General features: G+C 31.6%; 4 protein-coding genes and 1 long non-coding RNA gene across 5 annotated transcripts; 4 read left to right on the forward strand and 1 right to left on the reverse strand.

Moving 5' to 3' along the window:
• Nucleotides 1-24,592: 24,592 nt before the first annotated feature.
• On the forward strand, nucleotides 24,593-26,295 carry LOC108824902 (uncharacterized). Its single transcript, XM_056994869.1, has 4 exons — nucleotides 24,593-25,256; nucleotides 25,553-25,599; nucleotides 25,684-25,917; nucleotides 26,026-26,295. The coding sequence occupies exons 1-4, from the start codon at nucleotides 24,593-24,595 to the stop codon at nucleotides 26,293-26,295; spliced, it is 1,215 nt and encodes a 404-aa protein (XP_056850849.1).
• A 5,548-nt stretch (nucleotides 26,296-31,843) lies between these two features.
• LOC108825798 (translation initiation factor IF-1, chloroplastic) lies at nucleotides 31,844-32,746 on the forward strand. Its single transcript, XM_056993434.1, has 2 exons — nucleotides 31,844-32,049; nucleotides 32,261-32,746. Exons 1-2 carry the CDS (start codon nucleotides 31,970-31,972, stop codon nucleotides 32,604-32,606), a joined length of 426 nt encoding a protein of 141 aa, XP_056849414.1. The 5' UTR covers nucleotides 31,844-31,969; the 3' UTR covers nucleotides 32,607-32,746.
• Nucleotides 32,747-39,039: 6,293 nt separating this feature from the next.
• Nucleotides 39,040-42,403, forward strand: LOC130499418 (uncharacterized). The gene is made up of 3 exons (XR_008938271.1): nucleotides 39,040-40,274; nucleotides 41,830-41,910; nucleotides 42,267-42,403. It is a non-coding gene; the product is annotated as an uncharacterized LOC130499418 (long non-coding RNA).
• Nucleotides 42,404-46,545: 4,142 nt separating this feature from the next.
• Nucleotides 46,546-48,006, forward strand: LOC108824904 (uncharacterized). The gene is made up of 5 exons (XM_056993647.1): nucleotides 46,546-46,783; nucleotides 47,016-47,096; nucleotides 47,353-47,541; nucleotides 47,618-47,789; nucleotides 47,875-48,006. The coding sequence occupies exons 1-4, from the start codon at nucleotides 46,591-46,593 to the stop codon at nucleotides 47,698-47,700; spliced, it is 546 nt and encodes a 181-aa protein (XP_056849627.1). The 5' UTR covers nucleotides 46,546-46,590; the 3' UTR covers nucleotides 47,701-47,789; nucleotides 47,875-48,006.
• Nucleotides 48,007-52,826: 4,820 nt separating this feature from the next.
• Nucleotides 52,827-55,820, reverse strand: LOC108826051 (LEAF RUST 10 DISEASE-RESISTANCE LOCUS RECEPTOR-LIKE PROTEIN KINASE-like 1.4). The gene is made up of 6 exons (XM_018599425.2): nucleotides 54,961-55,820; nucleotides 54,708-54,737; nucleotides 54,499-54,522; nucleotides 54,072-54,398; nucleotides 53,681-53,986; nucleotides 52,827-53,613 (listed from the first exon to the last, which is right to left on the reverse strand). The coding sequence occupies exons 1-6, from the start codon at nucleotides 55,724-55,726 to the stop codon at nucleotides 52,976-52,978; spliced, it is 2,091 nt and encodes a 696-aa protein (XP_018454927.1). The 5' UTR covers nucleotides 55,727-55,820; the 3' UTR covers nucleotides 52,827-52,975.
• Nucleotides 55,821-60,948: the final 5,128 nt, after the last annotated feature.

A 60,948-nucleotide genomic window follows, 5' to 3' on the forward strand; every position in this document is an offset into this window, starting at 1 on the left:
GTACCACTACTGTTATCCATTACAAGTGTCAAAAGTTATCAATTCATGTAATCTATTAATCGTGATTCGATAAAAAAAACTCCAAAACATTATTAAAAAAAATAATTTGCTTATATGTTATCACTACATTTATTCTCGTAAAGAAAAAATGATATGACTTCTAATTTTATTTATTTATATTTATATTTCTGATAACTTCTCATATATCATCATTAACACTAATAAAAGTAAACTAAATATTATATTTACAAATATAACAATATTTTCACAGCCAAAAACATAAAAAATCATGAAAATTTTATTTAAGAAGTGATTTGTTTATATGTTACATCACATTCATTTCTCAAAAAAAAATTCCTAAGATATATGACATACATCAAATTTAACAGAACCGATAATTTCATTGATATAAATTTATATTTTTGACAAATGTTCTAAAATATGATAATAATGCATTTATCATTATTAATCAAATCAGAAGTATTTAGATAGTTAAATATACGAAATTTAACCCAAATAAATTAAATAATAATAAAACTAATTTAAGTTTCTAGCAATTTATTCATATTTAATCGTGATAAAGTATCTACATTAAAAAACTGACCATTGATCTACTAGATTATTAACTAGATTAATCTCTATCAGTTTAATGTATCTTATATATAAAGCAAACAAAAATCATATTTACTATATTTAGATATCAAAATAAATATAGCCATTAAAGGTAATATAATTGTTATTTTTAGAAAATATAGATTAAAATTTAGTGAAATTCACCTAAATCTAAATAAATTTAAATTAAAGTATTTAAATCAAATTGAGTCATCATTCATCGCTCTGAGACGTTTGTACAATGATTACTTTTGGTAAATAGAATCCCATCTATATTATTAAAGTTGAAGTACAAAATCGGAGTGTTTGGAAACATGAATTGCAGTTTAAAAAGAAGATTTGTTTGGAAACATGGATAACAATATTAAATGAGAAATTATTTAAAAACATGGATATCAGTATATTTACTTCATTTTAATTTACACATTTAATCATTGCATTTATAAAAAAAAAATAGGTATTTCCTTTTTGTAATTTTTTTATTTACAGATTTTACCACTACATTTAAAATCAATTTAAATTAATTAATTATAATTCCAAACTTGTCTAAACAAATTGATGTCTCCATATATTGATCATTATTAATATGTAAAATTTTTATTAAAAAAATATTTCACTTATTTTAGCCAAACATGTAAAAAAATATATATATATATATATATATATATATTTTTTTATACAAAATTAGTTAGGCATAAACATTCGGATACCCATTTAGGTACGAGTCGTTTCTTTCGGGTATAGATTTTTTGGGTTTTGAAATTTCTTTTTAGTACTTACTTTTTGTGTGTGTTTTTTAATTTATAGATTCTACCATTGCATTTAAAATAAATTTAAATTAATTTATTAAAATTTCAAAAATTATCTAAACAAATCGATAGTCATATATTGATCATTACTAATATTGTAAAAATATTAGTAAATAAAAAATTTCTATTTAACTTCATTTAGCCAAACACATAAAAATATTTTCTATTTGTTTACAAAATCAGTTAGGCATATACATTCATGTATCCATTTAGGTACGGGTCGTTTCTTTTGGGTATATATTTTGTGGGTTTTGATATTTCGTTTTAGGTACTTCCTTATTGTATATTTTTTTATTTATAGATTCTACCACTACATTTCAAATCAATATAAATTCATTAATTACAATTCCAAAACTTATTGAAACAAATCGATATTCATATATTGATCATTATTAATATTTTACAAATATTACTGAATAAAATTTTATATTTCACTTAATTTAGCCAAATACATAAAATATTTTTTATTTGTTTACGAAATCCGTTAGAAATAAATATTTGGGTACCCATTTAGGTACTGGTCAATTTTTTCGGGTATAGATTTTTTTGGTTTTGATATTAGGCCATGTTTGTATATAAATTTATGTGTGAGTTTCAAATTGAATCTCCCGGGTATGTATGAATTTTGATGATAGGAAACTAAAAATATTCAAATAACGGAAGTATTTGAAAATGATTTATATTTGAACAAAAAACAATGGCTGCACATAACAAAAAAAAATCAATATAAAAGTACTGTACATTTGCATTCAAAATCAATTTTTTTAACAAAAAACTACACAAATATGTTTATTTGTATAAAAAATTAAATTACAATGTAAATATTTAATTAATATAGAAATATGTCACATTGTTTAAACAAAATATCAATATAAAAATATTATACATTTGCGTTCTAAAATTATTTATTTTAACAACAAGTCAAATAAATATATTTATTAGAGAGAGAATAAAACAAAGCCAAAAACACATAGTTTACCAGAGAAACTCTATATGTCGAACTTATTATAAATTTATTTTATTAAGATAAATACATTCAATAATTACAAACAAATAATATATTTCATAAAAGTGAAAATAATATCCGCCCTTTCAAGGGCGGGTCAAAATCTAGTATATATTAAAAGAGAAACATTTAAAAAGTTGTAACATTAATTTTGTATTAATTGAAAATAACCCCTTCCTACGTGGCAATCAATTAGATAGTAAATAAGTCATACGTGTCAGCCTTACGATGAAATTAAAAAACATGTTGGTCCAATTTGAGTTTTATATTTCACTAGGAACATTTAATACCAACTATATGATATCTCTTATATATTATAGTTTTCATTAAACTAATTATAAAATTAATTAAATTGTACAATTAATATTTAATTTTCTTTCCTTAAATAAAAGTTACAGAATTTCCAAATATGACTAATATATATATATATATGACAATTAATGATTCTAATAATAAAGATTTGATAACAATCTAAATCTCCTCCATAATTTTTGTTTAATTTTATATTATTAAAATAAATTAAACAATAAAATTAGCTATAAAATTAAAATTTAGATTTTTTCGTATATGTTATATTTTGAATTTTGAAAAACGACAATAAATTACTAAAACTGTTAAAATTATTATGTTAAAAATTAATGATCAATGGTTTAGCATTTTTAATATAAAAAGTTACACATTATTTTATAACCATATGAGTAAAAAGTAAGATTTAATAATAAAACAAAAAATATATAGATTAAACTATATACCATATATGATTACATAAATATTTTAATTTCAAAACATTTAATGAATTTTCAAGAACATTTATAAATTATAAACTTATTAAATTTTTCACATTGAAAATTTTGTTATTAATGATTTAAATAATTTTTTACAAAACGATATGAATGATCATAGAACTGTATGATTATGAAATCTCATTTAATAAATAACCATATGAAATATACTATTTATAAAATATACTATTCTTAGAAAAATAGGTTGGTCCATCTTAACTTATTCGAAAAATATGCTGATTCGGACGTTAAAAATACTATATGTAAAACCCAAAAAGAACCAAATTTCGTAAACAACATCGAGGAAATATTACATTTTTCATTAAACTAACTATCAAATTTATAAATAATGTACAAAAAAACAATCTCGCATTTTTCTTAAATAAAAACTACGAAATTACCTAATATGATTAACGTATATATGAAAATTAATTATTATGAATAATAAATATTTGATAATAATTTTTGTATCTTAGTTCTTTTTTATAAATAATTTTATATTATTAAAAGATATTAAACAATCGATAATATGGTTTTAATTTGGTATATACCATACAAACCGAATGCATGTGATTTTATAAAAACCGTAGGATTTGGATATGGTTTGATTTATAACCGATTAAACTGAAACATGTAAATATACGTATATTTATAACGACGCATGAAACTCCTATTTGTTACATGAGTTAAACTATAATTATAATTTGTGAATCACTTGAATCACTTGAACTATAATTAAGTAACAATTTACTGCAACTGAGATTTTTTATTTTCTTAGTCTTTTTTGATATTTTTGCTTATTTTAACAGTAACTAAATTGAAGTTAATATTATAAATTTGATGGACAACAATTAGTTGAAATTCTCAACAACTTTTTTTTATCTTTAAACAAACAGAGTTGTGTTCAATAGAAGACATATTAATTTGATGAACACCAAATATGAAAGAATATAAAAACTTTTCTTTCATGCTTCTGTTTTGTTTTTTTTCTTCAAAATTTAGAGCTTTGATATTAATTCTCGATTTGATTATTTTATTAGATGATAGAAGCCTTTTTGTTTTTTTATTCTTTTATTTAAATATATAATATTTTATAATAAATCACTTTTTGACAACATGACTCTAAAATTCGTATAATATATAATATGATCTCAAACTAAATAATTATGTTTTTTTGTATAAAACTGAATAAACTGAGAACCAACGGTATATAAACCAAATCGAACCGAAGTAAATATAGATTTAGAAGAGTAGTTATATTTTAATAACCGAAATACCGACAAAACTGAACCGAACTGAAACCCGATATCCAGATTGAACACCTCTAATCCAAATGAAACCGAACTATTGTTTCATTTTACAAAATATAATAAAATAATAACTTTATGCCGCGCAAGGCGCGAGTCTTATCCTAGTTAAACAGTATTTTAAAGAGAGAGTATTTCATTCATAACATATTGCTCTAACTAACTAGAGAAAATATGTTTGTTTATTCAAGTCATATACAATTATATCGAATAAGACATACTAGGTAAGACCCGCGCAAATGCGCGGACTGAGAATATATATTAAAAGAAAGCAAATCTTATTTACATTTTGCTACACTATTTCAATTATACATGTTTGTTATGTTGTATATATTACAGTTTGTGTTATTTGATGGGAGTTAGGCATATATAACATATAATTGGGTCATATAATTTATGATAAAAATCTTGAATTTGTATAGAGAGAAATATCCTAGGATTGCTCTAAAATATTTTTGTCACAAATATAGGGGCTGATGGTAGAGGCTGTCGAAACTGTAGACAATCTTTTTAATTTCTACCGTCATTTTTTAAAGCAATCATGTTTTTATTTATAAAACTGAATCTAAACCAAAACATTATAAAAGTATATATGTTAGCTTTAGAAAGCACTTTCTCTAGAGCGCTCTGGACTTTTTTTTATGGCAAAATAAATTAAAGCTAAAACTAAAAATATAAAGCCTAAATTTTAGAGCAAAAACAAGAAAGCCACGTCTTCAACCAATCAAACCCATTATCTCTTAAGATGACAATGATCAAAATAATTCAATAAAGCAGTAAATATACACTTATACCTCACAGCTTTTTTTTTTAATTCACAGCACTTCTTTAAACACATGTCTTTATAATTGCTCTGCAGAGACAAATACCTATTTTAAAAATTAAAAATCTAAAGCCAAAGAAAAAAAACACAGCAATAATTCTACCGCACAAAAAAACCACAGCTATTATCAATCAAACTCTATATATCTAGGGTATAAGAATATTTTTACCTATTAAATAAAATATTTTGGTCATTTTCTTTCGTAAGGGTTATTTTGTGATAAAAACTTAAAAAATGTCTATTAGGAGAATTAACATTTTGTATATGGACAGTTGGAATGTTAAAAAATGATGGGTAAATAACATAATCACATTTTCGATGGACCTTTCCTATGGCCAGTTGTTTGAAACCGCAGTTGAACCAGTAAATTCGGTGATCCAAGATAAACCTGTTTCGGATTTTATAAAAAATAAAAATTTAAAAACCCAATAAAATTCACTAAAACTACTAAACCCGGAATCCGGTTGAACCATTGGTTGAACCAATAGACAATTTTTACTCTTTTTTTTAGTTTTTAGTTATGTTTATAAAATCTATTTTCTATAATTTTTAATTAAGAAATTATGTTTTTCAGTTTTGTTATCGATAATTTATTAATGATATTTTAATTTTGCTATATTTTGGATTTAAAGTTTAATTTTATTATTCACATTAGATGATGTTTTAAGTCTTTATATTTTTGTTAAATGTCATAAATCTTAACTTGTTACAATTTTTTTAAATAATCTAAACTATCTTTATATTTTGTATGTCAAATAAAAAATAGAAACTAAATTTAAATATTTCATAAATGCTTTTTAAACATAAAATATATACATATCCAAAATGTTATTTTTATGTTTTATAAAAATATTAGAAAATACTTAACTTTAATTTCTATATATTTATTTTCATAGCTAATATATTATTATTTAATAAAATTAACTTATTTATCAACCCGCGATCGACCTGACGACCCGTTGATCCGGAAAGTCATCCAATTCAGTCTCCGGATCGAATTTTAAAACATTGGCTATGTGTTAAGGCGATTTCTAATCTATATAATTAATACTAAGATATAAATAGTGAATGTAAGATATATGGAGAATATTGAGTTCCCACAGTTAAACCTTATAGTTCGGAAACTGTAGAAGTACATAATTTTTAACAGGCACACAAGTTTTTTAACATTAAAAGACTTCCATATTTGATATTATTTCATATTTCAAATGTGTGAACACAATAACTTTTGAAAGAATCAATTATCTTAATCAGATTTACTATCACCATAAAAAAATAGACGCAAATTAACTCAAATATGAGTACTTCATCTTCCTTTTTGAACTTCTATCTTATGGAAACCATGAATACAATTGAAATGATCCAGACTGTGACAAAGACACGAATTACAATTGATTGGAACAATGGATTGTTTTGTTCGTTGAAAATGTTTAGGTTACTGAAGTGTCTGCCGTTTTAGAAAAATGGAACAATGGACTTTATTTTCTAGGTTATTGGTGTGTCTGCAATTGTGATTAAAAATTGACCAATCCTGTTCAGTGAACAATTAGAAGAATGGGACAATGGAACGATGGACATTGCTGTATAATTTGTTAGTTTATTCGTTTGTTCTTAGGATAACATAATTTATGAACATTTTATAAGACTGTGAAGTAAAATATAAAGAAGATGATTACTGAGTAACATAAGGGTCAGTGAATATGTTAAATTGGTATGCCCTTTTTGTATTGCATGCGTTTTAATGGAAGAACAATAAGGGTTACGGGAACGCAAGAGATAGATATTTAAAGACTACACATCATTTTAAAAAGAATTCATATGCGATATGATTTCATTAATCTAAATATAGAATATACTTACCAATGACATACGTTGTAGTTTCTCTAGTAAATGGTGGTCAATTAAGAAAAGATGCTGAGGAAGCATGTGGTGATGACACCTCACCAAAAATGGCAAATTGTGAATATAGTACTTAATAAAGGTTAGTTTTTAAAAATGTTTGTCTATTAGTAAGTAAGGGATAGAGTAACCATATTTTCATTGAAAATTTTGGCATAAAAATAGGGGTACTGGTGAGTTTTTAAAAGTTATCTTTCTTAAAACTTGGTAACAAATTTTTATTCAAAACTTTATTCTTTAGTAAAAAAAAATTTATACACTTAATTCTTTTCAAAGTGATCATATTTGCATATGTTGGCAATAACATAGATTCACATTAGAAAATAAAAATACATAAAGTACATACAAATTTAAAAATTTACTTATTATATTTTTTTGATAAAAAATGATCTCACACTTCTAAAATTACGTCAAAATATTAAACTCTCAGTTATAAACGTCAAACCTCAATAAACGTCAAACCTTAAATTTTGAAGTTGAAACCGCGCATTAAATACAAGTACAAAATGTCAATAATTAAAAGTTGTAAATGTCAATAAATCCAAGTACAAAATACTCCAAGTCGAATCAGATTACATATAAGGTCACTCATCGGTTCAAATGGTAGTCACATCTCGGGTTTTAATGGGTTTTTGCGGATTTTAAATAATGTTTTTTTGAAAATAAAACTGGATAACATATCGAATCATATGTTTGTTGGTTAAACTGTGGGTCCGGATCGGGTTTTAAAACACTGAATATAACTCTTCGTTTGTAATATTTAAATGTAGATACAGAGTCAAAAACTTATATCAAATAGTTTCCATAATAATCCCGCGCTTTCAAAGCGCAGATCAAAATGTAGTTACATTTAAAGTAGAACAATATGGCCGGTTTGGTTCTTGGCGGGCTGTGGTTAGACGAAGCTGGTCAGGCCTTCCACTTTATGGGCTGATAAAGGTCTTGATCGACTAACTACTTGTTGGGATCGTTCCACTTCAAGTCTGGCCTCGCCGTTGATGAAAATGCTTATGTTGCTCCATTTTCCGGTTGTGGATCTTCATCTTCCATTTCTAAGCCATTCCTCGACAATTTCAGATCGTCTAGTCCATTTCATTATCATATCTACTTGTCTAGTCTATTTCCTGTCCAAACACATTTGTCCCTTCCATTTTCCGACCAAGCAATGATCCTCCACACTCTATAAAAGATGTATCATAGGCCTTTTTCTTCTTTTGGTCTGAAACCTCAAGGATTAAGCTTCTTAGATCTCCTTTCAGCTTATCAGACCTTACCTGAGTCCATTTCAGTCCATTAGATCATGCATTGGGATATTGTCTACCTGGTTCTTCCATGATATTCAAATCCTTGGAGTTGAGGCTGATCCAAGTCGCACTAAAGGAGATATGTCGGTTTAGTGAGGATAAAACATTGGGGAAAGAAACAATCATCCATGTTCAATTGCAAGAAGAAACATTCAACCATGTCATATTTCAGTGCCATGTTGCTAGACTGGTTTGGATTCTGTCAGTCATACATGAACCAGAGAGAGGGTAGAGGGGATCATTTTTGCAATTTCTTTTCTTATTTGATATGATCTCAAAGCATAAAACAGTCCAGAAAAAATACAAATATTATCTATATAATCTATGAAAATGGATCATGTGGAATATATGAAACAATAGAAACTCAATGTGATTCATGAAAGTAATTTGTCGAATCAGTAAAGTAATATAAAAAGCAAATAAGGATATGTGACGATGGAAAATAGCACACAAAAAATATGTGGGTCCAATATTTGGAAGGAGAGCAACAAAGAAGATGGATTCAACTAGAGATGGATCGGGTAAAATGAGTGTAGGATTCTCATTGTCAAAATATAAACAGTTAGCATGAATATCGTGAGTGGTACGAAACTAGAATGGTTAAAGTCTTCTTTCATCATCAATAGTCTTATTTCCAGGTTAGCTCTGTGTTTCTTGCAAAAAATACAAGCTGGCTCTCGAGAGTATGAGAACACCCACATTGGCAGAGTATCTCAAATAGAAATAAACGATAAACACTGCTCTCTCGTTTATGAGTGCTCAAGGTATTGATTGCCTTGTGGAAAACCACAGCCAGAGTCGATCCCCATACTTTGTCTGACCTTTCTCACAAAGGGATGAGTTTCTGTTTTCGACATTTTTATCAATTATCTAAGTTTGTCGTGTCCAAGGGGTAGCAACTTCGCCATGGCGGAAACTGTTTCTCTCCCGCCATACCTGATATAGCATAGCCTGAAATATGTATCTAAGTATACTTTTGGAGACCATCAAAATCTTTGTGGTGAAGAAGAGGCATTATGCCATCCAGTCTGTCTTGAATTATTGGCCTAGGAAATTGAACATGTCAAAGTCCAAATGTTCTTAGAGTAGATGCACTCAAAAATAGATGATTACGGGGTTCTCAGGGTGTTCCACATAACACAGTCTATTTTTGGCCCTAGGTTCCAGCTTGCTGTACTTTGGTGTCTACTTTAAGAACCAAACATCCATCGCCTAATCTTCCTGATCCTTCACGTTCCTGATCAAATCATAAGTAAGTCATCTTAGTAGTGAAGACAGCGTTAATTTTATCTCCTTTATATCTCCACTGAGCATGATTCTCCTCTGCTCTTCTCCTTTTCCTACTTGTTGCTCTGTTTTCTATCTCGTCTTCCTGATCTTTAATATCAAACTAGATTTTGACCCGCACGCCCGTGCGGATGTATTTTCTATAAAATATGTTGTCATTTATTTTTCATATCAATATTAGAGTTGGACAAAAATATGAATCCAAAAAATTGAACCGATCCCGATCCAAAAAGAAGTACCAAATCCGAACCAAAATTGATTAAATATCTAAATTAATCAAAATTTTGGTATTTAGAGAACTGAAACCAAATCCGATTCGAATCAAAATATTTCGGATACCCGAACATATTATAGATTTATATACTCATATATTTTAGATTTAATGTATTTAAAAATATCCAGAATATATCTGATACTTTTAAGTTGGTTTAAATAATTGATAATATATATTGATGTTCTATCCAAATATTTAAATCAAACCAATATATGTTAATTTTAGGTATTCTGACATATGTTATTTAAATTTATATGTAATATATTATTTTATTTATAGATTTTGAGAAATTTAAAGTATACAATGAATTTCAAAATTTTAAAAGTAATTTAAATGGGTTATCCGAATCCGAACCGAACCTGCAAATATCCGATTGAACCCAAACCAAGATTTAGAAATATCCAAATGATACTGAAATCTTTGACCCTGAAAACCCAAAATCCAAACAGACTTCAACCGAACTCGAGTGGGTATTCGAGTCATTATACATCATATATGTGTTTGTTTGGAGTGTGTGGATTAAATAGAAAATCTTAACTAAATTGTGATTTGAACGTAAACAGAATACGTTTTTGAATTATTTAATATCTATTGACTCCTATTATACACCAATTGAGTCAATCGAATTATGATAGATTGGTATTGATATGGCAGACCAAACTAAACCGATGTATTGTTGGTTATGAAACACGTTAATTTTGGGGAGTATGTAGATTTAGTTTAAGCTAGTTTAGTAATATTTTAAGTTGACGGTAACAAAAGGCAGTGACAGGTTTTGTAATATTGTAGATGAAGGAATGGTTAATTCCCAATTGAAACACATTTGTTTTGACTTTCGCATACCAAGGCATATTGAATAATAAACCTAGTGATTTTAGGTGCACCCGGTTTTGTAAAATTTATTACGCAGAGTTCGTAATCATAAGTAACAAAACGTTGAGTTTTAATGTGAGTGGCATTCATTGGTAAATATTGAGAAAAACTCAGGGTTAAATACAAAATGTACTTCACTTTTAATAGATTAGATAAGCTTCCCAATGAAGACCAATAATCATACCAGAACGAGGTCTTATTACAATTTCCAACATCCATTTTATTGTGCATTTTTTCTATAGCTCGATATTTGAGAAGCTTTTCCACATTTAGGAGCCTTTATTTGCTTTTTTTTCCTTCACCAACCAGAGAGTTTTTTCCCTAGAACCATTGCTTTTATCCACTTCGTTCACAATGTACTCTTGCCCAAAGAGCTGCCATATAAGCTTTAAGCAGCTTACTTATTCGCTTCTGAAAGATATTTCAGACCTATTCCCCCCTTCGCGTTTCGATTTATAGATTTCCAACCACACTACCTTAGATTTTCTGAGGTGGAGGTCAGGCCCAGACTACAAGAAAGATGAACAAAGATTCTCTATTTCCTTTATACAACTCTTGAGGAAATTGATAAAAATAAATCATATAATCTAATTATATGAAATTTCACAAATAAATAGAAATTTTCTAAAGAAGAAAAAGGTAAACAAATCTATTTACGATTTTTAGGTTTCATAAATACATACAAACAAAATAAGAAAGAGTAAATATAACATAAAATAATTTCCACCAAATTGAAATAGTTGTTGGAATATCACAACCAATTAGTAAAAATATTTTTAAAATAATAATTTGGAAAACTAAAAATAACACTATAAAACCAGTAAAACATATAAAATAACCCAAAATACATGATATAAAAACATGATTTCAAAAATAAAAATGCAATATTGATTAGAATATAAATAAATAAAATCCATTTACGGTATTGGTGTTCACATTTGTGTCAAACCAAAAACAACTAAATAGAATATGTGTAAATTTGATGCATTTATTTTTCTTTTTGATCACTAAACTCAAACCTATGTAAATTATCAAGTAATTTATGAAAACTTATAACCAAAAAAATACACAATTAAAACAAAAAAATTCAGGAAAAATTGTTGAAAACCAGAAAATAAGATTTAACAGATAAACCCTACACAAAAGGATGATAAAAGAAATATTCTCATGATATAAACAAGATCAAAGTTTATTGTAGCTAAACAAATGTGAAAATAAGAAAATTCTTATGTAATTAATTCCAAAAAATCTTCAAGCACAAATTCAATATTGATATAAAATTTAAAACATAATATTTGCACAATAAAAGGACGCAATATAAATAATCTGTTAAAGACAATAAGGGTAGAAATTAAACTATATGATCTTAATACTATATCAATAATCTTATTGTAAAATTTAGTTTACACAATGAGACTAAAACTGAATTCAGTTTTAGTGTGAATTATAATTTTTATTTTTATTTTTTATTTTTATCATTTCCTGTTAAAATTATTTAAATGTTATGATATTCAAGTATCATAACATTGTTACAATTTTCACAGAAAAATGATAAAAGTTCACACGTAATATATTATTAAATGTTTTAATATAAAAACTAGTTTTAAACAAAATATCTAACATAAATAAATTTTTAGTGTGAATCGCGGATTAACTACCAGAGAAAAATTATTAAAATATTCAAAAACAAATGTATAATACGAGGAAATAATCCATGATTCATGAATTGTATTTAGATGGTAATTATGAGCATTTTTAATTTACTTAATTTTATAATAAAATATAAAAAAAAGAAAGAAAACAATTACAATAATTAAAAGAAATTGCAAGCATATGATTTCTACCACTACAAGAAAACATTAATTTAGCCACTCCATTTTGCAACCACGGTGGTAGTTGCAAATATATGCAATGATTTTGTCACCAAGTAGTAACTAATTTGAGACTCGATAAATTTGATCATAAATCAGTTGCAATTTTGCGACCTAGTATTTATGTAACAATTTAGTTGCTTAGTTACCACGCTTTTCCAACGTATATATAACTAAATTACTGGGTTGTAATGTAGTCGCAAAACTACAACTATTTTGCGACTTACTGCGTAATCACAAAAGCTGTAGTCGCATCTTGGTTAAAGCCTCGGCTACAAGAACTGCCGGCTAGTTCGCTAGTCTAGTAACCTAAGTTCTAACCTAGTTGAGTCGCAGCTCGATAGTAAAAACGAAAAATTACCTAAATTACTCTAAGTGCTAAGTTTGTTCCAAAAAGTTCTATTTTTGCTCTTTGTCCCAAGCTCTTCTTATATACTCTCTTAAGGTCGGTTTACCCTCTTCTTCTTTTGCCCTTGGGCGGATTCGGTCATGAGGCGAGTTTTTTCCATTTTCATCGACTTTCATGTTTATCGGGAAACTTGACATTTATCTTCCGGAAACTTAACGTTTATCTTTTCCTGTAAAATAAAAATAGACTGTCATATCCATCTTTTTAATCTTATTTTAAATCGTAAATGGGATGTCTGGCAGTATCCAGGCCCTTCGGGCCGTTTTAGACCTCGGACGTTTTACGATTTTTCCTAAGAAATCATCTTTGATGTAATGTTGGTTTCTTGAAAGAATCTCAATCCCTCGTATAACTGAGATGGCTGGTGTTCAAGGTAACCATAATTGTCTTATACGATGAATCGGAACTCATTCGTCGACCGAATCTTTCATGATTTTTTTCGGAGTTTTTGACGACGGTCCTAATCGAAACGAAACAGGACGATTAATCTTACGGATTCAAAGATCGACTTACGAAAACTTGGGCAAAGATGCATGGTATTGAAAAAAGACCGAACTTGCCCTACGTGGGCGAAGTAACCTCGGTCTCGCGGTACTCGCCCGTGGGCGAGGTGGTTCGGACTCCGTGGTCCTCGCCCATTGACGAGGTGGATAACCTGTTCCAACTCGTGTTCGTTCCCGAATAAGGCCTTCGCTGGGTTGGATTAACCCTTGATATCTCTCAGGGTAGCAAGGACCATCCTTCGCTCAGATGATTACTTCTCGGAAATATTTGATAATTCTTAAAAATTTAATTCGAGAACTAGTTCTCTGAAAACTTTTAGACATTGATTCCGTCGTGACTGGTTTTTGACCCCAACACACTAGACCATCAATCGAATCTAGCAAAGTAATCGAATTTGTATGTTTTATGTCGTTATTGTAGCTGGTTATCTTTATCTCGGTAAATTATTCTCGAAGTAAATAAATTTGCGAATCAAATCGAAAATATAAACGATGATCCCTTTATTATTCAAATAAAAGTTATATTATGTATATGTACGGCTCGACAACGTGAATCTTTTGCTCTGAAGTCATGAATGATATGTTTCAGGCATCGGTCGGTGTCACATTTTTAATTGTTCACTTGTTATTACTCTTTTGCTCTGAAGTCATGAATGATAATGTTTCAGTCGTTAGATGGTAAGGACTACTCAATTTATTATTAATTAATACTAATAAAGTAGGGTATACTAATATATTCGGTAAAGGATATGTTATAATTAAGAAAACCCAACAACATTTGTTAATTGTTTTGCGAACACCTGAAAAGCAAACAAGTACCACTACTTTGGAGAATCATCTAAAGTTAAAACAACAAAATACGCCCATCTTATTTAACTGTGACTTAAAAAAAGAGCAGATTGTAATGAATATCAATCTATATATGGTTTGAAATGGTTAGGGGTTGTAGGTTCGGCGCAGTAAGGTTTCTAGAAATTATTGTCAAAGAAAGTGTGTTCAAGGGTCGCTATTATGATGGCTCTCAAACAGTTCAGAGGTGTGTATGATGCATCGTTATCTCCAGCTTTGCTTCTCATGTATGCTAGTCTCAGAGTCTCTTAGAAAAAGAATGATGCGGCAGATTAACTTTAAGAAAACCTTTCGGTAGCTAGGCACCAAAGTATCGTGTCACATCACGCGAATATTTTCTTAGATTACACTAAAAGATATAGAACAAAAAGTTAATAAACCGTACTTATTTTGTTAAAACAAATGGTAATGAAAGTGAATCACGTCCGTTGGATAAGCAAAATGTGTATTAAGTATTCAAAACCTGAAGAAATATTAATGTGTAGTTTAGTAGGGAGAAAAGAATCAGAGTCTTCAAACGAATGATGAGGCGAGAAGAAAGAGTGGGATGAGATTAGATGTGTGGATGGACAGATGATGAAGAAAAGTTTGATTGGACAAATAAGAATTTTCATTTTCATTTATTTTTGGTGAAAGCTAGAACTAAGAGGGATTTAGAGATGCGATGCAACTGATGATATCAAATATCTCTAAGTCGGGAGATTCCAGTCGGCAGTCATTATGAATCATTTACTAAATAGTTCTTTATTTTGTATCGCAACTTCTTATGGATTCTAATTACTTTTGTTTCACTTGCTGCTTTTTTACCACCATAACTGTTACTAATCAAATCCATCATATAGCAATAATATGAAACTGTTCAGTAATGATTACAACTGCAAAACTTTAACAACGACAAATTTACTAATCCATTTTATAATAGTCGAAACTTATTCGTAAAGCCCAAGGAGTTTGCAACTATGTACATGAGTAACACTACGGTTCAGACGTGTATACTTTGACAAGCAACACCCATTATTCTATTGAGTCCAAGCTTGTTTCCCAATGAACCTAAGAAAATAATAATATACAAACAGGCATAAACTTTATTGTTAGCCAATCAGAACTTTATCCTTTCCTACATGCTCAAACAATTTACCTAAAAAGTTGCAACTTTAGGCTTATATATACAATCCAACCTTCAATTGTATGATATCATCCATAGTACTGTATTTTCTACCATTCTTATTCTACGCCCTTTCTAGAGATATCAAAATCTCTCCCTTCACAATCAGATCTCTCTCTATCTCTCCAATTGATTTTTCTCTACATCATATAATATTTTACACAATCAACATCTTATTTTTTAACTGATATATCTTAGATTGTGCATAAAACATTATTCAATTGCTTTCTTTATAATTGATCTTGCAAACTATGTTTTTATAATTATATTGGCTTTTTCTCCCATTCTAGGGTTCTAGGTCCATGCACATATTAGCATTTATACATATGTGTAGTTTTAGATGCATTCAGCACTAGTTTAATTGTACAGGGGTTGTTGTAAGATTAATACCAAGAGAGTTTCCTTAAGTCCATTCACATGTTGTGATTTGATCCAATTAGCTCCAGACTCATTCATTCACTTACCGAGTCACTAAAAATGACTGAACTCGTTATATGAGTGAATGATACTGGAGACTTATTGGATCTTAGATTCACTGCGATTGGACTGAAGGGAACTCCCTTTATTTTTTTTTGTCAAGTATGTTAATTCATTTCATGAGAAATGGCAAAAATGATACAACAAAATCCTTAGATCTCAAGCTGCTAACAATCAAATATACCTATGTACCCCAAAAAGATAAAAAGACACAAAGATAAGTAATTAGGTCTAATCTTAGTTTGTAAACCAAGATTAAAGTTAATCATTTGGCGATTAAGCTGACAGCAATTCAACATTCGTAGACTGGTTTGAGTTGAGAATCCCCGGAGACCTGCAAAACAACCCAGCAGCCATTGAAGGCTAGATTCGGAGAGATTCCCGGTGGAGACTTGATAGGTGACAGGCAGTTAGGCGTCCCGGGCCAGCACCAAACCAAGCGAGTTCCGAGTACAGATCAACCAGAAACGAGGAGAGGAAACGACTCCCTTTATTTTTATTCATCCCAACACACTTTTGTTTGTCAAACATTTCAACAGCTGTTACACTTCATCTTCGATCTGGCGTGTCACCTGTTGCAACAGCACTCTCGCTGGGCTGCTTCAAGCATCGGCCGAGGAAAAGGCTCTTCTACTATCATGGCAAGCAACCATCGATCTATGAATCATGGAGGGAACTAAATCACAGAATTCACTGAGGCCAATCATGGAGGGAACCAAATCAAATGAAATACAAGAAATGGGGATCTCGAATCCTATAAACATGGTTTAAGGATAAGACTACGGCTACAATTACTCACTCTCGGGACATGGCCTTAACTCAGGCAGCTATCACTGATCTAATTCATATACTCACGACGAGCTCCTTTAGAAGATTTCTAATTCTTTTTGATTTTAAAGCTAGCTTATTTTGGGTTAAATATTAGGGCTTTTATGAATTACAATTTATAAATTGTAACCGTAATTTAAGTAACCGAAGTTTTAGTTTCTTGCTTTTACTTGCTCGATATATTCAAGAAAACACAAATTATTTAAATATGGAGGTACATATAATTTTGCCGATGGCCATATATATGTGCAATGTGTCTGGTGCCTATGTATAGAAAGTTACTTTCAACTGTGTATGTCGTATAATTTTGCAGTAACTCTTAGTTTGATGCACTGATTAGACGAATATACTACATATGAGGGAAGAATGTAACAGAAAAACAAACAGATAAGATGTTACGTAAAAATGGGATGTAATCATGTAATACATATCTCTTTTGATACATTGAGACGCATGGCATCTTGTTATTTATGAATTTTAGTATACTTCTTAATAGAATGAGAGATCAATTACTATATATGCCTTTAAGCTGTGATGCTAATTTAATTCTGACATGTACAAATTCGTACTATGTTAAATATGACGTACTATGTTCATAGTTCATATTTCATATTTCATGGTACTCCCTCATTTCTACCGTTTTCATACATATTAAAAATATAATAACTACTACAATTAAATATATGTTTTTTAGTATACGCTTTGAAAAAACTATCAAATAATTATCTTTTATCAATTTGAGTATTAAAAAACCTTTATATACTTAAAAATCTAAAACAATTATTTTTGTGCAACAAAAGGAAAGATTAAAAACCTATATTTTGAAACCAAGGAGAATTAGGGCCTGACTAGTGTAACCGTAGCGATTGTATCTGCAGTTGCAGGCATTCGCAGATGCAGATGGTTGTGGTTTTAAACGTTTTTAAGAGATTTGTACGAATGATACATTGGTTATAAAATTTATGCGTTTACGGAATACTTATAAGTTATAACTGCTTAACTACCAAATACATCAGCAGTTAAATAATAAAGTAAAATTTAAATTTTATATAATTATAAAAGTATTAAATAATAATATTATAAAAAATATAAAATTATATTTGTAAAATCATACTATTATTTTAAAAAATTATAGAAAACATCTTTTCAATTTTTTTTTCTAATACAAACTAAAATATAATCCCTTAATCTATATTTGAGAAGTGATTTTGACATATGTCATCACCATATTAATTTTGAAATAAAAATAATAACATGACATACTAACATTGATGACATGACTTAAAGTAAATTATGACATGAATATTTACATTTAGTGTTGTTTTATATTTAAGGTAATTTTTTAAAAATATGGTAATAACTTATAGATCATTATGACATATTTACATTTAATATTGATTTATATTTAAGGTAAGTTTTTAAAATATGTTAATAACTTATGTATCATAATTAATATAACAATAAATAATAAATTAAATAGAAATATAATAATAATTAAATTTTCGAAATATTATTCAGATATATTTTTATAAGTATATAATTTTTATTACAAAAACAATTCTTCAAAATATTATTCATTAAAAAAAAGAATAATTTTCTTTAAATAATGACATGGACATTTACATTTATTGTTGATTTGTATTTTTAGTAGACTTTTAAAATATGGTAATAACTCATAGATCATCATTAATATAACAATAAATAATATAATGTTATAAATAGAAATATAATATAATTTTGGAATTTTGAAAATTTAGTTCTATTTTGTAATTATTATTAGTAAAATAATTCTTCAAAATTATACAGTTTTTACATGTATTTTTCTAATCCCAATACTATTAGTTTATTTTTGATATCCATAAATTTTAGAAAATTATTTAGTTTTATGTTTTGATAATTATACACTTAACAAAATTTTCTCTTACATTTATAAAATTTGATTTAATATATTTTAACAAAAAGATATAAATTAAAGAATATTTCAAATTTGTAATTTTAAATATATACATATATATTACTAAATATACATTTAATAAAAAATAATTTTTTATCTTAAAGTTTTACATATGATTAAATTAAGATTATATATTGTAAGCAAATAATAAAATCAAAAATTAACAAAATCAAAAATTAACAAAATTTGTATTTTAAAATAAATTTAAATTTTAAAAATTTTATTTATGCAGATGGTGCAGGAAAACACCTAGTATATATATATATTTAAAATTTCTGTTAATTTTATTTGCAGTTGGTTGTATGTATGTTATTTCATATGTAATGTTACAATTTATATAAATAAAACTAGTTGTTAAAAATATATGTATATATATATTTGTATTTCTATTATTCCAATTTAATTTTTTACTGAATATTTTTATTTTTATAGTATTTTTCTATTTAAAAGAAACATTATCATCTGGCAACCACAAACGCCAATTGAAACCAGTTTTTAAATTTAAGAGGTCTAGAACGGTTTGAAACGAGTTATAGCATTTTTTTATAGTCATTATAAAATGCCTAACAATTGTTAGCAACTGCCAAAATTGCATTTACGGATAGTACCGGAGAAACCAACTGAAACCAGTTTTAAAATTTAAGAGGTTTAGAACGGTTTGAAATGAGTAATAGCGTTTTTTATAGTCATTATAAAATGCCAACAATTTGTTATCAACTGCCAAAACTGCACTGATAGTACCAGAGAAACCAATTATACCTTTAGTATACATTTTTTTTGTCAACAAGTATACATTTATTTAACAAAAGTTTTCCCACATATATATTTAAGTATATATTTTTTTCTCTACTGTATTTAACAAAAGTTTTCCCACATATTTGTGGAGAAACCACCACATATATTGTTTTTATTATCATAAGTGTGGTTTTTCGTGTGAAGTGTGTGAACATGCAAAAAAAAAAAAAAAAACTATTACAAAGAAGGGAATAAAATTAGTGAGTGGCCAGAAGGTTGTATGGTTTCTTTATCGGGAATCGAAGTGTTTATAAACTGCGGCAACAAGTTCCCATAATCTTCATTGTCCCCACTTCCCAACTATGCTCTTCCATGACATTGCTAATTAATTTTGGTTTTACTAACATTTTATTTGGTTTATATATATTATATAGAATAAACGCTACCATTCTTCTAACCCTTGGAAGTTGAAACGATTGTGTTTTGTCTCTGTCGGAAGAATATCATAGTGAACAACTTCAATAAGAAATTACTGTCGTGCTCAAGATAACTAGCAAAGATAACTAAAGTTAATGTCAAAATCTTTAAACTAATGTGGAAGTAAAATGACCGTTTGCAACATTAATGTGTGCATAAACAAATCATAACCTTACTTATGAATTATGATTTTAACTAAATTTGAATCACAAACAAAATAAATTGAAAAATTTACAAAATACAATTGGGAAATTGTCTAAAATACCATTTCATAATACTATTTTTCATGTTTACACTAATCATTTTACCACCACTTTTAATGAATGATTTAGATTTGAAGATTTATGATTTAGGGTTTAGATATGATATTTAGGGTTTAGGGTATATAGTTTAGGGTTTAAAGTTGAGGATTTAGGGTTTATAGTTGAGGTTTTAAAGGGTTTATGGTTTAGGGTATTGAATTCAGGATATAAAGTTTAGGGTTTATGGTCTAGAGTTGAGGATTTAGGGTTTAGGGTTGAGAGTTGGGATTTAGGATTTAGAGTTTGAGGTTATAATTTTGAAAATCATATAAAAACAAGGATATAAGAGTTTTTAACCTTTTAATAATTAAGGTAGTTTTGAAAATGTGTCTTTAGTGGTGGTAAAAATGAATAATGGTACCTTCAAAGTGATATTTTTGAAAATTCTTCAATACAATTCTAGATAAAAGAACATGTATTATGGAATATCCTATACAAAAGAAAATCAGGTACGATTCTTCTCTCTCCTCTCGAGAGCGACTAAAAAGGCGATTTTTAGTTGTTTCCCCGTCTTGCTCCGTCTTGTTAGACCATCGTTCTGATGGCTCTGCCAATCCCTTTGCCTCCGCTCCCACCAGATTCTGCAGCGCCTCCGTCCTTGCCGCTGCTTCCCCTGCCTTCTCCACCTTCTTTGTTCGTCAATTCTGTTTCTACTTCTCTTGAAGCTTTGCCTTCTCTTGTCCTGGTCTCTTCTGACCTGGTGTCTCCTTCCGCCTCGGCGGTCGGTAAAAAGGTTGGCCTCATCGAAACTCCAGCAAATGCCTCATCAACTCCTATGGGTATGGGTTCTACTCCTCCTACTGCTCAGGATCCTACCAGTCCAGATCCGATGGATCCTCAAGGCAAAATTTTCAATTGGGTGAAAAATCTCACTCTGCTGCTCATTTTCATGTCACTGAGGTCCCTGTTTCTACGTCTGCAGAGGGCAGATCTAGAGTTTGGGTTTCCATTGGTGTTTTTGAACGGGGTGCCAAGCTTCATAGCGTCTATATTGTCGGTATTTGCTACGGTAAAACCCCTTCATATGGTAATATTTGGGGAGTCCTAAACTACCTATGGTTCAAGGATAAAAGAGTCACCATTCATCACCTATCCAAGAACGCTTATCCTTTCTACATTCCTTCGCATATGCTAAGGAATTGTATCCTCCAACACGAGCTTGGCGAGTTGGGGATTCTCCCTTCTTTGTCACGAAGAGGAAGTCGGAGTTATGCACGAACCCGCCGTCCCTGGACAAGGCTCCGGTGTGGGTTACGCTTCAAAACCTACCGTTTGATCTCATTACTCATGAGGGTTTAAGTTTGGTTTGTTATCCTCTTGGTAGAGTCGTGGACTCTAAACCGTTCACCATTATCTCTTCTAAGGAAGTAAAGGTTGTATTTGATCTAACTAAGCCACTGCCTCCAGAACTTGAAGTCGAATGTGATGATGGTAATGTGCTTCTTGTTAAAGTCATCTACCCTTGGTTGCCTCCTCTTTGTTCTCTCTGCAACCAGATTGGTCACAAGGGCAGCCTTGTGTCCTTCCGCTTCGACTCATGAGAAAGGAGAAGAAAAAGGGCAAACATAAAGTGTTCTCAGAAAATCAGGAAGAGAAGCAGAAGGTTTCTTCGGGCTCGAAATGGCGTCCTAAATCGACATTGGAAAAGGTATCTACGTATAAAAATGTAGGCTCTCCTAAGACCATGATGAGCTCAACTCCTACGGCAGTAGTAGACCAGAACTCTCAGGATGCGGTTTGGTTCCCACTTCTTCTCAAGATGGCTTGCTTATTCCGAGTTCGGCACCAGCTCCTCTATCTCATGGTAATGATCCGCCTCAGGAAGAAGCTCCCTGCACATAAATCAAAACGAAAGCGGGTTTTAAAGGAAGAGTTTATGTCGGTAATGATCTAGCGCCCACCACAAACCCATTCCAGGTTCTGCAGATTGAGGGCCCCCTCGTGGAGGACAAAGATAAGATGATAAACCTGTGTTAACCAAGAAACTTCTCTTTTCTCCGCGGCTCTACTCAATCGTAATCTAGAGAAGAGAAAGCTCTGAAACTCTCCAGTTCTCAGTGGTATGCTTCCCATTGCGTGAAAGGATAATCACCCCACCATATAATTTTTAATGTTAGAAACATTTTTTTGGAATGTGCGCAGATTGAACGAACCATCAAAGCATAGCCCACTATCTAGCTGGTTGTATAGAAGGTATGTATCTTTTGGGGCTTTTTTAGAAACTCACGTTAAGGTTACAAGCAAGCATCATATTTTGTCAGCTATTTGGATGAGGTTGGTCTGTAGAGACTAACCACGAGTTCTCGGACCTTGGGAAGATTTGGGTATTGTTTAAAGCTCCAACCCGAGTAAGAATTCTCTCTAAAGATTTAAAATCGATCACTTGTGAAGTTATTTTGGAAGACAGGGCAGACTTTATTTATACAGCAGTGTATGCTGCTAATTATGAGGATACGAGGAAAGATCTTTGGACTTCTCTTCGGGATATATATGCCTCTTTTGGTCTTCTTGGTAAACCATGGATGGTTGTTGGTGCTTTTAACAAAAATATTCATCTTCGATGAAAACTCGAATAACAACATCTTGACCACGACGAGAGGTATGAGATCCTTTGGCGATTGCTTATCTGATATTGGATTGTTCGACTTGCCTTAGTCTGGCCCTAAATTCACCTGGCTTAATGGCAGATCGTCTAATCCGATTGGTAAGAAGCTTGATCTCTGTCTGGTTAATGGCTACTGGCTTCTGCAATTCCCATCTAGCCACTACTTGTTTGAAGCCCCAGAATTCTCAGATCATTCTATGGGTTTCATTAAGTTCTCCTCTGATCTTGCGTCCTTTGGTACACGGCATTTTAAATTCTATAATATGTTACTTAAGAATCCACAATTCCCGGAAGAGGTGAAGTAGTCATGGTCAAATGCAGGGTTTTGGGCTGGGACATTGAGAGATTTTGGCTTCAAGATAAAAAGCATAAAGCGCCCAATGAAGTTCTTGATGAAGGATAACTACAGTGACATCGAAAAAGAGTTACAGTGGCTCTAGAGGACCTATCAAAACAGATTGTGACCCTGAATGATCCTTCTGCTCTGAATGTTCAGAATGAGGTCATTGCTCATAGAGTTTGGTCGGAGTTAAGGGTTGCGGAGGACAGTTTCTTCTATCAACGATCCCGTATCAGATGGATGAGCGGTGAGGATATGAATACTCCATTCTATCACAATATTACCACTTCTCGGAATGCTCGAAACGCCATCAAATTCCTAATAAAACCTGATGGCTCCCTGACTTCATCCTTGGAGGAAGTGCATCGAGTGGCAATATACTATTTCTAGACCATTCTCAGCACTTTAAGAGGCGTCTTCTGCCCTGAGCTTCCAGAAATACTTGAGAGCCTCATTGTGGTTAAATGTTCTTCGGTTCAGCAGTCCCTGTGCATTGCCGATTTTTCAGATGAGCAGATCCAAAGTTATCTATTCAAGATGCCTCGAAACAAAACTCCGGGACCAGATGGGTTTCCTGTGGAATTCTTCAAAGGCGCTTGGTCCATAATCAGACATGAATTCTTAGCTTCGGTAGGAGCTTCTTTGTTCACTGTTTTATACCTACCTCGCTAAATGCCACCTCACTAATTGTATTAGCAAAGCGTCTAGGAACCGACACAATAAAGGAATTTCGTCATATTGCCTGTCTGAACACTCAGTACAAGCTCATCACTAGAATACTGTCAAATAGATTGAAAGTCACACTGTCGGGCCTGATCTTACCTAATCAAACAGCCTTTGTGACTGATAGCTTGTTAGTAGAAAATGTCTTGCTTGCCTCAGAAATTATTCAAGGTTACCATCTCTCTTCAAGCCAGCCAAAGATCACGCTAAAGGTAAACATCGCTAAGGGCATTTAACTCGGTTATATGGGATTTTGTCCTCGGCGCTCTCGCTGCTTCTGATTTGCCTGCAAAATTCACTTCCTGGATCAGGACATGCATCTGCTCCCCCCTCCTTTTCAGTTAGCATCAATGGTGTATCCTCTGGGTATTTAAAAAAATGGGGTTACACCAAGGGGATCCGCTTTCGCCTATTCTGTTTGTCATGATGATGAACATCCTCTCCTTGATGTCGAACAAAGCCGCAGAAGAGGGCTCTTTTGATTATCATCTTGGCTGTGAAGATATGCAACTGACTCACATATGCTTTGTGGATGATCTGTTGATCTTCTTAGATGGTTCAAAGAGATCTTTGGAAGGAGTTTTGCAGGTCCTGGCTGAATTTGAGCATATTTCTGGCCTAGCTGTGAATATTGCAAAGACCTCCTTGTTCAATTGTGGGGTTCCGACCGATATTATTCAGAGGTTTCGCTCGAGATTTGGTCTAGCTCAGGCTTCTCTTCCAATCCGCTATTTGGGTCTCCCTCTTAGCTCAAAAAAGTTGTCCTTGAAAGACTATGATCCGCTCATTTTCCAAATCAAAAGAAAATTGGGGTCTTGGACTTCAAAAACTTTATCAATGGCTGGGAGGCTCACTCTGATATCTTCGGTAATTGCGGGTATCACGGGTTTCTGGATGTCGACGTTTCTTCTCCCAAAATGTGTTATGAATAAGATTACTAGTCTTTGCAGTTCCTTCCTTTGGCACGACACAATAGGCTTTTCTACGGGAGCCAAGGTCTCGTGGGAAGAGCTCTCGATCCTTAAAGCAGAAGGGGGGTTGGGTCTGCGTAATATTATTAACTGGAACGAAACTTGCATTCTTAAGTTGCTATGGATGATCTTCTTTAGATTGGGTTCTCTTTGGGTAGCGTGGATCATAAATAAATACATCTCTTCTGCATCTTTTTGGGAGTTGAATGAGAAGAACATAGTTACTCTTGGATGTTCAAAAAAATCCTTGGCCTGAGACCAAAAACTCTGCTGTTTTTGAAAATCTCTGTGAGGAATGGTGATTCCACTTTCTTTTGGTGGGATCCGTGGACATCATTTGGGCCTTTCATCAAATTTTTGGCTTCAGATGGTCTTTCGCTGTTGGGTATTCCTAAAGACTCTTCTGTTGCAGAGGTTAGGACATACTCGGGTTGAAACTTTCTTATCGCGAGAACAGATAAACAACTACATATATTCTCATATCTCTCTTCCTTCCAGTTCTGCTCACGGTCAGATATTACTACTTGGTCAGTTAAGGCTGTGCTTTATAATTCCTTCTCTTCAAGGATTATCTTCAACGCCATTAAAACTCAACGCCAAAAGAAGGATTGGGCTCCCCTGATTTGGCATAAAGCAGTGATTCCAAGACATGCAACAACAACTTGGTTATTCACTGTCAACCAAAACCCCACCTTTGACAGGATTGCTGCCTGGGATCCGGATGCTGAAACGGTTTGTTTACTGTATAGGAATAGCGATGAAAGTAGAGATCATTTGTTTTTCCCTAGCGAATTATCTTCTGTGGTTTGGACTCTGTTATGAATAGATTCAACATCGCAGCTTGGCCTTCTTCTTGGTTGGAGATCTTACAGTGGTTACCTCTTGCTCAAGGGAACAATACTCAAAAGACAGCTATTCTTCAAGGCTGGCAAGCAACAATTTATGAGCTTTGGAGGGAAAAGTAGGCGTCTTCACGATGGTCTCACATGGTCACCTGCTCGGGTCATTAGGCTTATCCTCTCTTCCTTAAGGGATAAACTCTCAGCTATGTCGACCCAGGGCCTCCCAAGAGGTCCCCTACTGGCTTCCTTCTGGTTTCATCCACCATAATGTATTCTCATCTCTACTTCTCACGTAGTTGCCTATACCATGTTCATCGCGTTCTTTAGGGACACCCAGTGGCCGAACCAGCTCCACCTTTCACTAGGGTCAGTTGCATAGTTTTACTATGTTGCATGGGTCAATAACTTTTTTTTGGATAATTATGCTATTACAAACTATGAGAACGTTACAGACGATTTTGCAGCCGACAATTCTACCCGTCACTGACTGCATCACCTCACCTGAACCACCCTACCGTATCCATGCCTGACGGTACTCCTTGCGCCATGCTACAGAACCTCTTGTAAGCCTTCTCTCCCTTAATTCGCATAATTTCGTCTTCACTGGGATTCGAAACCCAGACCTCCTGGTATAGAAGCATTAATGAACCCTTAATCAAACCACTGGACCAAGGGGGCTTCCACCATGGGTCAATAACTTAAATCTGCAACATTTTTTTAGTTTTCTCTTCAAAATACTAAGAAAAATTATTTTTTAATCAAAATCCTTGTGGGTCATATGACCACCCTAAGATAAAGGTAGCTCCGCCACTGGGGACACCAATACATATATGCACCTATTATTTTGTTTATCAACTTATGAATAAAACGTGCATGCCAATAATACCAAAGCGAAACATTATCCAAAGTTGATGATCAAATTCAAAACTTAAAGAAGTTGTTAGCTATCAAACCTAGATCAACTTTAGTCAAAGCTAAAACCAAATGCTTAAAGATGAAGCAAAATGTCCATAATCAAATTCAAAACAAAAATAGTCTGCTAACTCTAAAATTTAGAGAAAACTATTCAGAATAAATAAATTAGATTCTTTAAATCAATACTCTTCAACGACGTTTGTAGTCTTGATCTCTGAAAAAGCAAACAAAAAAATGCAAGTCTTCACAATCATACATATACATTATACCATGGAAGAAAAACTTATGAGAAAAACACATATCTTTTTCCAGCTCATCTCGCATTTCAACATTAGCTATTATACGCTAATTTGTGATGGTTTTGTCGCTCAATTTTACTTCAGCATAGATCCATTGCTCATAACACATCAAAACTTCTCTTAAATAGTGAGTTATGTAAGGGTAAATACATGTATACGAAGGGTAAAATACATTTATAACCACTTTAACGCTCACTTTTAATGAAAGATAAAATACATTTACGCCTATACGATTAACTTTGACAAAAAAATCATAAAGTTAACTAATTTAAACTTAAAACCTCAGTTATAAACCCTAAACCATCAATTTTTGGTGGAAGCTCCCTTGGTCCAGTGGTTTGACTAAGGGTTCAATTGCTTCTACATCCGGAGGTCTGGGGTTCAAACCCCAGAAAATACCAAATTATGCAGATTATGGAGAAACAGGTTACAGGAGATCTTCAGCTTGGTGCATGGCGTACCATCGAACATGGATCTCATAGGACGGCTCAGAGTGGTGCAGTCAGACGGGTATTCTCACAGGGTGGTAGAATTGTCGGTAGGGGTGTCAAAATGAGCTAGCTCGCTCAGCTCAGCTCATAGTAAGTTCGGCTCTTTCATGAGTTAGCTCAGATCAGCTCATTTATTATATGAGTTTCAATATGTAAACTCGTACTCGGATCATCTAGATCATGAGTTAAATGAGCTAACTCGTGATCTAACACAAAATAATTATAGCTATATTAAATTAAACATCGATAAAATTACTTCTATAGTATTATTCAAAATTTAATAAAACTATTAATCATAAATAACTTACCGTGAGTTCTGAGTTACGATAAGCAAAGTGAGAGGAGACGTATGTCAAATTTGAGATCAAGGAAATTTGTGAGATAGATGATATGGTTAACGTGGGTTTATATAGAAGATTTTGATAATTTCTAAACAGGATAGTCTCTTTTTTCTTTCTTTGGAAAAAGTATAGATAACTTTTAAAATTTTTACTTCTATATTACTTATGTATATTTTACATTTTAGTTTTAAAGATAAATATGATAAATATAAAAATTATCTTTTTCCATAAGAAATGAACGAGCTCATGAGTCAGCTCATGTTCATTAACGATCGTTCATATAACTCGTGATCTTTTTTAAGCTCGATCATTAAACTCATTTATTAAATGAGCCTAAAATATAGTGATCATACTCATGAAAAAATGAGCTGAGCTGAGCTAACTCATGAGTTGTAACTCATTTTGACATCCCTAATTGTCGGCTGTAAAATCATCTTTGTAATATTCTCACCATTGTAATAGCATAATTAATCGATAATAATCGACTCAGACGTTAAAAAAAAACCATCAACTTTAAACCCTAAAACATCAACTCTAAACCTTAAACCTTCAACTCTAAACCCTAAACCCTAAACCCTAAACCCTAAACTATATTTTTCAAAATTCAAACCCTAAACTCTAAACCCTAAAACCCTAATTGAGAGGTGGGATAGTGTTTATGATTTAGAATTGAGAGTTTAGAGTTTAGGGCTTATGGTTTAGGTTCAAATTTTGAAAAATATAGGGTTTAGGGTTTATATTTTAGGGTTTAGGGTTTATAATTGAAGGTTTATGGTTTACGGTTTAGGGTTTAGAGTTGATGTTTTAGGATTTAGGGTTCAAATACGAAAAATATAGGGTTTATGGTTTAGAGTTGATGGTTTAGGGTTTAGAGTTAAGATTTTAGGGTTTAGGATATATAATTTAGGTTTAGGGTTTAGAGTTGATTGTTTAGGGTTTAGAGTTGAGGTTTTAGGATTTAGGGTATATAGTTTATAATTTAAGGTTTAGAATTGGATTTAGGATTACAGGTTTAGGGTTTTGAGTTGAAGGTTTCGGGTTTAGAGATGAGGGTTTAAGAGTTAGAATTTTTTAAAAATATATAGAAATAAGGGTATAAGAGTCTTTAACTTTTTAATAAGTAAAATATTTTTAAAAATATCTCTTTAGTGATGGTAAACATATATAATTGTACTTTTAAAGTGGTAAAGTTGAAAATTCTGGTAGAATCTGCTACAATTCTTAATGTACATTAAGGAATTTTAGACTTATGAAAGCCATCTACATTTATTATATTATGGTCTTTGCACGACGGCATCTCTCCTTATAGACATGGATTTAGTTATAGTGTCTCCCACCAAATAATATTACATGAACATGATCTCATCAAAGGATTATTACGTACACCAAACTGCTCATAGATCGATTCGACCTGAAAGCTTTTAATTGACTGATTAAATCAACCGTCCACCCGGTAGATGTGAGATTTAGGCTATGATTTATCCAACAACTTTGATTCTGCTCAAGGCAAGTTAAGATCAGTATGTTGTATGTACATATCTTTTTTCGAGTGAGCCGGAAAGCCAAAGGACGAAATAGAATACTTTTCAGTTTCCATATCTACGATTCCTAACAACATTGTACTTTCGTATTCATCACATATCATTCACACACACATATATACTTTAAAAAATGATATTGGCTTTAATTCATTCGTTCTCTCTTATTTTATTTTGTCAAGAGTTTATCCAAACATTCAAAAAACTCTAATAGTTGGAGGTATCTACTTAAATATCTCTAAAAAATTGAGGTAATTATATGGAAGCTTCATTAGACTATATTATAGAATGTAATTAAACGCCAAAAAACAATGGTAATAAAAATATTCCAAATTTCATTCATGGATGGCACAAATGTATAATTATGCAACTTGACATATTTAATATAGTTATTAAAAACCATATTTAGTTAAATTAATATTAAACATAAATATGATTACAAAAAAACAATATAAAAAATTTCTCAAAAAGATTAAAACAAAAAATATATCAACCTTCTGAAAAGAAGAGTTTTAATATTTTCATTGTCGCAACAAACCAATTTTTTCGATAGAAACAAACCAAATTTATTTGATATAGTTTGTAATTTTGTTTTTTGCTTGTGATTTAATATATTCTTAACTTTTAACATGGGTAAAATATATTAGATGATAAAAACTGCAGTCAATTATATTGTTGCATTGATCAGTAAAAAATAAGATTACTTAGCATTAGTTATTAAATATATATTAGTTGGCAAAATGTTAGATATTTATTTTTATACTCACATACATTATATACCATAAACTATAATACGTATATGAGAGAAGTGGATCCGAAAACTTTGGAATCACATTAGAGGTTACAAAATATTTGTTTTATTAATTGGTAGTTATATATTACACTGTAGTGTACAATGGGGAACCCACTAAAGAGGGAATGGTGTCAAGTGACACCACAAAAATTTGATAAAACTTCTGATTTGTGCTTTAAATTCATATAAAATCAGTAGTACAGTGGTAACATCCACCTGTTGAACCTATAAAAACCTAGGTTCGACTTTATCTTGACTCTTTTTTAACATTTATTTTTTTCCGTAATAGCAAATTGACCCACTTAAATTAATAAGCCTGGGTCCGTCACTGGTAGTGTGTATATATATATAGATATATAAAAGTAGATTTAATTGCAAAAATCATGGAATAATAGAAATAATAGTTGGAGTAATCATTTATGAATCTGTCACGGTTCTAATTTAATCGAATACTAGATTTTGACCCGCACTTTTGAAGCGCGTGATATTTTACGATGAAAAATTTTACTAATAATTTAACAAATATTTTGGTAATTTTTAAAGAGTGTGTATTTAAAATATTTTTGTATTTAAATCAGTATTTTTAAATTTAACCCGATTGTGATTATACCGGTTAATCCGGAAATATGACAATTCAATTTATGTTTTTAAAATATTCATATTAAAAAATCACTAAAACCCGAAACTAACCGATTGAACTAATGGATGACCGATATGTAATCTAATTAGATTTAAATTGTAAAAGTTTCATAATTTGTAATCTTATAATCGAAAAATTTTAAAGTTTACTATTTTGAAATTTATGAAATTATGACGTTTTACAAAATTTTAAAGAGAAAATGATAGATATAAAATAATTAAGATTAATTATTATATTATTTGGAAACATTGATAGTAGTATAAAAAATATATTGTTTGGAAACATTGATAGTAGTATAAAGAAATAAGTATATTGTTTGGAAACATTGATAGTATTATAAAAAAATAAGTATATTGTTTGGAAACATAGATAATAGTATAAAGAAAGAAACATTAGTGATTTAATGTATGTTTAACTATAAAGTATAAAGGTGTATTTAATTTAAAAACTTACAAAATAAATGTTAGGTCCAACAGAATGTTTCTGTTTTAATAAGATAGATAGATATACTTAACACACGTATCAACTTAACACTTTTTAAGTTTTTATTCTAAACCGTATACTTCTTGTGAAACCCTAAAGGCCATAAACCATATTTACGGACGATAATTACAATTTGTTTAAGACCCAAGAATACATGTTGGGCCATATGCAATTGTATCTTTTGGTCTTTTTGAACTTATTTTACTTTAGGCTTTATTCAATTAATTGCATTTTGGGCCTTGTGCAACGTGTCTTGGGTTTACGGATTCTTCTAGAAATGATATCTCGTGTACCTGAACGCAGCGTATCATATCTCAGACACGCCAATTTTCGACCAGAGACTCGAAACTTGTGGTGGTTTCTATAGAAGGGGGGATACAAGGAGATTATTAACAAGAGAGACGCTTTGAAGATAAGAGAGAAGCCCATAAACAAAACAAAAATGCTTCAACTCTGCTCCATTTTCCGTCCTCAACTTCTCTTTTCTCCCAAAATCCGATTCACAGATGGAGTTTTGATTCGGTAAGTTCCCCAGTTTCATCCTGTTTTCTTTTCTGATTCCGACATGTCTAAGTTATGTTCTGTAATAACTAGAATTGATTGTAACAAATATTTCATTTGTTCGATGGACATCAATCACATCACTGTTTGTTAGAGATTGCTTCTTTACAGAAAAAAAATCAATTCTTTAACGCTCTTGTGTGTGTGTGACTGTGTGTTGTCTTTGCAACAGCCAAGTAAACTTTGGTTCGAGCAATTCAGTTGTGAGTATCCGTCCAGTGATACGTTGCCAGAGAGTAAGTGGAGGTCGAGGAGGAGCTAACCGAAGCAAACCCGCCAAGCCTCCTGTTAAAGAAGGCAGCAACAAAACAGTGATCGAAGGTTTAGTCACCGAATCGCTTCCCAACGGCATGTTCCGAGTTGATCTTGAGAATGGAGATAACATTCTTGGGTACATTTGTGGTAAGATCAGGAAGAATTTCATACGAATTCTCCCTGGTGATAAAGTGAAAGTTGAAATGAGTGTTTATGATTCTACGAAAGGTCGTATCGTTTTCAGAATGAGTAGTAGAGACTAAGAAGAATCCCAAAAGGGGTTGTTTCAAGATCATGTTATATTCTATTTTTAAGTGTAGGCAAAGTTTGATAAAGCTTTAACATTTATGCAATATGAATACATGATTAGGCTTTCATGGATAAAGCTTTTTTTTATGTCCAAGTTGATTCTTGTTTTGATACTAGTGTTGTTCTGCGGTTTGATAACCAGACGAAGTTGCTAAAACCCTTTATTGAGAACGACTGTATGTAAAATTATAGCTTTGTCTTCTATCCTTTGAGCTAAGCTCAAGTGATATTTACAGGTTATAGGTTTGAATGTGGGTGGTCTTTATCAGTTTTGTTCTTTTTTAGATGAAGTTTTTGTTCGTTCAGTGTTGCACTTTTGAAACTTGTTCGTCCCATACAGTTACACTGAACGTTTTGATATTGGGCAGCAAAATCATTTAAGATGTTATGTACCAGATTGTGATCGACGAAACCAAACCAACGCCGTAAACCTCGTGTCAATCCGATCTCAGACGCTTCCTCACTCAGACGCTTCCTCACGCTCTGTTTCAATACGCGCCGCCAGTAATCCTAAAAACCCTAATTTCGGCACAACTTCAAATCGATCGATCTATTTAACCATGCGGAACCAGACGACGAATAATATATCAAATTAAGCTCTTGACGAGACGAATCTAACGCCGTCGGCCTCGCCTCTATCTGACTCCGGACGCGCCCTCACGTTCTATTCTAAGACGCGCCGTCAAGTGACCTAAAACTCTGAAATTCTAAAACTCATTCGACGACTTCAAACCGTTCGTTCTCTCAAACCGTAAGGATCCAGACGACGTGTAATATATCAAATTGAAGCTCTTGACGTGAAGAATCCATCGCCGCAAACCTCGTATCAATCCGATTTCAAACGCGCCCTCAAGCTCTGTTCCAACCCGCGCCGTCAACTACCCTAAAACCCTAATCAAAAGCCTAAACCGCAGCCTCTCTTCATACTTTGTTATTTTCTGCGATTTACTTCATCTATCTATACTAACTTATTTTGATTCATTTTTGATTAAGGTTTCTAAAGATACAAGAGGTTTTTGCTCAACCTAAGACACGCGACCAGCTCCTGATCCGTTCCGGTCATGCAGTTCGCGATCCGACTTGTTCCAGCTCTCGGTGGTCCAAATCTACACTTCAAAGTTCTAAAGGTAAACTTTGAAACCTAAAAGAACTCATAATCGAACATGGTTGATTGATAAAGGAATGACCATTAAAATTTTGCAAAACCCCAAATCAAACTCTAGCAAAGATTAATAGGTCCAAACCCTTCCATGAGTAAATCGAAACTCTTAAACCAAAAGTTCGATATGAGATTGTTTTACAATTAAAATCAAAACCACAATGGTTTCTGAATCTCAAAACCTCTTTGATCTTAATGATCAAATCGATAAAACCTAGAAATCGATCAATCCCCTTTAAAATCTAAATCGGATCGATTTCATTAAAAAAAAAAAAAAAAAAAAAACCCTATTTTTGGTTAACTTGAAATTCGATTGTCTACTTGATTGTTTGATAGAAAATTTCGAAAATATAAAATTTCCATTTATAGAAAGTTTCGAAAATAGAAAGTTTCCATTTATAGAAAGTTTCGAAAATATAAAGTTTCCATTTTTAGAAAGTTTCCATTTTTAGAAAGTTTCCTTTTATAGAAATTTCTTTTTCTGAAACTTCTTTTTATAGAATTTTATGGGAAACTTCTCTGATTCATTGATCATCTAGAAATGTTTTCTAAGATTGCATCATAACTTCGATTATTTTGCTTGCATCAATACTTATTAAAAAAAAAAAAAAATTCTTTGGTGCGTGTGATAAGAAGTATTGATATGAATAATAAAATTTTCTAAAAAAAAAATTACTTAACATAAATTAAGACCTGTTTTGGATAATGTGATTTCAGATGTCGAATTTCGAAACTTCAGATTATACTACCCTAAAATCTTTATGGAGATAATTGATTGAAAATGGCAAATGAACATTTCAGTAGTCCTGATGTCAAGAGGACTCGGACAGTGTATTAATCAAGGTAATTATGTAACTGAAAGTAAAAAAAAAATAAAGCCATAACAATTATGTGCTATCATCTCACTAAGGATCTGAGAGAGCAGTATGAAAATACTAGGGATCCTTATGACCTCTGGTCAAAACAAAACTTCAGATTCTCAATGGTATTATGGCAAAAGACCATAGATGAATGAAAGATTCTCAGGTTCTAGGATTTTGAATCCGTGGACAAATATCATTCTGCTCAAATGAGAATCACCTATAGTTTTTAAACTATGTGCTGAAGTGGTAACAGAAGAGGACTTATTTTATATGAACTATTCCACATTTCATTCAAAGGATATGTTGTTATCACATAAGTCTAAAAGGTTTCACGACCTATAAAGACTTATTATCATGCCTATTGGCAGCCGAGCAAAAAAAAAAGCAGAAAATTCGAGATACCATCAACTGATTGATAAAATTCAGTAAACATACATTGAGAAACAAGACAATGATATGAAACCTCCTGAAAACATTGAGGATGAAAATGATATATAAGAAAAATCTGAGGAAGCCGTATGGAAAATATAAATTGTGAGGTTGGCTTACACATTGATTAAAGAATCAAAGATTCAGACATTCTGATTTCATGTTTTATGTTTTGATTTGATTTGCTTGTCATTTATAAAATTTATAGCAATAATAAAAGTTGATTCTGGTCTTATATTATCTTGCTTGATTTGCTTGATAATTCCTTGATTGATAAATGACAAATGAAAATTTAGAAAATGAATATAGTAATTAAAATTATCCGACCAAAGGCATTGCCTAAAAGAGGCATGAATTATTCACCCAAACAAAAGTCCCATTTGAGTTATAAAATTTTGAAAAATGAATGGTTTCCACATTGAATCAATGGGCAAAGGAAATATAAGTTCCTTAAGATTATAAAGAAAGTAAAAATCGCCCAAGGCATAAAAATGGTCGAGACTGTACTCCCAACTGATCTAAACTATGCTAAAAGATCAGTATGATAAAGGCAAAAGGCCTAGGTAACCAGATAGGTTGACCACGAAATTTTATACACTTTATGGCATGACTGGACTAGCCATCCAGGTCTTTAAAATTGATGCAAAGATTGATATCGAGAAAAGGCACAAAAGAGTTATCCCATAGAATCTCACGTTGTGTAACATGTACACAAGGGAAACTCAATAGGCTATAATGTTCCAAGCATCTAAAAGATTTATAGCATGTTCATGAGGGGGAGAAATGACACTCGCGTGGTCCATGAACAACACTAAAAATCCGAGTGACATGGTCTATGACCATGATAGAACTTGGCCGAATTCTTTGTGATACAAAGATCACTAGCTAATGCTTGGGAACACATAGATTTACATGTAATGATAATATGCATCAGGCCATATAAAGTGAGCATAGATATTCCCATCTAAAGATGATAAAGGGTCATGATCCAGACATAGACCATCCTAAGAGATTATGTTTAGACCACCACAATAATATGTGCCGTCTAGGATGGAACCTCATAAGAAGATGAGATAAGATTGGGAATATATGTTGGATATGAGAAAGCTTTCTCCCACGATTTTATAAGAAACCTTGAGCCAAATATGGGTGATCAGATTAAGGCAAGGTTCACGGATTGTATGAATTAAATCCGACTATCCAACATCAAGGGGAGAAAGAAATAAGCTGGTACAAGTATAAAGAAATGGAATGATATTAACCATCCTTGTCTTGGCAAGATCCTCGGACCAGAGAATATGATTTAAGACGTCCAAAGAAAGATCATACAAAGCTAGCTAAAAGAATGCCAGACAGATTAGACCCAAAAAAGAAAAGAAAAAGAATGACTAAGTCATACCAGCTTAAGCACCACGAAATTAATGTCCTAGAAGAGACATAATCAAGTTGCTATAGAGTCTAAAGATAGACCAATATGTTCCATAAGATAAGGAACCTCAGAAATGAAAAGAAAGGTGCATAGAAATGACATATCTGAGGTCATAAGAGAAACCAGACCAGACATTGAGATAAGGCTGCGCAGCTAAACATCTAAGATACCAGACCATGTAGTTTGGGACGCCAAACTGCAAGGTAAATGAAGGTTCTTAGTAAGAATGAAATCTCTAATCGATTAGTTCATGTCTGGAACACAATGGAACACTATAAAAGAAGTGTCGACACATAAAAGATAAAGATGCATAAGGAAATAGCACTTGAGTTTAAAAGATATAAGCGAGGATCAGAACCCACGAGAATACAAGAATGCATTCATAGACTAAAGAAAACCGTGGGGGTTCAAAGAAAGATTCAAAGAATCTATAAAAGAGATGGGTGTATTGGCCATATATAGAAACACCATCTGATAAGATAAAACCAGTGAAAATAGGTCTTGTGTGGGAAAGGAAAAGAAATCGTGAGACATGGACTAAGGTGTTCATATTCCTATTTAAAGTATTCAAGGAATGGCTTGATTACACAAGGATGCTCACAGAGACCAAAGGAACATATTATAAGGAGATATACTCCTATGTGGTGGATGCTACTACAAATTCGAAAAGGTCTGGATATAAGTAGAAAGAAATGTAGTAAGTAGCATATTGATCACTGGATAAAGAAATGATAAAAGTATCAAAAAGATGAGAAGAAATTCTCATAGAATAGTTTTGTTCCTAAGCTATTCATGGACTGAAACAAGGCAGCTGCGAATGATAGACTAAGAAAATAATTAGTACAACCAGTCCATATATCCCTATAGAGGATATTATAATTCCTTGTGTTATGTTTATAACAAACCAACCTAAAGAGAGGTTCAATGATTTCAATGATACAAGTTATCAATTGATTAAACAGGCTATGTCTTACATATGGTAAAACTGCAGAAAAATCATAGCCGTGTGAGTGTGTGAATGATTAAGTCAGCACGCCTAAAGTGAGAACCATAATCTAATATAGTGACCAGAAGCATACCTGGTCGTGGCTTAATAAGTATAGTATTGCTAAAGGCAAGAAAAGATCGATAGCTATGTATAAAAGACATGAGTGCATTTGACTGCGAATTCATAGTTTGATGAGTTCCATTGCAGCAAATAATTATTTATGGTTTTACCTTAGACACTCATGGTAATGGACGTGTATAGACAAGGTCTATAACATAACATTGATCGACAAAAGGAAATAAAGAAAGACTGGCTACAATGGATAAAACAATTGACACATACGAAGAGAAATAAGTCCAAATGGGCAAAAGATATAAAGAGAAGTGGTTCGTATGTGTTTGGGTCAGAAGACTCAATATATATTGAATGTCCACGTTTTGATAAAGCTATATAACCAAAGTATATCCGTTGGACATGAAAAGGACCTGCAAGTAAAGTTTTATTGCAGACTATAAAGTCCATCCGAGCATCGTTCGAAGCGCCACCAGTCCGACCAAGACATGGAGTGATCAGCAGCAAAGATGTACATCCTGACCACATCTTTATGGAGTTCCAAAGACATCAAGACGTCCAACATTCACTAGTTCATTCAAAGAGAATCCAGTTGATCATCTTCACCAAGTCACATGCAGCTTCAACGTTCAGGAAGACTCGGATACCAGATGGAATGCGTCTACTATAGTGATGCATTCATCAGGGGGAGTTCATGTGTTGTACTCTTTTTCCTGTCCATGGTTTCCCATTTTGCCACATTAGTTTTGGGGTTTTCCAGGAGAGGTTTTAATGAGGCAACATTAAGCATGCAACAAACCAGTACCGGATGTGTCGATCAAGGGGGAGTGTTATGTACCAGATTGTGATCGACATAACCGGACCGACCAGGACCGTACCGACCGCAGAAGATAATGATTATTGACTGTTGTACTTATCCACTTAGGATAAACACGATCTGATATATATATATATATATATATATATATATATATATATGTAAGACCCCTGGTCGAGATCAATAAAAGAAACACGTTTCCCACTTAGTTTTACAACATAATACATTTAGTTTAGGTAAATTCATATCTGAGCAGAAGCGGACCTTAAGCTTAATTAGTTAGAGTATCTTCAAAAGAAATTATATAATTTCAATATAGAGTTTTTTGGTCTCCAACAAGAAACTTCAAATTTAGAATTTTGAAGAGTGAAATTTCAAATAGTTTTTGCATTTTGGTCATTATAATTATTTCACTATTCAAACTTTAAATTTAAAGTTTTAATTTTTATTTGTATTTTAGTCATTACAATTAGTTACATGTCTCATTTATGATTCTTAATTTTTTTGTTTATAGTTTTAATCTTTAATTTTTTATAGATCATTATTATTTTAGATTATTTTTGTAAATTCAAAATTTACACATAAAATTAAAATTTATATTATTTTAAAACTAGAACTAGACCACAAGAATACTAAAAAAATTGATTAATTTTTTTTAAAAGGTACATAAAACAAAAACTATGATACACGTTTAAATATTACAACAACACTAATAGTTTGGTAAATTTGTTTCAAAACCTCTAGTTCTCTAAAATACTGTCCAAATATATTTGGTATAACCGAAGATAGAACATTACGGAAATAAACTTAGGGAATAATGTGATACTTTTTTGTATTTTAATATTTAGTTATGTATTTTTATTTATAACTTTATATTCTAGTATAAAATTTTATTAATTAATATTGTTGTAATATGTGTTATATATGTAGCTATTTATAAAAAAAAATATTTGATCTACATTAATAAGGATTATAGAGTAGACTACAAATAGTTTTAAAATTAAGTTTGAAGTTTTACTAAAGTTTTGAAGTCGGTGGACAAGGTAACATATATACTATTGTAAGTTCATAAGGTAACATATATACTATTGTAAGTTCATGAATATGATCAAGCTTAGAGAACCAACATTTTGGAACTTGGCGCAATCTATATATTTCGTTATGCAATTTACATATTTTGTTCGGATCGGATCTGATGTTTTAAAACTTTGAGGCACACTTTCTCTTTAAGATCTTTGTGCAGGAATGCATTGTTAACATCCATCTGATGCAAAATCCATACTTTACCTGTAACCACTCGTAACAACCCTCGCACTATTGTCATCTTAACCACTGGTGTTAACGTCTCTTTAAAATCTCTGTCTTTCACTTGTCTATTTTCCAAGACAACCAGTAGTGTCTTAAGCCTTTCCATAGTACCATCGACATTGTACTTATATTTGTACACCCACATTTTATCAATAGCTTTCTTTTCTGGTGGCAAATCAACCACATTGAACGTCTTGTTATCTTCAATCGCCACAATCTCTTTTTTTGTATTAAATCCACGCCAAATTTTCTGTTGCATTGCTTCTTTATATCTCTTTGTTCTTGTTCATTTGTAATTGCCACCAAGAACGCCTTATGAGCTGGAGAAAAACGTTCATCAGATATGTAGTTATCAAGTGGATATGGTGTTTTAGCTGGAGAAAAACCTTATGAACTAGTCAAATTATTTTTCTCTCATTTGTATTTATATTGTAGGTATTATTGCAGATTACTCCTGAAATTGTGTGAGAGCTCACAAGTAGTAGAAACCGCGGAGAGAGGGAGTATCATTCAAATTCAGCTTCTACGATCAACAACAAGCCTATCAAAGAAAACAGGTTTGACAAGCCCCAATTTCCGATGGAAAAAAAAGTTTCGATGGAAGCAAAAGTGATCTCTATAATATTGTTTGAAAAGTCAGTTTCCTATGTGTCGTGCTCACGTTAACCCTCACGATGGTTGATTACATTTATATTTTTAATGAATTAAAAATATTACGTTTAATACCTATTATTTTTATAAGTTTCCTTTTTGAAATTTTCCATATAACATATAGATTAAAAAGGAAAATTTATAAATTTTTAAAATCAAATTTTAAAACGAAAATATATGTATATATAATATGATTTCATTAAAAATGAAATTTCACAAGATAGTAGTATTCTATTTTAAAAATATTTTTAAATAACATAAATTATAATTTTCAAGTAATAAATACTTACTTTATATCTATTGTTTCTTAGATGAAAAATATATATTTGTATATAATGTGATTTCATATAAACAAATTTCAGAAAGATAATCTTGATATTACAAAAAGAAATATTATTTATTTTAAAACATAACTTTAAACAATACAAAATATATATCTATCTACAATATAATTTGAGAAGTCAGTTTCCTATGTGTCTCACTCACGTTATTTATCACGATAGTTGATTACACTGATACATTTAATGAATTAAAAATATTACATTTAAATACTATTGTTTTTAGTTTATTTTTAAAAATTTGCATATAACATATATATTAAAAAGGAAATAAATTTAAAAAATCAAATTTAAAAACAAAAATATATGTATATATAATATGATTTCATTAAAAAGGGAAATTTCACAACATAGTAATATTCTATTTTGAAAATATTTTTAAATAACATAAAAATACTTTTGAAGTAATAAAATACTTACTTTATATCTATTGTTTCTTATATGAAAAATATATACATTTGTATATAATGTGATTTCATAAAATAATTAAGTAATATAAACTAATCAACCTTATATCTAATAATAGATTATATTAAAATTAAGGAAGACAACAACCAACCTAAATGCAAATAAGAAAATTAATCAAACTTTATTATATTTAGAATAAAAATTATTATAGTTGAATTCAGAGAAATAAATGTAATCTAATATACCTAAATGATAACTAAATCGACTAGATATAACATATCTAAAATCATATGTTTAATTAAAGTAATATAATAATATTAATATAAGTTATGCATAAAAATTATAAATTAAATTTAAATTTAAATATATAGCAATCAACTATTATAGTATATTTAGTTTATAAATATTTATATCCGTGCATGACTACGGGAAAATCACCTAGTTTTCTATTATATATTAGATGAGAAAAAATTAAATACCAAAAAGTTATTTTTGTGATGCAACTACTGATGATTTCATTTTTTTATTGCCTTTCATGCTCGATTTGTTTTAACTTAACGTTAAATGTAATTTTTCAATTTGGTTTTGCTGTTTTTCCTTTGATAAAATTACACCCTTAGTCACTTTTAACTTTGTAATTATATTTACAGTCACTTATCCCATGTGACACATTTTTGAAGTCAAAGTAATTAACATTAAATTTTGTGAACTACAGCTCAAACTAATCAGGACCGGATCTGGACATAGGCAAGTGAAACATTGGCCTTGGCCCTCACAAATTTTGGAGGTTTTTTATGTAAATGTCGGCTCCTATATTTTTTTAAAAAAGTTTTTTTACCAAGCTTCTTTAAGAAATTTTTTACCAAAGTTTTAAAAAATATTTTACAAAAAAAAGTTTCAAACCCCAAAATTCTCAGATCATACATTGAATCTAACTAAAGTTTGTTTTCTCATGTAATAGGGTCCCACTATTATGACATCTCTAACTATATAATTACTCCATTTATGGAGGAATTCTACACATTACTCCATTTCAGATTTGGATTTGTTTTATTTATAAAAATGATCCTTAAGTTTTGAAAGTTTTATTTCATACTTCAGTATTTAAAAATTAATACACTAGCTGATCAAGCGAATCTTGGCTGTTTTTAGGGTCCGACTGGCGGGTGCGGGAGTTTGCAGATACGGATGGTTGCAGTTTCAAGCGTTTTATATGAATGGTACAATATTTGAAATTTGTTGCGTCTGCAAAATATTTATGACTAGTTGATTATGAGATATTGCAGCGGTTTAGTAATAAATTACCAATATAAACATATTATAACATTATAAAAATATAACAAAACATACTATTATGATAAAATATAATAGTTATTAATATAATATGATTTATAATAATATGTTTATTTCTTTAATCTTTTAGTTAGTTGAAACTAATATTTTTTTAATTTTTTTAAAAGATTTAAATTAATTGTTTTTTAAATTTTTTTTTGGTTTTATATATGTGTATATATTTATATATGTATGTATATTAGTTTTTAAAAAATTCTAATGAATAGCTAGTCTAAAGTTTCTCTAAAACAATTATTATAATATTTATGAATTTAAATTACTATATAATATGTGTATATATTTTTATTTATAATATTTTAATTTTTAATATTTAATTTAAAATTTTAAAATATTTTAAAAATTAATTTTATATTTATTTATCCACCCATGTAACTGTCTGCTACCGTAAAATCTAGTTGGAACCAGTTTTTGATTTTATGTGGTTGAGAGTAGTTTGAACCAGTTTGTAACAGTTTGTATAACTGTTTTGAAACACTGTCAACCGCTACCAATCGTAAAAGCTGAGTTTGCGGGTGGTATCGGAAAAACCAGTCAAACTTTTGGTTTAGTGACATTTTTGCTGGTCTTGTTTTTCTTTATTTAGGTTGGCCTTTTTCTAAGAGGGTTTGTTTATTTCTTGGGTTGGAAGTATTATTGGTTTATTTATCCAAGTTGTTAATCATGCTCGAGTCCACATGCAGTAGGACTGGACACAAATACCCGTTATCCGCCTTAAATTCGTTACCCGCCCCATGTTTGCTTCGTAAACACAAGTACTTGTCATAATCAAGGCAACTAATAATTTAGCAAATTTGATTACTTGCAAGTCTAAACCAACTAACAAGTCTTAAATTTATTTTAGCTACTTGCCTCGTTTTCGCATGTTACTTGACTTTCAAAATATTTTATAACATTAATGTTGTTATTTCAGTTAGTTTAATACTTAAATAATATATTAAACATGTGGAATCAAATAACTATTTTTTATCAAATTCTGCGTTATATTTTCTCACATTGGTTGTAACATAAAGTTCAAGCAATTTTTTTTGTTATAAATAAAAACAAACACGTAATTTTAAAATCATTGAAATAAAAATTTTATTTTAAAGGTTCAAATACAAAAAAAAATATTTTACATAAGCAAGTACAGTGAAACATCTATAAATTAATAATGTTGGAACTATACCGAAACTATAATTTTTTATTAATTTATAGAGATTATTAATTTATCAGTATACTAATTGAATCAAAAATTCAATTTGGAACTATAAAATTATATTAATTTATAGAAATTTTTAGTGTATATTAATTTATCGAGTATTAATTTAAAGAAATTATACTATACAAATATATCAAGTTACTTGCTGCAAGTATCTCATATATGAACCAGTACTTGCTTTTTTTGTCATCCCGAACGAGTACTTGCTTAATCAAATATTTGGTATTAGCAAGTACAAGTACAAATATAAGGCAAAATTTTTAATACTCGAATGGGACAAGTCGAGTTACAAGTATAAGAAAAATTTCGGGTACTTACCCCGTGCCTAGCCCTAACATGCACAAAGTCTCACTATTTTACTAAAATTTCTTTACAATATTAGGATCTTACATTTGAAAGTTCTTGTTAATTTAAAATCGACTCAAATACATCTCTTTTTTTTTAATTAAGGGTCCAGTTCTTACGATTACTCAAACTAATTTCGGAAATATTTTATCATAGCACAGGGTCCAATTGTATTTTGAGCCGGCCTGATCATCAGTCACAGATAGTTGTATGAACCAACAATGATTAATGACAAAAAGAAAGTGGTGATAAAACTCTCAAGTCAATGGACTGATGCAGAAAAGGGCACATATAAACCTCAGTGTTGCAGTTAGAATTGAATGGTGTGTCACAACAGATACACTATAAACGACCAGGGACAAACCAATATCCGAACTTTAGTTGAATCGAGCATTACCAAATTACGTATATTATATGTTTTCTTTTCTTACATTACGCATACATGGAAATAATAAGGAAAAAATTACACTCAGAGACACTTTTTGAGTTTCTATTTTCACCATTAGACATATTGTGCTTTCAACACACTTTTTGATGAGAGAAAGACCTTACTATCTCCTAACTAAAAAGAAACATAAGAACTGACCAAACTATTTTCTCCTTACAATTTAATTATTAAATCTCATGAACGACTCAACATGCGTTTTTATTTTTTATTTTAGTTTCTCTTTCCACTAATTTTATATATCATTTTTCAATTCAAGTTTGAGAATCTCAACACATCTGTCAACATCACCAATACCTTTCTAGTTTCATTATCACCTTCAGAAATACCCGTTTGAGATATGCTTGAAGACATCGTGAATGTTTATGGAGGAGCACGACCGGATCAGGAACTGTTTTTTTCCGCTAACCCAAACGATACATGGTTCTCAAGAAATGGAGTTTAAGATGAACCATGGAAAAGAAAATTTTTGTGGATCTAAATTTAGATCCGGATTTGGTAGATATAAGAGTCAGATTCCGAATCAAAGATTGAGGAGGATGTAACTAGTTTTGAAACAGATTAACATGTCTAGAAGAAGAATTGAGGTGAGAGCAAGGCTCACGGTGGTCGTCATGCTCAGAATCCACCGTGGCCGTTTTGGTTGTTGTCGCTTCAGCTGCAGAAGGATAGCTTGAACAACAATTGTGAAGCTCTTTTTAATACATTTGGTCCTTCAGGTTTTGGCTATTCTCCATTTGACTCCAAAATTCTTGAAATTGCTTATAAAGCTTCTTGATTTCACGCCAAATTTTTAATTATGCATTTTATAGCCCCTAACAACAATTATACAATCAACAAAACTCATATCCACGTATTTTATGTCCACAAAATTAACTAAAATTTAGAATTTAAAATTTAAAATTTTATAAAATATCAATATATGGAAATCATAATAAACATATATATATGTGTATTTATATACAAGTTTCTTATATGTGTTTTTACATATTAGAAAAAGAGTGGTAAATTGATTAAGAATATGGAACTTTGTCCACGAAACACATCCATAAATTTTTTTCTATAAAACCATTTCCACCAAAATTTGTAAGATTTAGAACTCTTTCCATCAAACTTATAATGATGACATATATGAGATTATGTGAGTTTTTCATGGTGTATTATTAGGATTAGCATAGATTGCAATTCTTAATGTTTGAATATCTCGTACACTTTTGTACATACCTACATCTTGTCGTGCACATTTTTACTGTCCATGTCCACATATTTTGATATAAATGTTAATATATATGAAAATAGATGTTCAAAGATAGATAATTTTTTATATAATTTATTTTACTAATTATATGTTTTGTAGATCTTAAAATTTGAGATAAACAGTAAATGGAAACACAAGTGAAATAAGATAAAAATAATAACACAAAATATAAAATATAAAATATCAAAAATATATCTAATAAATTATCTACATTTTTTTGTCCATGTCCACAACTCACATATCTAATAAATTATAATTTGAAATTTCCAGTAAAAAGTATAAAGTATATGTATATGGATATCAAAATAATAAGTAAAAAGAAATAGATTTCTATATGGTCATTATATATTTATTTGCGTATTAGAAATTGAAAAAATAATGAATTAAATATGATGGGATAAAAAGTACAAATTACTCTAGCCATAAGATCTCATTTTATTTGTTCATCCAACGGTTGATAAGATATCCTTCTCAACTGAGTCATAACTAGAAAACAAACAAATTACGTAGACAGCTAATTAAATTAAAAAATAAAATTATATTTTTCTGTTTTCTTTTGCTTCGCAGAGGACATTTCTGTCCCAAAAACGTGTTGGATTCTGTGAAAGTGTGCTTTAGAATGTCAAAAAGAGAAAAATGTGTCTTAGATAGAAATCAACTCAATAATAAGACATCCCCTATATATTAAAGGAGAAGCATTTTTAAGGCTTTCCTTAAACGATTTTGGTGAGAATGCATGAGAAGGCTCGGATCCACGTGTCACTCTGTGAGCGATTTTAAGAAAAACGGATCATTTAATTCTTTGCTTTCTTTCCTTATTTGCTTATATTACATAAAACTTTACGACTAATTTTTTGCGATCCTCGTCTGTTTCCTCATGGCCTTTCTCTGCAACGTCCAGTCCATCAGGTACTACGTTCATGTGAGTTTCCTCATCACGGTTCCCATCTCGAGAGGGAAGAGAGAGCACTGTGAGTACGTGTCTAGAAACCTGAACAGAGCTAGCTACTTCTGGTCTCTCGGATTGCGAGCTTTCTACTTCTCCTTCCCGCTCTTCCTGTGGAACTTCGGTTCGGTCCCATCCCTATGTTTGTGTGTTGCTGTATGATGTCGTCGATTCTTTATTTCTTAGATACCACCACTAGCTTCACTAGGCATCTCCATAGCGAGCCGTTGAAGTTTTGCTCATCTCTTATTGAGTTTACTTTTGTATATCGATCTATCTATATTTTTATGTCTGTTTGTAAGGATGTTGGTTCGTTTATGACCATCTCTCGATGCGATGTTGTCTGAAATGTGCAGATTCTACTACAAAAGAAATGGCTGCTTCAAGTGCTGTAACCGCTGACTACGTCCTCAAGCCACCTCCATATATACTCTCTGGTATGATTTTATTTATTCATGGTGTGAACGGTCAAGTAGGAGTGTTCGTGTCGGATTTCGGGACAGTTAATAGCAGAAATTAAAGGGACGGGAACAATTAATATGCATACTTACAAGTACTGTTCGAATATTGTAGAAACTTGGGGACCAAGAAAATTGTTATCTGTGTTCTTTCCTTAGAGAACTTATTGGAAAAGTTTGAAGTGTATAAGCGAGAGTGATTTGATGACATGTTGTTTAATATAACATTTGAAAGGATGCTCTGGAGCCGCATATGAGCCGACAAACTCTGGAGTTTCACTGGGGAAAGAATCACAGGGCTTACGTGGACAACCTCAAAAAACAGTTTCTTGGATCCGAGCTCGAAGGCAAGACCTTAGACCACATCATCCTCAACACTTACAACAACGGCGACCTCCTCCCTGCCTTCAACAACGCTGCTCAGGTACGAATTATACAAATCCATTTTGATTTGAGCTTTTAAAAGGGTGTATGACTGTTTAGCTGAGTAAACGATGTAGGCATGGAACCACGAGTTCTTCTGGGAATCAATGAAACCAGGTGGTGGTGGAAACCCATCAGAAGAGCTTCTGGCTCTGCTTGAAAGAGATTTCACTTCTTATGAGAAATTCTATGATGAGTTCAATGCTGCTGCTACCACTCAATTCGGAGCTGGCTGGGCCTGGCTTGCTTGTAAGTTCAAAGGGTTTCATATCGAAGAGCTTCACATACATATTCTAATCTCCTTTCCTTACCCATCTTATCCCTCTGCTTTCAGACGAAGATAACAAACTAAAAATAGTGAAAACTCCTAATGCTGTGAATCCCCTTGTGCTTGGTTCTTTCGTAAGTTTCTCAATCAAGAACTTGAATACAGAGTTTACTTGCTTAGAGATCATCTTACATTTGTTACATATTCTTAAAATGTAATTTATGCTACAATTTTTGTTTTATTTTTGGTAATAAGTTTATGCTACGAATTTATTGATCTCTTTCTTTAATCTTCGATTTGCTACATGGAACAGCATGCGTACTATCTGGACTTCCAGGTAATCGAATCAGCCGTTCATTCTCTGTAGAATTTTCTCTGTTTTTTTCTTGTGTGGATGTTCGTTGAGTTTCAAGAGTTGTAGTATTAGCGGAGTTTGTTTGTAATGTGATAAAAGAACCTTGGCTGCGTCCGAGAGCGCAAACGCTTATGTAAAACGCAAATAAACTGTCCAAATAACATGTTATATAGCATGTAGACTAAGTAATCTCTTGCACATTGTTGTCATTATTGGTTAACTCATTGCTTTTGAGATAATACAGTGTTCTGAACCGAAATTACATACACTATAAAATCGAACTATGCTTAGAAGACCTGATTAAGAAAAACTTAAGTTCAACAGCGTCATCTTGATTAGTGTTTTCCATGCAATAAAACTTCTTCAAATCCCTTCCAAATCCCTGCCAAATTAATCAAATAAAGTTTAAGAAAAAGTTGATAGTAAGAAATTTGACTGTGCGATTTTATTTTTTAATTTTGCCAAATACGTTTCAATGAAATGGAAAAGAAACACAAGAGATCTTGTATATAAAGCTGAGCACATTCTTTTTTAAGTAACTCCAAAAATATATATTTTTTTTAAAAGAAGTCTCTTAGACACCCTAAAATAAGTTTTAATGATCAAAATAACCCACAAGAAAAAAAATGTCCAAATTTTTTTATTAAGGATCCAAAAATAAATTACCATTAATGAATAATACATTTAATTTAAATCAATATCATTAATGAATAATACATCTAATTTAAATAAATATGTTTAAAATATTTATTTAAGAATTTATCATTTTAAATTTTATATTAATTCTTAAATTGTAGATTCTAAACTCTAATCCTCAAATCATATAATATCTAATCACAAAAAGTTATAACATAATTTTAGACTAATTAACCCAAAAGATATTATGTGCTTTTAAACCTTTTATATTTTTCCATCGTGATCTATTTTGTGACAAAAAAGTTTGGGATATTATAGATCTCTGAAAAAAAACACTTGGATACATAATTATAGGTTTAGCCTAAAATAACAGAATTAAACTAAAGCTATAAATTGGAGATCAAAAAGTAAGCTTTTAGACTCCGTTAGACCAAAAGAAACTGAACTGCAACCTGCAAAAGGTTGATTAGTCAATGCGAGTTGATATATTTATGAATCAATCAAAGTATGAAAATTTACAAACACATACTATCAAGTATTGCATGTTACAACATTCGTCTATGTTTTTTGCAAAAAAAAACATTCGTCTATGTACATAAATAAGATATGATAGAAAAGATGTACAACAAAACATTAAAAAAATAATATTTTTAACTGAGGTGTATTGGCAAGATATTTGTGTTTACTGATGAAAAAGAAAACACTCAAGTATTTATGAGATGCATGCACCCATGTAATGTTAGTATTGTGCATATCTGTGAATGTATTATATATTTGTGTAATCTGTGCGCGTGTGTAAGGTAAGAGAGATGAATAAATAATGTTATTGACAGAAGTATAGAGCATATCTATATTGCTCTGTTCACCCGACTTGAACAGAGTTATCAAACTATGATTCCTTCTGGAACTCAAACTAAAAATATACAAACATATCTATATTGCTTTGTCGCTCTATTCACCCGACTTTGCGTGAGCTTAAGAGCATATATATATTGCTCTGTCGCTCTGTTCACCCGACATGTGGTCTTGATTAGAGGCCAAAGGTACAATGTCGTTATAGCAAATAAACAAACTGAACTCAAACTACGCTTCCTTCTTGAACTCAAACTAAGCCTCCTTCTCGACTACAATGTTCATATATGTCTCTTTTGAATTATGTGTTTCTTCTTCGCGGAAGTTTCATAACCGAAACAACAGCTTCAAATAATGTTTGTTCTCTTCTTTTTTTGTCAAACAACGTTATAGAAGGAAGCTATATAGACGTTCACAACGTTATAGAAGGAAGCTATTCAGACATGGGTGGATTTAGTTGAACTTTTGCGGTAGTTATTAATTTGACGCATCACGTTAGCTTAGGATAACATTGCATGATAATAATTTTGAACTCTGGAGTAAAACACATTGTTTTGTTTTCTGTTTAAGAGGACGTTGTGCATGTAAATTGTTTTGTTTAGTTTTATTTACGACCCTTTTGGTTATTAAAGATAACATTTATTATTTATTAAAGATTAAAGTTAACTAATATATTTGTCTTGCTTACCAAGTCTCAAATCAGAAAAAATGTTAAACATCTAATATACGAACTTATAATATATCTATTTAACATAATCTAATTTTGCATTTACTTTCTTATTTCCTTTTTTATTAGTAATTATATTGCAACTATATGGCATATCTTGCTTACCAAGTTTCAAATAAGTAAGAAAAGAAGATAATATCCTATGTTCGAATTTATAGAATATCTATTTAACATAATGTAATTTAGCATTTAGCATTTACGTTGTTATTTCCTTTAGTATTAACCATAATATTGCAACTATATGGCATAGGGTATTATATATTTCGAGATAATACAACTATATGGCATAGGGTATTATCTCCTTCTCCTCCTCCTCCTCTACTCCTCTGATTCAGACGATGAACTGTATCCCGAGCTACTCTCTCCAGATGATTCAGAGCCGTCACTACTATCTGTTTCAGACACAGAAGCTTCACTGTCACTGGCAGAATCAGATTTCGACCTCTGCTTTCTCTTGCTCTTCTTGGACAACGACCGCCTCTCACCTTATTCTTCTTTCCTGTTTCCTCCATCTACCTTCTCATCATCACCATCAAAATCTAAATTTTGTTTAGATCATGCGATGTGGGTTCTTCGATGTGGCTAAATTGATATTAAAAAAAAAATAAGTTGCAAAGAGAAATGAACAAAACATATGTACACATATGCAAATTAGCAAACATATATAAAGAAAAAAGAATAAAACGTATGTGTTCATGGTTGCAAGCATATAGCAAAACGAACTTTCAAGTGGTGCATTCATGTTGACGTATGCATGCATGGTTTTTTTTTTTCTTAAGCTTTACATGCATGGTTGTTTGGACGTATTTTACTTTTTCTTTATAAATTAAAAAAAACTTAAATATATTAATAAGTTCATAATAATCAAATAAGTCGATGGGTGGCTGGATGTTACCTATTTTTTCTTTTTAATCATTTTGGAAAATCAATTTTTAATATTATTAAAAAAATTAGAAAAGGGGTGCATGTTTTGTCGAACGGGTGAATTTTGACTCAGTGACTATATATCTATATAATCCAAACCATATAACAAAGTCAAAAATGATTTAGTCTAAACCAAAGTACAAAATTGATTTAGACTAAACCAATTTGACATATATTTATAGTTGTCTTTTTGAAATGTATGTTAATAACATTAAACAAATATTTAGTTAATTAATTAGTGTGATTTTTAGCTTGAGTAGGAAGTTTATATAAGTTACTAAATCATATTCAAACAGAAAATGAATATAGAAGATATTGAATGTAGTCAGTTGAGTAAGATAATACAAAATTTGCCTATGAATTTTAGGCAAATTTACTAAAGAATTATTAAACTCAACAAAAACTAATTTCTATGAATATAAATATACAACTTTTTATATTATGTCTAACATATATGAAAGTTCAAACAACACAAATAATATTAGATTATCTTATATAAAATACACAATCTTAAAATGTCACCAACATTGTTTGTACAAACAATACAAATAATATTGTATGTCTTTTTTTTTAAAACTATTATTTAGATTTTATTTGATTTTGCAAGCATTTAAAAATTAAAAAATGAAATCATTGGTTCGTCATAAGAACCGTCAATAATTCATATTACATGAAACCAAACAAATATAATATTTTTAGGTTTATCACCGAAAATTGAAAAACCTCGATCATTTCAACTGAACAAAACAAAATAAATATGGATTTAGAATGTTATTTATATTTTATTAGGTTAGAAAAAATAACGTAAAACTGAACGAATATCCAGATTAAACAGACATAATGTCTTTTTATCTTAAAAAGTAGGGCTGGGAAAAATATCTGAAACTGGAGAACCGACCGAAAATCAGGGTCCTGAACTCGATCAGACCCGGGATAAATAACCAAATGGATCCTAAATTGATGTATCCGAAGAACCATTACTCAACCCGATCGGAACCAAGAACCGAATGAGTATCCGAAGATATCTAAAATGTAAATAAATATTTAAAAATATTATTTATAATTATATGTATAATTATTTTAAAAATTAAAATTATGATTAAAAATAAATATATTAATTATTTTGTGTATTTTTGGATAAAATATGATAGTTTGGATAGAAATACTCAAAAAACCGTGTCTAATGAGTAATTTTAGTTATTTTTGGTTCCTTTGGATAGTTTGGATACAAAATATCCGAACCGAATTGTGTAATATGGTTATTTGGGTACTATTATCTAAACATGTTTCAGATACTTTAGTTATTCGGTTATTTTCAGATTTTTTACATCAAAATCGAACCCACCCGAATCCGGAAGAACCCGACTCAGTTGTAATATCCGAACAGAACTTAATTTTCAAACTCGAAAAATCCGATATCCGAAAAAACCAACCTAGGTATACCCAAATACTCATACCTATTAAAAAGATAACAAAATCAATAATCTCATCCCGTGCAAGGCACGGGTTATTACCTAGTACGATAGTAAGGTATAGACGTATTAGCGTGGCCATTTTAATTGGTAGCCAAAAATGTAATCACACATAGATAAAGATCTTACATGAAAACATAAAATAAAAACCATAATAAATGTGTTTATACCGAGGGACGCACAAGACCTAATTATCACTCCTCAAAAAGGAATCGCCTCCATATCCTCTGAAGTACTGTTGCTCGTCCACGTATCAGTTTCATGCAACATCGGCGGCGGAGGAACACTGACTCTCAGCAATCCAGCATCATCCCCGCCGTATCCCCCGATATCCACCACATCGGGTGACGACTGCCCGACCTTCTCCTTAATCCCTCGCAAGATCTTCAGCACCTCATCCATCGTCGGCCTCATTTCCCTCTCGTGCTGCAAACATCGGAACGCAAGCTCAGCCACCGACATCATCTTCCTCCTCACTTCCGGATCCTTCTCGAATCCCAGACTCGGATCAACCAGCTCGTGCAACGCGTTGTTCTGGATCTTGGCAACGGCCATTTTCGCGAGGTTGATGTCGCGGCTCTGTCTGGTAACGTCCACAGCTTCTTTGGAAGAGATGAGTTCTATTAGCACGACCCCGAAGCTGTAAACATCGCTCTTCTCGTTTAGACGGTAACATTGGAAGTACTCCGGGTCTACGTAGCCCGGAGTACCTTGCGGAGCGGTGGAGACGTGAGTCTGGTCCATCGGAAACAACCGTGAGAGACCGAAGTCAGCTACCTTCACAGTGTAGTTCTCGTCCAGAAGAATGTTTGTTGTTTTCACATCCCTATGTATGATCCCTGTAAAAAGAACCGAATCATTCTCTGGTTTAAAACCTAACTTGATGCTCAAGTTTTGTATTTTTACCTGATGAGTGGAGAAATGTTAAACCGCTTGCGGTTTCGATCGCAACGTTTAGACGGACCGACCAAGAAAGAGGACGAGATTCAGCTCGGTCTCCGTGGAGATGATCTGCGAGAGTTCCGTTTGAGATGTACTCGTAGACAAGTAAAAGCTCTTTGCTATGTCTCGATGTGCATCCGTAGAGAATCACAAGATTCGGATGCTTTAACGATTTCAAGATCTCAACCTCGTTCTTGAACTGTTCAACGTGTTTTAGCGATCTTTCGTATAGTCGTTTCACTGCTACAGCTCGTCCATCCTTCAGCACGCCTTTTCATAAATTGCCAAAAGATTCTTGAATCAAAAAACTCAATGCTTCTTCTCTGGGAGAGATTGAAAAGAGAGTGGTTCTTACCGTAGTAGACTGTACCGAATCCGCCATCTCCGAGTTCTCTAGAGAAATTTTGAGTGGCTTCCTCGAGTTCTTGGTAGCTGAAGACTTGAACTCCAAAGTAGACGCTTCTGTTTGCAAGGCTAGTAGAGACTGAAGGGAGAAGAGGGAGATCGGTGTAGGAAACTGTTGTGGAAGTTGGATTGTTTGATGCTTCCCTACTCGAAGACGTGATGACCAAGTCTTTGGTAATGTATTGAGCTGCCTGCGTTTTCTTTCTCTGACTGACCACAAAGAACAAACCTCCGGCTATAAGAATGATTGACACCAACCCCAAAGCAGTTCCGATTCCTAGAGACCAAAAAAACAGGCTTTCATATTAAGAGGTGATAATGATGGTGCGTACTATATGGTTTCTAATTGGATAAAGCAAATGAACAATAACAAGTACCTGCTTTCTTCCCCGTTGAGAGACCTGGGTCAACAGAATAACACCAAGAAAGGTTTAGTCTAAACTTTTAAGAGAGAATTGTATATCTTGCTACAAACTTTCCGTAAATAGATATCAGAAACTAGAGAGAGAGAAAAAAAACTTGGTGTTCTTGTGTTATATAGTAATCAAAGTCATGTTTCTCGAAAGAAGAGGAATAGTGTAGGCACCTGCGTTTGCTCCAGTAGAGAGGCCAGTATCTATGGTATGGCACCAGAAAAATGTTAGTTCGAACTAAACAATTCAAGAAACGAAATAAACTTGAAACCGCATGTACTTTTTATATAGTAATCAGACACTAAATGTATTCCCTGTTGATGATCCAATCAAAAGGTCGGTGGATAGGAGATTTAGGGAAGGGATAATTGGTGGATCTTGTGGAATAAAATTTAGAAGATTAGAATACATAAAAATAAATCTTACCCCAATTTGTAGAACCGCAAGTAACATTTTGATGCCCGTCAATACAATAGCAGACGAATCCATTTGAGCTCTGATTATATCCACAAGCACCCTTAGAAGATACGCACGTGGAACATTCTCGGTTAGCTCCAAGCTCGAAACCCTCTGCGATAACCATCTTCAGATTACCTAGAGTTGGATTGCTTTGCAGTGTGTTCAGAGACGTTCCAGCTGCGGGAACACTGACGTGACGTTTGCAAATCGCACGAAGTGAACGAGACGATAGGTTTCTCGACACGTAGTAACTTTTCTCATCACCGTCACCATCGTCTTCGCAATCAATGTCAACAAGGTAAGTAGAATCAGTTGGTGAAACCTCGGGGCATCCGTAGTATATCGTCAGCATCTCGGTGCCAGTAGCGAATGGAAGCACAAGTTCGTTGAACGGCGATGAGTTTCGTGGGTATGGTGGACAAAGATCGCCTATATAATCTGATCTAGCGAGTCTTGTGACACGAGAGGTAGAGTTTGCCTCTAAGATTATGAACTTTGCGGAGGAGATGGTAAGCTCTGCAAATCCTCCACTACAGTTGAGTTTGAAGTCGGGGTGGCCACATGCTTCTCTGCCAGATATCCAGAAAGGGTAAAAGAGACCTTCTTGATTGCCACAGCTAAACGGGGTACTGCAGAGCTTGTGAAGCTCACTAGCTGAGTGAACACAAGAAGGGATCACAAAGATCATCCATATGATGCTATAAGACACATAAGGTGGAAACAAACTGATCATTGTGTTCTCCCTCTGTTTTTCTTGCCTTGAAGGTCACTCGTTAGAAAAATTGTGAAGGAGGGGGAAAACGCTCAGAACAGATTTAAACGATTTTCTTTTCCCTTTGCTTTTTGCAGTTTTCCCTTGGTGATATGAAATTTAAATCAAGTTCCCACCGACGAAACTAAAAAAGTTTGTACTTTTTCTTTCCATCATCTTAAAATGCTTATGCCTATAACTCAACATCAGCACATTAATTTGCAAGAAGAAAAAAAAACATATTGATTTGCCTTATCAATGTTTGTTAATCAAACATATGATTTTGTATATTTCCAAAATAAAATCATAATTACCTATACACAATCGTACTTCAGCTAATAGAAAAATGAACTCGGAAATCTTATTAATAAATTTTCTATTGAAATGTTAAAACAACACTTATTTTGAAACAAAATTTTTATTTTACAATGACAATTAAACTGAAACGGAGAGAGTAGTAGCTAATTAGACGTCCATACATATTTGGTGCCTAAACAATAAACCAAGAGATTCTACGGAGATTAAATAAAGATTTGTTTTAAGATTTTTACTCACATTTATACTATTTTCTAAAAAAGTGATTTTATTGATTTGTCATATTTTCAATAATTTTAGGATTAATCATTAATTTTAATAAATAAATTGTAGAATTGTTAGTTTTAATAAAATATTTTAGTGATTAACTTAATGTTGTAGAATTATTAGTTTTAATAAATGATTTTAGTAATTATCTTAATATATTATTAACAGAGATTAAAAATTATATCAAACTTTAAAATATAAAATTTTATGTATTTTACTATATCAAATATTCTGCTTGAACCAATTTTAAAAAAATACATTTTACAGGATATATAGGTTAATGTTTTAAAATGTATTATATTATTTTAAATTAGGCTAATTTTCTTTAAATAATTATATAGATAATGATTTTTCTGATTGGCCACAGTCTATATAATTTTAGGATGAATCACTATTTTTAATAAATAAATTGTACAATTATTCGTTTTATAAACGATTTCAGTGATTATCTTAATGCATTAATGAACATAGAACAACAAATTCTATGAAAATTAAAGTTTAATGTGTTTTAATAAATCAAATATTCTGCTTGAGCCAATTTTAAAAATATTTTTTTTACATAATATGCAGAGTAATGTTTTAACATCAATTATTTTATTTAATATTTAGCTAATTTTCTTTTAATAATATAATAGATAATATTTTACAAAAGATAGAAAATTTAATGATAACTACAACCTATGATTTACTTAAATATTTGATATTATCTTATTTACTGTTAAATCAGGATATCAGGTGGAACGGATTTATCCAGATAAGGAATCATCACCTTTATTGTATAGACCCACAGTTGATGCATTGAATGTTTTTTTATTGAAAAGTAAGGTGTCCACCAAAAATGACACATTTTATGGCAATTAGTATCATGATGCATAGCAGTTACGAAAAATCTGCGAGCGAGAAGGATAGATGGGGATACATGTTGTGCCAGATGTAAAGCCATAGAGGAATCAATAAATCATGTATTTTTTTTAATGTACTCCAGGGTTTTAGGTGTGGGTGTTCTCACAGGTTCCATCAAACCCATCTATTTTTCCAACTAGTTCACTTTTCACAAATATGGACCATTTTTTTTTGGCGAGTCACTCCGCAAATGGATGATCATCAGTTTGCATGGATACTTTGGTACATTTGGAAGGGAAAGAAAAACAAGATATTCAGTAATCTGGACATGGATCCAAGGGACACGCTTAACTTGGCGGAAACCGAATCAACACTATGGTCGGATGCACAAATCTTGAATACACAGAGAGAAGCACAGCATATGGAAGTGGCGACCAGGCCGTCAATCTCAGGACGTTGGTGTTTTACTGACGGCTCTTGGAAAGAAAATAATATTTTCTCTGGACATGGCTGGTATAGTATCTTAGAAGGTTTTGACGGTTTGATGGGGGCAAAGAATGTCAGGGCTAGTCTCTCTCCTCTCCATGCAGAGGTGGAAGAGCTACTCTGGGCAATTGAATGTATGAGAAACTTAGGTCAGTTTAAGGTCACTTTTACAACAAATTGTTCTCAATTGGTGAATATGTTTTCGGAACCAGAAGAATGACCAGCTTTTGCAAGCTATTTAGAAGATATCAAAATCCTAAAGAAAAGTTTTTTCAGCTCAGAAATCAATTATGTTCCAAGAATACAAAATTCAAAGGCGGACAGTGTAGCACGTAGTGTCAGAAATCAACTGTCTTTCATCGTTTATATGGATGTAGAACTACCCGTTTGGTTTACAAAGTCAGTATGAATCTGTATTAGTTGACGTCCAAAAAAAATCTTATTTACTATTTTACAAAAAGAAAGTTATAGTCTCTTACATGTCAAAAAGAGTTATAATATTTTGGGTTTTGTTAATTATATATTATTTTGGATTTCGTTAAAATTAGCTTATCAGTCAAAAGCTATGGTCCAAAAAAGATCACAGTTTTAATGGTTACGAATGTAATTTATTATTTTAGTTTATAGGTTTGTCGCTAAAAGAAAAAAAAATCACAAGTTTAACAGGTGTATGTAATTTATTATTTTTAGTTTATAGGTGTTTAGTTAAAAAGTATCTTTTTAACTACTGTAGGTTTTGATAATAGCTATCGCTATAAAAATATGTTTATACTCTAGCGATATCAACTTAGGGGTTGACTGTTTTTCCCGCTACCACCCGCAAACGCAGCTTTTGCGGTTTATAGCGGTTGTTGGCGTTTCGACACAATCACAGAAAACGCTACAAATCGCTTCAAACCGTTCCGAACCTCTTAAAATCAAAAGCTGGTTCCAACTAGCGTTTGCGGTTGCGGGCGGTTGCGGGCGGTTGCGGGAGGATAAAATTTTTTTCTTTTAAAACAGAATAAATAAAAATAATACTAAAAATATTCAATAAAAATTTTAAATTGAAATAATAGAAATTGTAAAATGTATTCATATTATATTTCAATTTATATTATAAAAATTTAAAACTAAAATATTTTCTATAAATTTTTAGAATTTAATAATATGATTTTATAAATATAAATTTTATATTTATCATATTATTATGATTTTTAATATTTTTATAATTACATAAAATGTAAATATTGTTAAATTATTATTTAGCAGATGTTGCGTTTGGTAGTTTACCAGTCATAAGAGTCCCGCAAACGCAACAATTTTTAACAGCTGTACCAGTCGTACAAATCTCTAGAAAACGCTTAAAACCGTAACCATCCGCACCCGCAAACTCCCGCAACCGCAACCGCAACCGCTGCGGTTACACCAGTCAGGCCCTTAGTGCTCGATTACAGATCTTATTAGGAAACATACTAAAAGTAAACTTACAAAGAAGAAAATAATTAATATTTTAAAATATAAGAGATCACGTAAACATTCTCAAGATACTGATTCCAATCACATATTTAAAATATATAATTTGAAGAAACATCATGATATCTATGATTTCATTTATTTCGTGACTATAAATTCTGATTCTAGTGAAGATGAAAATTATCTAAACTTTAATAGGTTCATCGAAAAAATGCTTGATAAAATATATTGCTTGATTCAAAACCCTAGTTAGAAGAGCAGCCGTCGGTCTTCTTTCTCTTATTCCGATGGTTGGTGGTTCTCACCACCACCGGAAGCGAGTAAGACTCTGGGGAAAGATGCTCTCAAAACTCTTTACCGCCGGCTTTCTGTCTCCGGAAAAGGATGGTTCTTCTAACATCTCTATCGCCGGCTTTGTGTTTCGAGGAAGGATGGTTTTTCTAGCATGTCGATCACCGGAACTTATGTTCTTGTGTGGTGAATTAGTGATGTAGCGGAAGCTGTATAGGATAAAACTAGGGATCCGTTGATTCTAAGAATACCCGGATAACTAGGATAATCACAATGATCTTATTTAGTCTAAGAATGCCTAAGATCAATGTCTTCTTAAATTCGTTGAGATCACCAATGATCTACCGAAAACAAGGAACAAAAGAGAAAACTCTTAACTTTTATTAATAATCAATCAACTCATAAACTGAATACAAAATTAAGCCTAGACGGCTATATATAAGAAAATCCATAAAAACCCTAAAACAATAAAGATAATTATCTAAAATAATTAATAAAACCAATAATAAGATATTTAGAATATGTCCAAATATCTATCTACATCATTCTCTCCGGGTTGGAGAAGATTCGTCCTCGAATCTTAGCCGTGATCTTCAATTAATTTTTTTCTTCTCTTCCATTGGTGAAACTTAGCATCCTTGATTTTCAAGTAAACTAACAAAAGGAAAATATAAAACAAATTATTTTTGTCCATGCATCCAATCATCGTTGTTGAGCCTTTTGTCTTCACAAACCAGTCACCAACAAGACACGTAACCACTTGACTCTTTGACTTGATACCATCCATCATCACGTATGATTGTGTGGTCTTGAACGCATCTTTGCTGAATATGAAATCAATCGGCTCGACCATTATCATGTCCTCACCGTATCGATCATAAATAACAAGACCAATAATCACGTCTTCAACATAATTATCATATATCGCAGGACCAAAAAAATTCTTTGTACTCTCCGTACAAATCTTTTGTCGAATTAAATGGATATTCATCCGTTTGATAAAAACACCCAAACGACATGTGGTATTGAAGGAAACAGAATCACTCTGATTTATAAAAAACCAAAGTGATGGCTCTGATACCAACTGATGTAGCGGAAGCTGTATAGGATAAAACTAGGGATCCGTTGATTCTAAGAATACCCGGATAACTAGGATAATCACAATGATCTTATTTAGTCTAAGAATGCGTAAGATCAATGTCTTCTTAAATTCGTTGAGATCACCAATGATCTACCGAAAACAAGGAACAAAAGAGAAAACTCTTAACTTTTATTAATAATCAATCAACTCATAAACTGAATACAAAATTAAGCCTAGACGGCTATATATAAGAAAATCCATAAAAACCCTAAAACAATAAAGATAATTATCTAAAATAATTAATAAAACCAATAATAAGATATTTGGAATATGTCCAAATATCTATCTACATCAATTAGTATTAGTTTGAAGTCGTGGGAATACTGCTTTTGTTTGGTTCTTGTTGTTTCAGTCACTTCGTCGCATCCTAAGTTAGCTTTTTGGGTTCGTTTTTTGTGATTTATGT

Source organism: Raphanus sativus, chromosome 9 (assembly GCF_000801105.2).
Source record: "Raphanus sativus cultivar WK10039 chromosome 9, ASM80110v3, whole genome shotgun sequence".
Taxonomy (NCBI): Eukaryota; Viridiplantae; Streptophyta; class Magnoliopsida; order Brassicales; family Brassicaceae; genus Raphanus; species Raphanus sativus.

Coding starts and splice junctions, on each gene's coding strand:
- LOC108824902 (XM_056994869.1), top strand. CDS start 24,593: ATGGGGTTACACCAAGGGGATCCGCTTTCGCCTATTCTGTTTGTCATG. Junction 25,257..25,552: donor TAAAGCAGAAGGGGGGTTGG/GTCTGCGTAATA, acceptor TTTTGGCTTCAG/ATGGTCTTTCGCTGTTGGGT. Junction 25,600..25,683: donor AAGACTCTTCTGTTGCAGAG/GTTAGGACATAC, acceptor TCTTCCTTCCAG/TTCTGCTCACGGTCAGATAT.
- LOC108825798 (XM_056993434.1), top strand. CDS start 31,970: ATGCTTCAACTCTGCTCCATTTTCCGTCCTCAACTTCTCTTTTCTCCC. Junction 32,050..32,260: donor ACAGATGGAGTTTTGATTCG/GTAAGTTCCCCA, acceptor TCTTTGCAACAG/CCAAGTAAACTTTGGTTCGA.
- LOC108824904 (XM_056993647.1), top strand. CDS start 46,591: ATGGCCTTTCTCTGCAACGTCCAGTCCATCAGGTACTACGTTCATGTG. Junction 47,097..47,352: donor ACCTCCATATATACTCTCTG/GTATGATTTTAT, acceptor AACATTTGAAAG/GATGCTCTGGAGCCGCATAT. Junction 47,542..47,617: donor CCTTCAACAACGCTGCTCAG/GTACGAATTATA, acceptor TAAACGATGTAG/GCATGGAACCACGAGTTCTT.
- LOC108826051 (XM_018599425.2), bottom strand. CDS start 55,726: ATGATCAGTTTGTTTCCACCTTATGTGTCTTATAGCATCATATGGATG. Junction 54,399..54,498: donor CTCAACGGGGAAGAAAGCAG/GTACTTGTTATT, acceptor TTTGGTCTCTAG/GAATCGGAACTGCTTTGGGG. Junction 53,987..54,071: donor ATTCGGTACAGTCTACTACG/GTAAGAACCACT, acceptor ATTTATGAAAAG/GCGTGCTGAAGGATGGACGA.